Raw genomic sequence first — 72,089 nt, forward strand, 5'->3', positions numbered from 1 at the left:
CCTCGCCATGGGGTGCGCGTACCTGCGCCCGCCGCCGGCCCCACCGCGTACGGAAGAGAAAGGGGAGCAACCCCCACCGCCAACGCGCACATCCACCAGCACCACCAGGCGATTGGCCCCGCCGCCTCCACCCTGCGCGGGCTCGCCGCCGCCCCATTGGGTAAGGCCGCTGCCCGTCAAGGCGCGAGGGCGGGGCGGCCCCTGCATTGCACCGCCCTCCGTGAGAGCCAAGGCTAGACAGGCCCAGCTGCCGGGAGGAGGGCAGCGGCACCCGTCACTCGCACCACCGCGCCGCGGCCGGTTGGTCTCTTTACCTGCCCGGCGGGAGCCGCGATGGAAGTGGTGGAGGCAGCGGCAGGCAGCAAGGGAGAGCGAGTACGACCTCAGTCGCAGGAATAGAAAATGGCGTCTGCGAAAACCCCGCCTTGTACTCACTGCCAGGCGCAGATGAGGTGGGGGGGGCAATGTGCGGAGCTCTCGCGATGCTTCAAAGCGCGCGCGACGCGCGCCTCCTATTGGCTGCTGGGGCGCGCGGGGTTTTTGGGGAGCTACGCGCGGAGAGCGGCCGCCCCTTCTTTCCCCCCTCCCCCAAACCCTGGTGGCGGGAGCAGGTGCCGCCCTACCGGTACCTCCTTCCCGCCCCGGTAAGTGCGGGTGGCTCAGCTGCGGGCGGGGCGGGGGGAAGGGGCTGGGCCCCTCCGAGGGGCTGCGGGGTGTGACCCCCACCACACTCCCCCATCGCGCCTCCGCCTTGCCTTACTCCTTCACGGCCCCACAGCGCCCGTCAGGCCCTGACCCGCGGAGGCGGCGGCAGGCGAGAGGCAGGCTGGCAGTTTACTTTGGTTAAGTAACTGCAGGAGTCTTCTGGGTGGCGGAACTTTGAGGAGAACCTGGAAGCAGGGTGGGTTTTCTTTGCTGCAGGTTGTAGTAACAAAACAAACCTCAAACCTGGTGTTTCCTAACTATTATTATGGTAATTTTTGTTTTCGATGCACTCTGTAGGGCGGTTGAGCTCCTTGGTCATCCTTTTTAAGGGGCTAAACAGGGTCCAGATACAGTTAGGCAGCCTAATATAGTTAAAATTTTTGTGTCACTGATCTGGATGCAGAGTTGAATGCACCATTAGCAAGATGGCTGATGGTACCAAACTGGGAGGTGTTCTTGACTCTCTTGAGGGCCAAGAAGCCTTGCAGGGGGATCTAGACAGATTGGAGCATTGGGCAATCATCAATGGCATGAAATTTAACAAGAACAAATGCCAGATTCTGTACCTGGGACACAGTAACGCCAGGCACAAGTATAAATTGGGAGACAAATGTCTGGAGAGCAGCCCTGCACAAAGGGGTCTGGGAGTGCTGGGTGACAGCAGGCTCAGTGTGAGTCCGCAGCGTGCCCTGGCAGCCAGGAGGGCAAACCCCATCCTGGGGTGCATCAAACACAGCGTAACCAGCTGATCAAGAGAGGGGATTATCCCGCTGTGTTCGGTGTTGGTGTGGCCTCACCTTGAGCACTGTGTGCAGTTCTGGGAACCCCACAACTTAAGAAGGAAGTTAAGATTCTTGAATGTATCCTGAGGAGGATGGCAACAAAGCCCGTGGAAGGGCTGGAAGGCATGTCCTGTGAGGAGCGGCTGAGGACTCTGGGTTTGTCCAGTTTGGAGAGAAGGCGGCTGAGGAACGACTTCATTGCTCTCTATACCTTCCTGAGGAGGGGAGGTGGAGAGGGAGGTGCTGGGCTCTTCTCCCTGGTATCCAGTGGTAGGACACATGGGAATGGTTCAAAGCTGCACCAGGGGAGGTTTAGACTGGGCATTGGGAAATGTTTCTTTACTGAGAGGGCGGCCAAAGACTCTAGGAACAGGCTTCCTAGAGATGTGGTTGATGACCCAAGCCTGTCAGCACTTTGAAAAGAGGCATTTGGATGATGCCCTTAATACCATGCTTTAACTTTTGGTCAGCCTTGACATGATCGGGCAGTTGGACTAGTGATCGTTATAGGTCCCTTCCAACTATTCCTATTCTTGTCTATTTCTATGTCTATTTCTATGTCTATTTCTATGTCTATTTCTATGTCTATTTCTATGTCTATTTCTATGTCTATTTCTATGTCTGTTCTGATGTGCTACTTCCTAAACTTACAAGAAGTTGGAGGTTATTAGCCACTGATGTTCCTGAGATGATGTCTGCCAAGATTTGGTGCCATTGCAGCAAAACCCTGGACTGAGTTTCTAGATAACAATGACATTTCAAGCTAGCCTCTCTTCTTGGGTACAAAGCTTTCATCCAGTTACAGTGTAAAATTCACCGCTGTGATGCAAGCGCTGACAGGTCCCAGCTTGTCTCTGTTGTAGATGGGGTTTCTTACTTCTGTTTGTAAGAGTACTGATGAAACAGGAGAGTAACTTCTCAGGTCATTTTCTAAAGTAAACTGTGTTAACAGCAGGACCCACAGAAATAAAACCCCCAAAAATAGAGGAGGATGGATGGATGGATGAATGGATAGATAGATAGATACATAGATAGATAGATAGATAAAAAATCTATTTCTGTTTTTTGTTGGCTTTTTTTTTATCAATTTGCTTTCCATCCATAACAAAAGGATTTCAGTTGTATGTTTCTGATTAAATGAACAGAAAAGGAGAAGTCGCCAAGCAACGTTGCTTGTAGATGTCTGCATACTTTCCTGATACTCCATGATGAGTAAACTGCACATACTTCTTATGCTGATTGAAACTTTAAATATTGGAAATGCATGTTTATTTTTAGTATCTCTACAAGTGTTTTTAATTTAAATTGCTTCTATGTTGTCACACTTAGAATAGCTGAACTTTGAACTGAGAGCAAATTTCTATGTAATACGAACGAGAGATGTCATGACTTTAGCTGTTGTCAGAAGAGTAAATATCTTTTTTGGGTTTTCTTCTAGGGAATTCACTCTCTTAACTTAAAAGAAAATGTCTACATCTAACATTGCAGCAAGAGTGGAAACTTGGCTTTCATCCAAGTGGCATGTTAAAGTTCCTTTGACATGGCTGGAAGCATGTATTAGTTGGATCCATGAAGAAAATACTGGTAGTAACTTAAGTCAAGCTCAGATTAACTGCCAGGTATTTGAGCAATGGCTTCTTACCGATCTAAGAGATTTGGAATATCCCATTTTGCCTGACTGCATCTTAGATGCTCCCAAAGGAGAGTTGTCAGGCTTCTACTCCATACAGATTGATTCACTGGTTGATGTCAGCCAGCCAGCATATTCCCAGCTGCAGAAGCTAAGAGGGAAAAGTACTGTAAATGAAGAAATTACAGCCAGTACTCAGGCATTCCAGAAGGCCTGGGAAGCAAAGCCTACTCGAATGCTGATGCTGCAACTAACTGATGGGATACATCAAATTCAGGGCATGGAGTATCAGCCAGTGCCTGTCCTCCACAGTAATCTTCTTCCTGGAACAAAGATCACTCTACAGGGTAATATTGCATGTCGTCTTGGAGTCCTTCTGCTTAAACCAGAAAATGTGAAACTGTTGGGGGGTGAAGTGGATGCTCTTCTGGAGGAGTATTCTCAGGAAAGAGTCCTTGCTAGGTTAATTGGAGAAACTGAAAACCCTAATTCTATTAGACAAGCTCGTCACAGCCAAATTGTTTCAAGGCCTGCGGATGAATTAGAACAAAATCTAGGCCCTTCAGATGAAGAGCTTTTAGCCAGTCTTGATGAGAATAATGAATTTACTTTGAATGACAGAACATCTTTAGAAAGTGGATACTGCAGTAGAAGCAACAATTTTAGTACAGGCTCAGGTTCACTGACAGCACACGATGGAAACATTTCGCTACAGGAATCTGGAAGTCCTTTGCCTCATTCAAATGAACAAGCTTTGCCTCCCATAGAATATGTTGATGGCTTTTTAAATGACTTTCCTTTAGAAGATGACCCTCTTCTAGAAGAAGAGTTGCAAAGAGAACTGGAAGTGCCACCAGTGGTCGTGAACAGAAACATAGGTTTAATTACTGAGAGACTTCCTCATGCATCTAGAAGCTCCTGCAATTCATCTTTAAATGACACTTGTAAAAAAGGTGATGTCAATGAAAGAGACAAGCCTGTAGAAGCTACCAGCAAGCAAAAGACTTTTGAAAAAACAGTATGTGATGGAGATAGAAATAGTATGAGTAGCTTTTCAGAGCACAAGAGCATACATCAGACCTGCAGTTCTGCAGATTTTTTTTTGGAAAATCCTTCTGAAGAAAGGCAGAATGATACAGACCAAGATAATAGTGGATGTAAATCCCAGCACACTTCTGACAGCAGACTGTTAAATGATGATCCTGTATTTTTCTCAAAAATGGATCCAGAAGCAGATCAGCAGAAGCAGGCCTTTCCTTGCAGAGCGGCAGAGGCACATTTAGATTTAGATTCTCCACCTTTCACATATATTTCCCTTCTCCTTGCAAAAAAACCAGAAACTGTTACAATTCTGAAAGTTAAGTGTTTTATCGTTACTCTTACTGGAACCCTCACAAACACGAATGGGTACTGGGGTGTAAAAGCAAAAATTTCTGATGGTTCAGCTTACCTTGAAGTAGATCTTGCTGATGATATTTTGACAAGTTTGATTGGCTTTTCAGTGCCTGAAATGAATAGGCTGAAAAAGGATCCAGCTTTGCATCTGAAGCTTAAGGATGGTTTAGAGAAATGTCAAAAACAACTGATAGATCTCTGTTGTTTGATGACTATAGAGTTTAATCCTCTACAGTCTAAAGCCACTGTATTAGTTCTCCAGGATGCTGATGCAAGGCATCTAGAACAATTGAAGAAACGTTTGAATAAATAACGTATGCAAACGTGCAGACTGTATATTAGGAAACACTCAGTCAGATTTCCCCTGAAGGACTCTTGAAAGTTAAATTTTAAAGTTGTGGCATGTCTTTTATCAGGAAAAATAATGGAAAAGTGACAGGAGGAGATGACAGTTTGTTTTTTATTGTGGTAGTATTGAAATAAGCTTTCAAATATTTCCGTCTTTATTTAAAATACTCATGTATCTTTTTAATTCTGCAAAATCCTCTGCGTCCTTGACTGGTGATCTGGAGTAGCAGAATCTGTCAGTAAATGGATAACCACACACAAACCATCTTGTTGTTATACTTTTCCAAGCATGATTACTTACCTGATTTTTAAAAGGTAGCTATAGGAGACTATCAGTCTTTTCTTGGAGGAAGTTGTTTGAGTAACTTTAAATGAATTATTGTTTGAATGCAGTCACTTCTGACTATGCCAACCTGAAAATGTGAATACATATTCAGTGTGTAAGAACGTGAAGTATAGAGAAATGAAAGATTTTCTCCTAAATGTTCAGGTGGCGCGGCGGGGAACCAACCCTATACATAAATGAGATAAAAAGCGTTTCATTTAAACTTTGATGGAAGCTATTTAGCCATTTTAAAGAAAAATATACACCTTGTTGAATGTATAGAGTATCAGAAAGGGTTTAATTGGCCTTTTTGTTCTTCCTTTTTTCTTTTTCCTCATCCTTTTCACTTCTCTTGTTTTTGTTCTTGTTTGGTTTTAATTTGAAATTAGAAGAATTAAAATTCTGCCAGGACTAGAGGGCCAACAGCAGGAGAAGTCTGCTCAGTGTTGATATTGTTTGCAAATAATGTAAAATTGGTAGCCAGGAGAGGGATTTGTCAACTGGACTGTGAAATATATGTTTTCAGAGCCTTTTCTTTCTCTGAGCAATGTCGGTTAGACTGTTGGGAACTGCTATGAGAGACTGTCAGTATTGCCCCCCTGCCTTGTCCCCAACTGAGAAGCATCCTTTGCGACTCCAAGTGACCTAGGGAAAATTAGAGGTAATTTGCTAAGTAAGGTAAAAATGGAGGAAGGTGGAGGAGGGGGAATCTTGAGCCTTTCAGGCTCAAGGCTTGAGGGGTTGTTTTTAGGCTTTATTTTATACAATTTAGAAATGCATAAGTTCTTGGGTCCCTTTCCTTCCTTTCCCTCCTCTTTCCCTCCCCACTCTGAAGAGAACCTGAGCACACCATAATCCTGTGAGTCATCTTTGCGTTTATTTTCTGAGGCTGTTGGGAATTATGCATCATTTGGAACTGTAACAGTAAAAGCTTTTACCTGTGTGGAACCTGTATTGCTGGATCTTTAGTTACAGTTTCATAAAAAAATTGCTTGTTGGTAGGAAACTGAGCAAGGTTCCTCTCCAGTAATCCCTGTAAAAGGTAATACAGCTGACTGCAAACCTTTAGTGCAGTTCTGTGAAAACATTTCTTTTATGATGAGTTATGGAAACTTCCTTTGAAGTTCTGGCTTTACCATGTAAAAGGACAGGAGTCCTTAAAGTTCAAGCTAATTGAATAATCCACAGATTTTGTTCTACTTGTGCAAAGCAAGAGGAACGTCATTCAAAGGGCTTAAGTAGAATCAAATTCAGTGTTGTTTTTGTTTCAGCTGAAGTCACACCTGCCTTTGTGTAAAGGTTTAGTCATCTCTGCTAAAAGCAGTTCATGTGTCTTCTGTCCTCTTCCCTTCCCCACACCTGTCCCCCCCTCCCCACCGCCTTAAAGGCACTGTTACTTGTCTGACTTCCTTCTCCCTCTCCCCCCGTTGCCCTTGTCTTCATTTTTAGGATGTTCTTCCTGGAAGGCTACGTCTGTGCCTGTTCTCCCATGCAGGCAAGAAGGTAAATCTCAGTACTGCTGGCTGTTTAGAGCTTGACTGCTCTGCAGATATTTCACTGCGTTTTTCGGGTCTATAGTGATTTCAGATCTGTGTTTAAGTTTTCAGAATTAATGAAAAGTATTGCATAGTTTTTCAGACAAGAAAAGGAATGAAATAAAGTCATTTTGAGAAAGCATGCTTAGTTAAGAGCAGTATGTCAAGCAGAAAATGGCATTTGTGACTGAGTGTACCAGTCATTGGTTCATGCCTTACCCACTTCATCGACTCTCAGAACCAACTTCTCTTTTGCCAGTCTTAATGCTTTTGTGCTGTTGTGTGTGTATTGCCTCAGTGTACCAAGCAGTGGTGCGTGTCACAGTCCTCCAGGTAGTCAGAGCTCTTACAGGCTGAATCCAGAGAACAGGCTGCCACCCCAGCTGGCCCTGGTAGTGATCTGGAGCAGAGGTATGGCCACTGGAGAGTGCAGAAGTCGTCCTGTACAAGGTGCTGAAGGCAATTTTCATGGCGGCTGCTCTCCCAAGTCACATGTAGCCTTCTAGCAGAAAGCCATTCCTGCTCTTCCTCTCCTCTCCATGCTATTTTACAAACTCACTTTTTCTTGCTAACATTCTTTCAGCTGTTAAGTAAACTTACACACCTGCAGTGTGTCTGACTGCATATGGTTTCAGGAGCTGTATTCTTCAGGAATGTTTTCATATTAATAGAAAAATAAACTGTTTTTTTTCATGGCTGATCACAAGGGAAACTTCCACCTAACTCAATTTTAAAGTACAAAACCTACAATGTTCTCACACAATGACTTGGATGTTTGCCCTTCCTGTCTTTCTTACAGTTACTAAACAAAATGAAAACAATAAATTAGCTGTGGCGGTGCCAGGTAGCTGCATCAGAATATCCCATTTAAAAGCTCTGTCACTAAGGCAAGATAGTAGAAAAAAGAAAGTTCTCAGAATCTTTGCTGCGCCCTACTTCCTTTAAAGGTATTCCCTCTCAAACTGTAGAACAAGGCAGTGGCTAGACCAAAGAATGTGGCAGGTTTCCAAATAAACTAGGCTGGCAAGAACAGCTTGAGGACTAGCCTAATCCTACTGGATACTACTTTGGCCACAACAATGCATGTCATTATAACCCAGCAACTTCCTTCTTGTTGAAGGCAGGCGGTGTCCTAAGGAAGCAACAGCTAGTTGAGAGAATGTCTTTTTAAAGTAATAGTTAAGAATGTTAAGGGATTTCTTAAAGGGTGTGCTGTACTGCTCCAGGACTGTGCCTTCACACTAAAAGAATTAGTATTTCAGGTCATATCAGTAGGAGAAATTTTTACAGTAGCTGCATATGGAACGTGATTAGATAGAACAGGAAATGTAACATTTCGTTCTAAATATAAAGCCCTAATCAATGTCTTGCTATAATAATGTCAAGCATTTCTGTTTAGAATAAAAAGGTAATAACTTGAAGCTTTTTGTTACAGGGAGGAAAGAGTGATTTACAGTACAGTACTTCTGAATTATCTAGTGGCAAACAAACTTAAATGTATTTACCTGGGAGGAAAGGGCAAAAAGGACTTTAAAATGTAAATAGTACCTCTCATTTCAGATCCAATTCTCCACATTATGGTCCTAGAAGGAACAGAATGCCAACAGTAATGGCAGCAAAAGAGAGGTTATGGGCAGCCTGACACTGCCAACAGTAATGGCAGCAAAAGAGAGGTTATGGGCAGCCTGACACTGCAACTCTTTTTAATTCAACAGAAGAAGTAGAAGTTTCCTGCAAATCAGGTTCTCATCTAAATGTATGTGTAGCATACTTTTGTATCAGTGTGTCAGTTTTTGATGTTTTTTTTTTCCTTAAGGATTTTTTTCCCCTATTTACACTAAGTTGCCTAACAGGGCCAAACTGCAGCATGTTGCTGTCAGAATTTGCCCTGCTTCTGATCGTTAGCCTTCTCTTAAGGCTGAACAAACCTGGTTCTCTCATCCTCTCAAGGGTGTGGCATGTGCTCCCGTTCCCTGACCACCTTGGCAGCTGTCTGCAAGGCTCCTGCTCCAGTATGTCAGTGGCTTTCTTGTGCTAGGGAACTCTGAAGAGGACACAGTACTCCACCTGCAGTCTCACAAGTGCTGAAAGCAGAAGGCGTCTCACTTTCTTGCACCTGCTTGCTGCTCTGATGGAGCCTGGTATGTGTCTGGTGTCGCCACTGCAAGGTCACTGTGCTGACCTATGTTCAGCCTGTCCACCTGGGCACGCAGGTCTCGCTATGTAAAGCTTTATAGCTAGTTGGCTTCCAGCCCATACTGTTGCATGGGGTTATTGCTGCTAAGAAGAACGACTTTGTATTTGTCTTTGTTGAACTTAAGGAGGTTTCCATCAGTCCATGTGTCCATCCCATGCAGTACTGGTTGTCTAGCACTGACAGCTTGCTTTCCTTTTCTTCCGTCTGCCTCTACCTGCCATGTCTGGTAGCTTCTCCCCGGCTTGCCCTTTGTCTATGTAATCGGAAACCTCTTCCTAGAGGGAATCAGGTTGGGCAGACATGACTTGCCATTGGTAGACCCACGCTGGCTGTTCCCAGTCACCATCTCCTTCAGGTACCTAGGCATGGAGTTAGGGAGTATCTGTTCTAACGTCTGGGAGTGAAGTCAGGCTCTCCTGTCAGTAGTTCCCTGGATTCTCCTCCCTGAAGGTGGGTGTGACACTTGCCTTTCTCCAGCCATCAGGAACCTCCTGACTCCTGTGACCTTTACAGTATCATAGGTAGTGGCCTTGTGGTGATATGAGCCAGTGCCTGCAGCAGCACCCTGTCTGGTCCCGTGGAGAGTTGCTTGTGTCTGCAGGGTGAAGTACTCTGTTTTCACCAGGAATTGCTGGTACCTATGATCTCGGTAAAACAGACACTTGGACTCTGTAAAGTACCATTTAAAATGCTGGTTATTAGACCTAGCACCGTTGGATAAAGGCAAGGCCACACAGGTGGCATAATCTCTAGTCCCAAACGGGAGCTGCCCGGCAGCTCCTCTGGCACCATGCGCTGCCTGAGCTTGTCCTGTGGGCAAGGGATTTACGCAGCCTGAAGGCCATGCGGGGCGTGCACAGCACAGGCCTGCACCTGCTGAGGTTAACAGTGGTGTGGGACACTGACCCCTCGATCTGTAATGGTCCTCCTCTCAGATCGCGGCACTCCCTGTCCCGTCCCCTCGGTGGGTTGTACTGCCTTTCTGCAGATCCTGTTGGTGGGCTCGGGGAAATGGGAGGCCAGAAAGCAGACCTCAACCGGTAAAAACCGAGGTGAAAACCAGCATTCAGTACTTCATTCTTTCCTGTGTCCTTTGTTAATAGGTGTCCTCTCTTACTGAATAGCAAGCCCCACTTTCCTCAGTCTTCCTTCTGCTCCTGATGTACTTGCGGAAGCCCTGTTTGTTGTCCCTCTCAACCCTATATGCTTGACCAGCATCCCTGTATCCCTCCTGGAATTCCTTCCATGTATTTGCTTTTTCACATGGAAGCTCAGTCAGGGGTTGCCTGCCCAGCCATGCTGGTGTCCTGCCACACCAGCTTGGTTTTCTGCACTGTCCAGTGTTTGTGTGTGCTGCAAAGAGGTCATGCCGAACAGCAGCCCCCCTGCCCTGGGCCTTTCTGCCTACCTGGGCAGTCTCCCGTTGGATCCAAGGAGAACCTTAAATAAGTTGCAGTCAGGTCTGATGCTCACTCAGAGATGTGTTATTTAACTTGCTCACTTCTCTGAGCAGTTAACGCAATGTCAAGATCACTGCAGCCAGGACTGGCCTCAACCTGTCCATCTTTAGGTCTTGTTTATGAGTGGCAGGTCCCACAGAGGTTTTCCCGTCATCCACTCATGGATCATGTGCTTCTTTTGGTATCTGTATTGCCTGTAAGTTATTTAGGAGAAGGACTGTATCATAGGTTTCATATTGTAATACAAGTCACAGTAAATGCTGGCTTTAAAATGGTTTAATACCTTTTGCTATATTGGCAGTGTGGATGATGCAAGAACATGACTGGACAATACTATTTAAAAAGCAACAGCAATATGCAGTCTATTGTTTTGTGGCAGATGAATGCCAAAAAATCTAACTTTCACACTATTTTCAAGGACAAAACTGTCACTGATTTCAATAAAGATCCTTTAATATGAAAAAGGGCAAAATCCAGGCTTGCTGAATGTCATCTATAATGGTAATACAGCATGCACCAGAGAGGTGAACTGAGTTGAGTGAATTGAGACATTCATAGGAGGAGTTACAGATTAGAGGCCTTTCAGGACAAGGATATTTCCCTGTTTCCTCATGGAGCTCTCGCAAAGTCATTGTGGCAAAGAAAAATAAATTTGCCTTAATTCTGTGGCTACTCAAAGAGCAGTAGGAATTTCAATCCAAGTGGCTGAAAGCATCTAATTTTCAGCTCTGTTAAGCACCTTATCTGTAGGTGGAGGTGGGAGCTGGGAGGCATTCAGTACTTAATACTTCTTACTAGCTAAGTGAGCATCTCCCTGCCCAGTGATTTAGCCATTTTAAAGCCTTTAACTCCTTGCACAAGCTGCATGGAGAGCCCATACAGTTAACTTGGCTGGTATAGAAGACCTTGACATGTTAAGCAACTTTTTTGTGTTTGCATGCTTGGTAGTTTTGAATTTTGTCCTTGGATGAGAACAGCTTTTGCCATAGGGGAAGAAAAAAGCAGATTTTTATTTCTGCTTAAAGGGTCAAGGGCTTTTTTTTAATGATATTGATAATTACAGGACAAATATGAGGCAATGTAGCATTAATGGCAGCAGATGATGGTCTGATCTCACTTTTAAGGTACTGGCAGAAGAATCACAACCTTCACAAAGCATTATTTTGGATTAAAAAAATTCTTAAAATCCTAAGGTGAAAATATGCATATGTTCAAAGGATCTGTGATGGAAAAGAGTGTGATTTATAACAATTGAGAGGAAATGTTTTATTCCACTAAGAGCAATTAGGAAATAAATGTAATTATGAGCTAAATATTCACAACTGACTTTTCTGCATTTAGGACAATTTCTTTTAACATTTACAATTACAATACAATCATCATTTAATAGATGTGTACTATATATGAAATATGGGCAAGCATTATTGCTGTTAAACCACAAATCTGGCATTTATTGTAAAAAAAAAACAGACTTAGCAGCCCCAGCTCTGCTGGCTACCTAAGCATGTGCTTAGGTAATTTACCCGCTGGTACCAGCTATTAGTGTAATTGCTCTCATACAGTTTCTCCAAACTAGAAAATGCCATTAAATAGAAAGTGTAAATAAAGATCTACTTGTAATTTTAAACGTTCAAATAATCATTCAATGGGCACATTTTTGTGAAAACACGTGTATTGCCTGGAACCTTTTACTTACAGAACAGTTACTCAAATGCAAATATTAATGAAAAATACTCATGAGCTGTCAAGTCTATGCTGCCAAGCATATGTGCAGCAAAGGCGTATGTAAAATAAATGTTATACCACTTTAAAATATATGTTAGGGTATGCAAGAACACTGAAATAAGTTTTACTTTTTGTTTTGCAGGTGGTCAGATACAAAGCTGACAGACATCAGCTGTTACAATCTTTTTAATGTAAAATAAGAGACAAGGGTGTGAAATACCTTCTATCTCTATCTTCTATCTTCAGCAACTGTATCTACTGTCTCAAGTATTGGTGATGGTAGGGGACTAATCATGAGACACAACAACAACAACAAAAAGTCTGGTTTTCTTCTGTCAGGTAATATCAGTTAGATGACTATTATTTTTCCAGTTGCATTTAAAACTCCCTGTTTAGTGATCATTCTTCCATTTCTGCTATTCAAAAAAGAGAACTGGGAATTAGTTTGATCTAATGATATCTTTGTAGTGGCCTTTATAATAACCAATAAATTAAGACCTCGGTACATGTGCAAAAATTAAAAAGTTAAATAGTTGTGAATACTCACAGTTAAGTACTATTTATCCATAGGTAAGTAGAGTTAATCAGTCTACATAGACAGAAGCAAACGTACAAAAGGTAGGATGGCTATGTACGTATCCATTTTTAACATATTTTCTAATAGTAATTTATTCTTGTGACACAGAATGTGATATGCTTCAACAGTATACTATGTATTGATGGAGCTCTTACAAAACCACTGTCTTGTAGATAGGAATTAAATATTATGTCCTCTGTTGCCGCTTCTTAGTAGAGGGAAGCTGTCTTCAGCTGCAGCTGCATGTAAATGTGTGATCAGAAAAAATCTGAATGTTTTGGTAATCTTAACAAACTGATTTAAATGCACAGTTCAACATTATTTATGAAGACTCATTATTTTGTGAAATGAATAGTTTTGAATGTAAAAACCCAGTATTATGTCTTCAGTAATTTACCACTTTAGATCTTCCTGAGAAATACATTCAATTTGTTCATATTGTATCATACCAAGGATTTAAAAGTTTGAGAAAGATGTTCTGTAATGGAAGTATGCAAACCAAAGTTTTTATCATGACAAAGGCATATTCTAGTATTTTGTCAGCTAAAATTTGGTGTTGGTCTGATATTGGGAAATTGTGTGTCTGCATTACTGACTTCATTTTGGGGAGTGTAAGAGATTGTTAGAGGAGGAAGGGGTGGTTGATGTGAAAGTCAGTTGTCTTAAAGGAAGTGTATTTTAGCAAGGTGTTTCCTTACTTAAGTAGAGGGGGGAAAAAAGCAAAAGATTAAATAAAACAACATTTAAAAAAACATCATTTAAAAAAACAGCATCATTTGCTGTTTTTAATTTAATTTGGTTTCTGTAGAAAAATACATTTAAACTGACGTTGCTGTTCTAGGCAGCAATGTGCCTTACAAGTATGGTGTATTTCATGTTGTGCTAGTGGTGTGCACAGAGCAATCAGTAGCAAAATTTTTATTGGACCCTCTCGTAGCAGAACTCATCTACAAGAAGTACTCCTTAATATTTCCCATAGCACTTACAAACTTTGTGTGTCAAAACTTAAGGCTGCTGTGGGTTTTTTTGACAGTACTGTCTCATCCAGCATATTGTTGGAAGCAAAAACTTGTATGTTTCTTCTACAGAAGAGGCCTGCAAACCATTCAGGTGTCTGGGGTAACGATGCCTTTCAGGCACAGAAAGTTAATTTGTGTGTTTTTTATGTGGGGGACAGGTTCAGTGCAACTACATTACTTGTGATACAATTGACACAGACTGACAATCGTTGGACATTGTGTTATTGGTATAAAGATGCTTGAATTGGTATAATTTGTGCCACTTTGCAGGAGCTGTGTAATAACCCCAATTAATGAAATAGTGTCCATATTGTGCCTTAAGATCTATGTGGAATTTGGCTGACTGAAAAAGATTATGAGACTGATCATTTCATATCATAGTTCTGCATTTGCTTTAGATCTATATGAACCAGCTTGGACATTAGAAGAACCTATTAGACCTTTCCTGCCCCTGTTTCCATGGTTGCACAACTTTCTTTGTGCTGGGTTAAAAACTATCAAAAACATCACCATAATGCTGCTGGGTTAAAAATTCTCTTCAGTTGCTGGGCTGGATTTTGTCTTGAATCAATTCCCTGAGGTACGAAGGAGGAAGTGGTGCAGGGGTGGAAAGAAGCAGGGGGAGGGTCACAGAGTTTCATGCATGTGAAACCCCAGCCACAGCCACTGTTCTGCCCGTGGATAGCAACAGGCATCCTTTGGAACCAGCAGGAGGAAAACGGGATGAAAATATAGGAAGAGGCCAAGTAAAGAGCAGAAGGGAAGGAAGCTAAGAAGTTGAGCTCTGAATATCACAGTGAGAAAAAGCTTACTGTGTCATCTGTTTTCTTCCATGAATCAAACAGTGGCTTTGTTAGGAGCGGTAAAGAATAATAAACAAAGGAGGAGGGAGTGAAAAAGGGAAATTCAAAGCTGTCCAGGACATTGAAAAAGAGTAAGTGATTGCAGAAAGCCCAATTCAACTGCAGGAGAAGTTAAAATGAAAAACATACAAGTTTATACTGATTAAAGATACCAGTGAAGTTATGCAAAATAATTGGAAGATATTGCTTGAGGGGCTTTAGTATATACACTCTGTTTCCTGTTGGAATTTTCCTAGTCAAAAGAGAAAGGAAGGCAAAAGAAATAATTATTTTCTCATAAGTATTCTGTTGAACTTTTATTTCTTATGTCTGGAAGTGTTAAAATGTAAACTGTGCTTCTGTGACTGAGTGCACAAATACTGTCTGCATAATATTAATGTCTTTATCTCTCTGAGAGGTAGTAACATATTACCTTATTCTTTTAATAGTTTTGAATGAATAACTTAATTTTTCATGGCAGAATTTGGGAGGGTCTGCAATGCAGGTGTTACTCAGGCAAAAGGAATTGTAGGTTTAGGGTTTTTTTCACAAGGGAAAAAAAAAAAAACATAGTGTGTCTCGGCATATTTTGAACCCAATTCTACCCCATCCTGTTGACTCACTGCACTAAATTCAACATAGTGAGAGTACAGGGCCCGTTGTAGCAGTTTGCCCATCTCTCCATTGGTTAGGAGCTTAGCTTTCTTCTAGGTGCTAATATCCCAAATCCTGTAAGTTGCATAAGCGAAGAACCAACTAGTTTTATTTGGTTGTCTCCTCAAGTCATTAGAAGACAGACGACCATACTGGATTTTGTAGCATTATTTACAACTGCAAAGGGTGGTGGTGGGGAGGATATTCAATGCTGAATTTTCCCCTGATACTTTTTAAATGATGCATTTATCTGTTCTTTATTTTTCTAAATATCTTCTCCAGCTGTGCAGTTATAATTCAACAGTATCATGTACTGTCACTTCTGCATTAGTAAATACCTAGGACCTGCTGAGTAATTATGAAATAACCTCATAATGAAATGCAGCAAAGGGTTCTAATTAAATTTCAAAGTTGCTTAACAACTATTCTACTTTAAATTAGAATTTTCCACCCATGTGTCCTAATAAGTGCTCAGAATATATTACTAAAAATATATAAATTATATGGTAAACACAAAATGTGATTTTTCCACACCTCCAGTGTGTAGAAAACCATTTGTAAACAAAATAAATTCATACACAAGAATTCAAATATTAACTTATGTTGGAATACTAGGGCAACTACATGAAATTTTTAATATTTTTTTTCTATAAACAAAAGTACAAGCAGCTTGTAAAGGTTGACATCAACAACTCATGTAATTCAGAATTTTGTCCCTGAAAATGTCTAATACTGGGTGCCGAGGGTAGCTCCCTATTTTTTCAGCAGTCTTTGGCTCGTGGACCTCCTCAGCCAGAAGTTGTACCTTTGCACTTTGCACTTGATAGTGGTTTCCTTTGTGGAAATCAAGAAGGTGCAATAATTGAACTATGCCTACACCAGAAGATTTGGTGAATATAAAATGTTGGCTAAAAATACGATTCTTGTACACTGTCTCTGATTCAGGGACTGCAAAATTTATATTCAAAGAACAAATATCGTGTCAATATAAGATGTCCTCCTAGTTTGCTGGCATTGCTATGCCTTTCTGTTACAACACAGGCCTTATTCAGGACAATCTGTTTTTAAAAATCTGATATGCTCACAGTCACTGATAGAAGTACAGTTAATGCCATAATCCCTATATCAGTAGTGTTTCTTAAACTCTAAAAACAACCCTCAAAGAACCCAACAGTAATGAAAACCCTTTACAGAAGTTAATCTAAGCATGAAAAACAACTAAATTAAAACACTAATTGAACATTTATAAGTAGCATTAAATTAATCATCATAATATGAATTAATAATTATTTTTAATTCATAGCAATGCTACGTGAAATAGTAATGATAATACTCTTTTGAAAGATCTTTTTGAGAAATGTTAACTTCAGTGAGGGCAGATAGACTCATTCTAAGGAAAATCTTCATTCGGTTAGAGAAATAAATACTTTTTCTTATCAATACAGCTAGTTGTGTGTATCTCAATCACACAGAAGCCCTACCAGTAATTTAATCCTATCTTCCAGTTTCTCACTCTCCTGTTGTACATACTGGTCATACCTTTTTTTTCTCCTATTCTTTACAAATGTTTTCTTGAACTGTAAGCTCATAGGATTTATACTATTTTTTAAATTATTTATTAACTGAAGTGTCTAATATTGTTGATTCTGTTCTCATTTGGACCTTCTAAGTGTATCATAGTACAAAACATAAAAAAAATGTTTTGCTTACAATCGTGGGATTATTAGGTTGGAAAAGACCCTTAAGATAGGAGAGTCCAACCATTAACCTAACGCTGCCACTAAACCATGTCCCCAAGCACCCTGTCTATACGTCTTTTAAATACCTCCAGGGATGGTGACTCCACCACCTCCCTAGGCAGCCTGTTCCAATGCTTGGCCACTCTCACAGTAAAGAAATTTTTCCTAATATCCAGTCTAAACCTCCCCTGGTGCAACTTGAGGCCATTTCCTCTCGCCCTATCACTAGTTACTTGGGAGGAGAGACCAACACCCACGTCGCCACAACCCCTTGTGGAGAGCAATAGGGTCTCCTTTCAGCCTCCATTTCTGCAGACTGAACAACCCCAGTTCCCTCAGTTGCTCCTCAGAAGACTTGTTCTCCAGACCCCTCACCAGCTTCCTTGTGCTTCTCTGAACATGCTCCAGCACCTCAATGTCCTTCTTGGAGTGAGGGGCCCCAAAACGGAACACAGGATTCAAGGTGCAGCCTCACCAGTGCTGAGTACAGGGGCACAATCACTTCCCTACTCCTGCTGGCCACACTGTTTCTGATACAGGCCAGGACACTGTTGGCCTTCTTGGCCACCTGGGCACACTGCTGGCTCATATTCAGCCGCTGTCAGCCAGCACCCCCAGGTCCTTTTCTGCCGGGCAGCTCTCCAGCCACTCCTCCCCAAGCGTTACATGGGACTGTTGTGGCCGAAGTGCACGACCCAGCAGTTGGCCTTATTAAACCTCATACAGCTGGCCTCTGCCCATCGATCCAGCCCGTCCAGATCCCTCTGCAGAGCCTTTCTTCTCTCAAGTAGGCCAACTCTCCCGCCCAACTTAGTGTTGCCTGTGAACTTACTGAGTGTGTGCTCAATCCCGTCATCCAGATAATTGATAAAGATATTAAACAGAACTGGCTCCAATACTAAAGCATGGGTAGCACCACTTGTGACCAGCCACCAACTGGATTTAACTCCGTTCACCACAACTCTTTGGGCCCAGTCATCCAGCCAATTTTTAACCCAGCAAAGAGTGCGCCTGTCTAAGCCACGAGCTGCCAGTTTCTCTGGGAGAATGCTGTGGGAAATGATGTCAAAGGCTTTACTAAAGTCCAGATAAACACTATACACAGTCTTTCCTTCATCCACTAAGCAGGTCACCTTGTCATAGAAGGAAATCAGGTTAGTCAAGCAGGACCTGCCTTTCATAAACCTGTGTTGACTAGGCCTGATCACGTGGTTGTACTGCATGTGCCACATGATGGCACTCAAGATGATACGCTCCATAACCTTTGCTGACACCAAGGTCAGACTGACAGGCCTGTAGTTCCCTCAATCCTCCTTCTGGCTCTTCTTGCATTTGGGCATCGCATTTGCTAACTTCCAGTCCACTGGGACCTCCCCAGTTAGCCAGGACTGCTCATGAATGATGGAAAGTAGCTTGGTGAGTAGTTCTGCCAGCTCTCTCAGTACCCTTGGGTGGATCTCATCCATCCCCACAGATGTGTGTGTGTCAAAGTGGTGTAACAGGTCCCTAACCATTTCCTCTTGGATTATGAGGGCTTCATTCTGCTCCTCATCCCTGTCTTCCAGCTAAATGGGCTGGGTACTCCAGGCAATTTATTGTTGCCTCCAAGGTCTGCCCTTTCAGATACAAAAAACCAAGTAGAACAAATTCTTTGGTCAGAAAAAGCTGGTTTTCTGCCCTTTGGTTTACAATCATGAATCGTAGGCAGGTGTTCAGCTATGTCCAGGAAAGCAGGGCTCCATCATGTGTGACAGTTACTTGGGAACACAGATGTTGTAATGCCAAAAGTCCCTCCTTCCTCCTCTTCCCCCAAATTTTACTGCTGAGCACTGTATCATGTGGCATGGGATATCCCTTTGATCAGCTGGGGTCAGCTGTTCCAGTTGTGTTCCCACCCAACCCCTTGTGCACCCCCAGTTTGAGTGCTGGTGGGGCAGTATGAGAAACAGAGAAGGCCCTGATGCTGCGTAGCAACTGCTCAGCAATAACTAAAACATCTACACTGGTTTGGTCACAAATCCAAAACATAATACCACATGACCATAATGCCAAAATATAATACTTTTTTCCCTCAGTCTTCACTGTCAGTCTCTCTTCCCAGACTGCAAGACGGGAACTGGAGGAGCAACATCCCTCACACTGTAAGAGAAGATCAGGTTCATGACCACCTCAGGAACCTGAACACACACAAGTCTATGGGACTTGATGAGATGCATCGCAAAGTCCTGAGGGAATTGGCTGATGTAGTTGCCAAGTCACTTTCCATGATGTTTGAAAAGTCCTGGCAGTTGGGTGAAGTCCCTGGTGACTGGAAAAAGGAAAAATTGCACCCATTTTAAAAAAGGGTAGCAAGGCAGACCCTGGGAACTACCAGCCTCTCAGCCGCACCTCTGTGCCTGGGAAGATCATGGAACAGATCCTCCTAGAAGCTATGCTAAGGCACATGGAGGACAGGGAGGTGATTTGACAGCCAGCATGGCTTCACCAAGGGCAAGTCCTGCCTGACCAACTTAGTGGCCTTCTATGATGGAGTGACCACATCAGTGGACAAGGGAAGAGCTACTGATGTTGTCTGCCTGGACTTCTGTAAGGCCTTTGACACAGTCCCCCACAACATCCTTCTCTCTCAATTGGAGAGATATGGATTTGAAGGGTGGGCTGTTGGGTGGATGAGGAATTGGTTGGATGGTCGACTCCAGAGGGTAATGGCCAATGGCTCAATGTCCAGATGGAGATCTGTGATGAGTGGTGTCCATTAGAGGTCTGTACTGGGACCAGTACTCTTTGATAAGAGTAAGTATTATCTAAGATAAGATAATACCTTCATCAGTGACATACAGACATTGGATCAAGTGCACCTTCAGCAAGTTTGCAGACCCCACCTGCAGTACTGCATCCAGCTCTGGAGTCCTCAGCACAGGAGAGACATGGACCTGTTGAAGTGGGTACAGAAGAGGGCCACAAAAATGGTCAGAGGGATGGAGCACCTCTCCTGTGAGGACAGGCTGAGAGAGTTGGGGTTGTTCAGCCTGGAGAAGAGAAGGCTCCGGCGAGACCTTATGGCAGCCTTTCAGTACTTAAAGGGGGCTTAGAAGAAAGATGAGGACAGACTTTTTAGCAGGGCCTGTTGTAATAGGACAAGGGGTAATGGTTTGAAACTAAAGAGGGCAGATTCAGAGTAGATGTAAGGAAGAAATTCTTTAACTGTGGTGAAACACTGGCACAGGTTGCCCAGAGAGGTGGTAGATGTCCCATCCCTGGAAACATTCCAGGTCAGGTTGGACGGGGCTCTGAGCAACCGGATCTAGTTGAATGATGTCCCTGCTCACTGCAAGGGGTTGGACTAGATGACCTTTAAAGATCCACTCCAACCCAAACTATTCTATGATTCTGTGATTCTATGATGAGAGGCTATGAAGAAAATTAACTGCATCCCAGCCAAAACCAGTACAATGCGTGAAGTAATCCTCTGGTCATCAGTGCTAAGTCTGTGCAGGTTTACCCCATGCAGATTGAGGAACTACGCTTCAGGTAAGATGTGAACCAAACATGAAGAAATTCAGGCAAGCAGCAAGAATGATCATCAGTAGAGAAAACATGTGTGGTGAGGACAGATGGGAAGAAATCAGGTTGTTTGCCTGAAATGAGATTGGAGGGAAGAATGGGAAAACATGATAGTCTTCCAATATACGTAAGATTTTTACAGAACATTTTTACAGAAGATGTTTACACAGCAAAATAAAATCTATTCTCTGTGTCTGCAGTAGGACAAGAAGTAACAGGCTTAAATTACTGCAGAAAAGATTTAGATTAGACAGGCAGAAAATATTCTTAAAGGTATGTCCTGGTTTCAGCCAGGATAGAGCTGGTTTTCCTCACAGAAGCTAGTGTGAGACTGTGTTTTGGATTTGGGATGAGGAACTGTTGATAATGTGCTGATGTTTTGGGTTGTTGCTGAGCCGTCAAGGACAGTCCAGCTTCTTGTGCTGGCCTGCCAGCGAGCAGGCTGGGGGTGCACGGGGAGCTGGGAGGGGACACAGCCGGGACAGCTGACCCAGACTGGCCAAAGAGATATTCCCTACCATACGACGTCATGCCCAGTACATAAACTGGAGTTGGCCGGGGGGGCGGAAATCGCTGCTCGGGGATGGGCTGTCGATCACGGGGTGGTGAGCAATTTCTGTACTGGGCCTCACTTGTTCTTATACATTCCTTTGTTGGTATTATCATTATTGTTCCCTTCTTTCTTTCTGTCCTATTAAACCGTGTTTATCTCAACCCACGAGGTTTTTCCTAATTCTCTCCCCCGTCCCACTGTGGGAGGGAGAGTGAGCGAGCGGCTGCGTGGTGCTTAGCTGCCGGCTGGGGCTAAACCACGACAGTCCTTTTTGGCGCCCAACGTGGGGCCCGAGGCTTGAGATAATAACGGTTGCAGGTCACAATATCAGTTTGATTTGCATCATGCTCTCGTCTTTGCTGTACATGTTAAGGATCGGTGTTGGTTTCTGCGGGCTGCTGTACTCTGCAATGATTAGTAATGTCTCACCTGTGAATTTTGTTTTTAGAGCACTGACCTTGAGCTTAATCTGAACTCTGTACTAAAGCCGTTACTGTATTTTGGCTACAGTCTTGTGGAGACGATTAGCAATTATACTTCTGCCTCTGAAAGGTTTTTTATGGAGGAAATGCAGAATGGTACCTTTGATACCCTCTATCATAACATTTCCTCCTTCATCACAATAATTTTTCAGTATTTTGAACACCCTTGGCTGGTTAAAATACCTCTATTGCTACTTCTGGGGAACATGGTTTCAGTTACAAGATTGTAGCCAAAATACAGTAACGGCTTTAGTACAGAGCTCAGATGATACCACATTAAGCTTAAGCTGAAACCAGGACAAGGTACTATCTGCAGAGACTTCAAATAAATCTGTTATGAACCTGGGGAGGTGGTGGGCTCCATGGTTGGGAGGCCTTTAGGAACATGTTAGACCAGATCAGCTGTGAAAGTCTTGAACATGGCCATGTGGTTTGGAGCTACAGAACAGAGATAGATCCCTTCAAATGTATTTTCCTATGACTGTAAAATTATAAGTAGCTGTAAAGTTTTTTAGGATTAAAATACACAGTGTTTTTCTGTTGAAGAGTACCAACGCTTGAGATATTCCTAAAGCTGCCCCGGGGTGGATACAGTTATACCCAGAAAAAGTGGGCTTACCTAAAAGGTGTGTTTTTATCCTAAGAAAAGTGGACTGTGATCTACAAATGTGCCATCTTTGCTCCTGCACAGCTCTGTACTTTCTGTGTCTACCACTTAGAATCTTCAGTGCAGTTTTGCCAGTGGAGTCCCATTTATGCTAGGGACTTCTGCTGGCACAACTCCTGTCACTCAGCAATCATACCACTTCACATATAGGAGAGATTTCTGATATAAACTGAGATTCTTTGGGTAGGTTTAACTTCAGGATTGCAACCTGTGCAGTAAGTTAGCAAGAAATGGTAAAAAAGATATGATTACTGCAGCAGAAGGGGAAAATTTTGTGATATCCAGAACTGAACCCACAAAGAAACTAACTGCTGATGACTACCTCTAGTACTAGAAAACTGGAGGTTTTCCAGTTTTCAAAATCACGATCTGATTTTAAAACATTATATACCTTATTTTGCAAAAGTTGCTTATTTAGTAAATTGTTTTAAAAATATCAGTAGGCAAAATGCTTACATTATCCACACTGTACAAGTCTGAAACCTTGCTTATCAGAATTCCTTTTGCACCTCAAAAGCAAAGTTTGTTCTTGCTTAAGATTTTTACATTAATGCTAAGTAAATATTCTTGCCTGCTTCCCTTCCCAGTTTTACTGATACAAATCAGTTTTAAATCTAACAGAGAAGTGAAATTATTCTGCTAAAACAGAGTTTAAAATACTCAGTAAATATTTCAGGAAACAACTCAATATCAAACATTTGCTAGGAAGGCTCTCAGGAACAAGCAAAAGTGAAGGGCTTTCAGAAGGAATTCACAGGCAGAAAATCATATCTTGTCCAGATCCCACTTCACTATTACGTAGTGGAGCTGAACCTGCAGCTGTGCTTCCAGGTAACTTGTAGATGTTGGCTCTAACAGCCTTTGCTAATCCAGCTCCTGCTGTTCATGTAGGACATCATAGCTCATTTTTCACTTGTTCCTTGGTTTGCCTGCAATAGGTCATGAGCTGTGTATGGTTTGGAGAAATCATATTCTTTTGAAGATTGAGTTACTTAGCTGATTTTATCTAAAACTTCAGCAAATCCCATATCTGTACTGGGATTACCAGTGGATACCGCAGGCAGACCATGACTACTGACCCTTTTTCAAGATGCTAATTATTTTAAAAGCATTATGCCCTGTCTTTATCAGTATGTACAGTATGTTCATTAAAATGTGCCTTTGTAAAAAATGTATTTACTAACTCCTTTCTTTTTCCCAAACAACACAACCAGGTCATTGTGAGGCCTGTTTTAAAACCCCAGTTGCTGCTGAAAACCAGTAAATACTACAACACAAAAGTACCCATGCTAGCCTTGCTGTTATGGTATGTAAATAATACATTCAAATCAGTATTTAGACAAGTAGCAGATATGTAACATTTGTTTTGAATTACTGCAGTTAATGTTAATACAGATTTCAGGAAGTGGCATATTTCTTTATGTTTTAATGCAGAGTATTAAACCATAAGAATGTTGTTAGCTGTATTAACGTGTTAAGAGTAGCGCTGCTGCCATTAAAAATAAATAAGCTGGCATTTCCAGTTCTTCTATTTTCTCTGGACAGATCTTTCGTATCCTGCAGCAAAAGCTGTAACAGTTTTTCAGATTTTTGGGGCCTCTATGTGTGTAATGCAGAATTAGAGCAGTTATTCCTGAACCATTTCTTTAATTTAGTCGTGCTATAATATAGAAAATATTTTGTGGTAATAGTGTCACAACACCTTGCACATATTTAATAAATTTTATCCAAAGTTCAGAAAATACTGAATAAAAGTATTTCTCTCTATTAGGAAACTCTCTATAACCTCACACTGTCAATGATGATGTTTGCTTTTATTCCAAAATAATGAAGAATACTTTCTTCAAATGTGTTTGCATTTTCTTTTTAGGTATTTATGAAAATAACTTTTAAAACTTGTTCTTATTTCAGTAAAGAAACTTAGAAGTATTGCACAGAACAAACTTCTGCTCCCAGGCCTGTTTTTACATATGTTATTCTTTTTAATGCAATTCCAGCAATTAATAGAAATGGTCTTTGGAGGAGAGACCTGAAGCATAAAGCTAATAAGTCTGTGTACTCTGCCTTGCTATAATGGGTGGAGCTAAGGGTATGCCTTTTTTCTCTCAATATGTTATCTATTTTCATGTGAACAGTACTAAAAAAAAGTTCTATCTTGATTTAAATAGGGGTCTGTCCTTTTTCTGTCAAAAAAAACCCCAAACAATTCTTAAAATAAATTTTGCAGTTTTTGGGACAACCACAGAGTAGGTAGTCAGAAGAGAATAGTCACTAGATTCTTGTGCCAGAGGAAATAGAGGAAATGTTCTTTTCTACTCCTGAAGATGGGAATTTATTACACCTTTTAGCAAATAATTTGGTTTTACAATACATTACTAGGAATTAGTGAGATTGGTTATGTCCCTAATTATGTTTTTTTTAAAATGTCCTTAGTCTACTTTGAAAAATTTTGAAGTGTACCTTTATTATGGTTACAAAATTGTACAAAAGAGCATTGCACTCCTAAAATGAGGGTCACAGGTGGAATGTAGCAAGGCTAATATGAAAGGTAATGGAAAAATCCACTACTTGTGTTCACTACTTAAATGACATGATTGGGTAAATGGATTTCTCTACTTCCTAGGAGTGTGCTTCTACATTAGTCTAGCAGCAATTAGAGAGCAGAGGTTGCTCTGCAAATTGGCTCCATGAACCATGTAGTTCATCTTTTTATTGTGTAAAACATAAAAAATTGCTCCTAATCAATCCACTTCAACTTTCAGTCTAAAAATTATTTATCATCCCTTTCAACCTAGAGCACTTCTAAAATGTTTTCCTGAAATTAACTGAAAGGAGGTGCTATTTGTATCAGTAAGCAGTTTATGGTTATGTGAGGTAAATCTTACCACGGGAGCAACAAAGACTACATTATTACCGAAGAGTTCTTAACAAATTGATTAATGCTTTTAGAATAATTAGTCCACATTTCAGATGTAATTGTGGTCTTTTATTTAATAAATAAATCATGAATCGCTTGATGACAATAATATTGAGAGAGCTAATTTTTTAAAAAAGAAAATAAATTATTTTGAACTTTCCTTGTTGACAGATAGTAAGTCACTTACTAAATGCAGGTTCTTTTTAGCTTTTGTCTCCTCTGAGACCTACAAGGTGACTTCTGTTTTTGTAGACAGTAATATTTTGGATTGGTTTAACAATAGTCATTAATTCTCACAATTTGATGGAATCATTGTGTTCAGGTAAAAAGACTGGGAGTCAGGAGATATGATTTCCATGGCAGGCTACTAGTTTGACAGCAGGAAATTATTTAGTCTCTGTGCTGTATTTTCTGCAGTATGTAGGCATGATGTTCATGGCTGGAGCATTGCAAGGCTTAATTAATTACACTTGAGATCCTCTGATGAAAGAGGCTCTAAAAAGTACTGTTGTCTGAATGAATATTTTAATCCCAGTTTTGTAAACCTCTGGAAAATAATAGAATTATCAGAGTTGGTGAAAGATGAGAATTTAATTTCATTATAACAGCCAAGCCTTTTAAGTTTGTTTCTGTTCTGGACTGTAGTTAAACTAAAACTTTCAAAGCATTTTCACAAGCAAAATTTCATTGAAATATCAATTTCTGGATAAAATATTCAGATTTTCAATTTCATCCTCTCTCATCTGAAATGACTGTCCTATGATGCTATAAAACCTTCCCAACAAAAACTCTATAGAGCTAAGTTAGTGTGTCTCATACATTTCAGTTTGGACAATCAGTATATTTTCACAAAAATGTGTTTTGAAAATGTTGCAACTAGTTTTATTGATTTAAATATTTACTGATCAATTATATCCTACTTGCAATGTACCTGCACACATTCCCTAAGAAGTTGTGATCTAGAGGTTATTCAACTGTGGCTTCTGTATCTGTTTTTAATTTTGCTGAAAGCAGTGGCACCACCAATAAATCATATTCAGAATGTCATAGTGTTCTTACTGGTATACAATAATAATATTTAAAAGTTCAAAGTCCATTAAGATAGGTAAGTGTCATGTGTAATTTTTTAAGAAGTAAATTAGTGCAGTCATTCTGTACAGCAAGTGTGAAAATTGCTTGCATGGACTTTAATGCCTGCAGTAGATTATTGCTCCTGGCACCAGCTAACTGAGAAGTGAGCAAGTGAACAGGTTCCAGTCTGACTCATAGATGGATACAGGCAAAAATTCAAATTTCAGTTGCGGGGTTTGCTTGGTCAACAACATGCAACTAAAGGAAAAAAATCTAAATCCATAACTTCCAGGCTGAATTTTTAAGGTTAAAATGTATAGACTGGAAGTCTTTTGGACCCAATCAAAACGCAAGTTTGTGCTGGAATTTTTATAGGGCAAATTCCTGATTAGAATGGGACTTTATGGTGAGTTAGTATTTTTAGGTGAAGATGTCCTAGAACAACAGCAGGGATTTCTATACGCTTCCACACTTATCTTCATGGCTAGTGGAAGCTGGCTTGGGAAAAAAACAGGTTCTAATCTGTGGAGACCTGATATCTAATGCTGATAAAATTTGTCATTAGTGCTCTAACAGTGCTCCCAAAGAGTGGCTGTGGTCAGAAACTGTGTCTGTCTGGTTCTCCGGAATGCCAGGAGAAGGGATGTGGGTGGAGCAAGTCAATCATGTTACAAAAAAATTCTCACAGCACTCGCTTGTTGTTTCACACAGCCTTCTATTTGGATCTCAAACATCAGATGAAAAATACTGTTTGTTGACCTTTAATGAGTGCACCTGCAGCTCTAGGTAGGATGCTAGATTGCTTATGAGTGTGGGAAGAGATTTTTGACAAATATTTGGAAAAGGCTAATGTTTATAAGTGTAGATAAGTGGTTGGCTGAAGCTGAAACAGAATTTGGAATGTAAAGAAAAAGGTGATACTAGCATTATTTGCACCAGGGTGGAAGACTGCAGGTCTACATGATATCGGACCTGCTTATTATAAAGTAGCTCAAGAAAAGCAAGTAGGTGGGTAGAAGAACATAGGACTTAGTACCAGTATTATGGGAGCTTTGGAGAATATTACTACATCTTTTGAAACTGGTGTTAAATAAGGATGTAGATTTAGCTTAGCTGCCACTACATTTATCAGCATGAAAGTGTGGATTTCTGTACGTAAAAACATGAAGGTAAGTAGGTGTGTATATCTTTATATAAATATAGATGTGTACATTTTTCCATTTGTTCCAGAAAAGGAGGAGAGTTATAGAATTGAATTATTTACCTGTTTGTTGATATGTGGCTACCAACCTCTGGGAAGGGTGACATGTTTTGCTTTATAGATACCTCAGCCACAACCCTGTAATATCACCTTGTAAAGAAAATCAACAGCTTTTTTCCGTGCACTTGAATACACAGTGCCTGAAACCAAGCTACGTCCCACATAGCTTCCACTCAGAAGTGACTGCAGATGTGGTTCTGTGGCTATGACTCTATCTGCTTCCCAAACCCCAAAACTAATTAGGACTTGGCTGGAGACTCAAGCCTACAGGGGCTGGCAGTTGAACATCAGCCATGCTCTTCCAGCCTTCTGCACTGGTCTCATAGGCAGAAGTGTAGAACTTGTCAGATCTACGTATTCCTAGAGTCCCTGAAAAAGTAGGAATCAGAAGGGATCTTTCAGGTATTTGTCAGTCATTCCCTCTCATGCAGAGGAGAAGAGGGAGAACACATTGGTGAACCTACCCTTAGGAAATTAATTCTCCAAATAATTCAATCAACCAACCTTTCTAACAAAAGGTCTGGAATTTCCTGTGAGCTACTCTTATACCCATGAGAACATAAATAATTCAGCTGATGGTCAGGCAGCAGAAGTTTCTGGCAGGTCTGTGACAAAGAATTCAGATTCTGATTAAATTTATTATTCCTTGAAGGTGTTGCTGTGCTTTTTACTGCATTCATGGGAACAGTCTGTAATGACTAGGAAGAACAGATGCAGGATGGCCTTTACCTTCAACACGTTTCACACCACAGAGAAGCAGCTGAATTTTCGTGAAATATTTTGGGGTGTGGAACTGACTGTCCCCTGCTTTGATATTCTGACAGTTTACTTGAGTTTTAGAGGGTCAAACATGTCGGAGGCCTGGATTCAGACAGAGCTCTGGAGGGAGGAGGCAGGTCCCTGCGCCCGGGGCCGCAGGCTGTCCCAGGCCTGGGCCGCTGGAGGCATTGTGCTGACAAGGCCTTCACAGAGACTCGGCGGAGCGCAGAGCACAAATGGCCAGCTGCCCGCAAGGAGAGACAGGCAGGGGCCGTGGCTGACTGTGGGGTGCAGAGAGACTCCTGTGAGGGGCAATGCTGGAAGTTTGTGCCTTTTGGCAACAGGAGGACAGCCGCTGCTCTGCCTGCAGATCTGCAGCGGCACAGTAGGCATAGGGCCCTGACGGCGGGTGAGGGGCAGAAAGCCCTGTCTGGGGAAGCATTAGAGCCCGAATCCGGTAGATGCACCAGGAGGAATCAGCGAGTAATAGTGGGTGGCTCCAGAGACCCACATCTGCTAATCTGACTTGCTGTCTGGGGAGGTTTGCTGCTCCTGGGGAGCTCGGATTTGGGAATCTGTGGCTTACCCAGCCCTTGGACTATTTCTCCCTACTGCTCAGCTGTCTGGGTGCCAGTAACATGGCCAAGGCATATCAAGAGTGATGGGATGGCTCTGGATGTGAGGAGTCAGGGGCATGATAGCCCAGGCTGGGTCTCATCTGCCCTGCTGGTTCAGGGGAAGGGCTTGGAGAGAGCTGATGGATTCTGCAGATCTACACTGATCAATGCATCATTGCACAGCAGGTATCATGGACAAGAGTTTGGCTTTTATCCACACAGGACCCCCTTTGTGGCTTGAGGACTGATAGGAAAAGATGGGACCCTCTCAGCAAAACAGGGCAAGAGCATCTTTGTCGACCCACTGGCCAAACTACTGAGGAGAGTTTAAACTAGGAATGATGGGGAAAGGAAGTGCTGACCCACAGTTAAGTGAGGAGATGTTGGATCAAGAACAAGGGAAACCTCAGAAAACGTAAAATGGAGTGAAGGGACAGGCATCTCAAGTGAGTAAGCACTAGGAGACACTAGTGCACCATGTGTGGTCACACAGCTGGGACATCGCTCGGATCACTCTGAGGAGATGGGACAGCTCATGCAACTGGTGTGCTGTGGTGGACATACACAAGCCCTTCAAGAGGCACACACAGGGGAAGAAGGAACACGTCACATTACTTCTCTGTGTGAAGCAGTCAGATGTGTGGGACAGATGGCAGGTGGGGGAGAGCTTGTAGGCCAGGGTCAGAGGAAAGACTGGTAGAGTGGACAACATAGTGGAAATTAGTTACTGACCAGTCAGTCCGCTTGAGGAAGTGGGTGAAGCCTTCTTTAAGCTATTTGAGGAGGTCTCTGTGTCAGAGACATATTACATCTCCTGGAAGGACAGTTTGGCAGGACTTAAGCAATCAAGATTTTTGATGAGTATCAGGGGTAACTTACCAATACAGGTACTGGATGGGCCAAGCAGGGGCAACACACAGCTGCATCTGCTGTTCACTAACAAGGAGACTCTAGTTGGGCATGTGGTAATCAATGGCATTCCTGGCTACAGTGACCATAAAATTTCAAGATCTTGAGAGGAGTGAGGAAGGAGAGCAGTGGAGCACAGATCCTGGACTTCAGGAGAACAGGCTTATTCAGAAACACAAGAGCAGACCATCCCTAAACTCAGGATATCAAGTAACGTATTGGGACATCAGCTTAGATAAGTGGGGAGCTCATGGCACAGCTCATTTCAGAAAAGCAGGGTACAGGAGAGGGGAGGAGGGCAAGGCTACAAAGGAAGTATTTAAGAAATATTGCCTGTGAAGGAGGGATGTTATCAGAAAAGCCAAAGCTCAACTAGAGTTGAGACTTGGAGGGATATCAAGGGCAGCAGGAAGAGCTTGTACTATGACATTGGCAATAAAAGACTGAACAAGGAAAATGTGAGACTGCTTCTGGCAGATAGGGTGGGGGTAATTTACTGACAGTGTACACAGGCAAGGCTGAAGTACTTGTGGCCTTCTTTGTCTCACCAGCAAGGTCTGCCAGACATCTGTACTTAGTGACAGGGCTCAAGAAGGAGAGGGGCTATCAGCTGGGGATGAGGGTTGAGTCAGGAATTGCTTACAAGACATCAACCCACACAAGGCCTTGGGACACAACGGACTGTACCCAAGGGTGCTGAGGGAGATGTCCAAATTCCTTGAAAGCCTGCTTTCTGTCATGTTTGAAAGGTCGTGGAGATTTGGAAAGGTTTCTGTCAAATGAAGAAACAGAAATGCTGCCAAACATGTGCCCATATTAAAGGCCAAAAGTCAACCCAGGGAACTACATGGTGATTACCTCCAGTTTGGTCCCTAGAAAAGTCGAAGAGTTTTCTTAGAGCCCATTTCTGAGCAGATGAAGGAGAAGAAAGAAGCCATGAACAGTCAGCATGGGTTTTCCAAGGATATATCATGCCTGATGAACCTGCCTGCCCTTAATAATAAAATGATTGGATTTGTGGACAGGGGAAGAACTGTGGATGCCACTTACCTTTAACAAGGCTCTTAACACTGTCTCCCACAACATTCTTGTATACAAGTTAGGACTTCACGGTGGAAATCAGATGGATAAAAAATGGTTGAATGATTGGTAGTAGTTAACAAATCTTACTCTGCCCAAAGGCTGGTAACAAGTGGGGTACAGCAGGGGTCTGTCCTGTGACCTGTCCTGTTTAACATCTTTATCAGTGACGTGTGGGAGGGGATGATGATACTTTTGTCCATCATCAGTTTTGTCCATTTGGTGTATGACACCAAATTGCGGGGAAGAAGTTGATACACTTGAGGAAAAAGCTGCCATCCAGAGGGACCTAGGTAGGCTGCAGGAACCCATTGACTGGTTCTTGATGAGATTCAACAGGGACAAATGCTGAGTCCTGGGAAGGCTGGGACCCTGGAATTGACACAGGACCTCTCAATGGCACAGGATGGAAATGGACCAGCTGGGGAGAAGCACTATGTAGATGGCATGGGGGCATCTCATGGGCAGTGAGCTGAGTAGGCACCAGACATCTGCCTAGGCAGCAGCAAGGCCCAGCAGCCTTCTGGGCTGTATTAACAGGGGCACAGCCAGGAGTTTGTGAGGGTCATTATCCCTCACTATTCAGCATTTGTTAGGCCATATCTAGTTGGAGCCCCTGTACAATAAAGGTGTTGATAAACTGACGGGAATTCAGCAGAGGGCCACCAAGACAGTTGGAGGCTGCAGGACTGGTGTTAGTTCAGCCTGAAAAGAGGAATAGCTTTGGGGTCACCTAACAGCAGGTCTCCAGTACCTGTGGAGAGGTCACAGAGAAAATGGAGCCAGGTTCTTCACAGTGGTGCATGGCAGGAAGTTGAGGGACAAACTCAATAAATTGAAACAAGAGAGTTTTGGACTGGATATCAGGGGAAATATTTTCCACATCAGGAGAGCCAAACAGTGGAGCAGGGTCCTGAAGAGATTGTGCTATCTCTAGCCTTGAAGGTTTTCCTAGATAAAGCCCTGAGCAGTCTTATATGATGTCAAAGCCAACCCCACTTTGGGCAGGGGGTTGGACTAGAGACCTTGGTCCCTTCCTACTTAGATTATCCCATGGTCTTGAAAAACAAAAAACTTGCCAACCCCCATTCCCAAAGAACCAATCACATCACATTGTGCAATATCCATTCTCCTTTTCCCTTTACATTTATTTGCAGTTCTGACAAGACATTGCTTTTATATGCAGGAAAATGCCAAACCATTTGTGAGCTTTGTATCTTCTAATGTGTTTCTTTTTGTTTTGGGGGTTGCTCAGATGCCTGAAAGTAATTCCATTTACAGAGAGAGATTAGGCTGGAATTCTGGCATATGTGTCTCAGACTTTTGTTAAGTGTTTGGCTTGCACAAGGATACTACAAAACAGTTATGAAAAAGGAAATACATTAACATTTATAATTTGATTACCAGGCACTTTTTGAGGAACAAATCTTTTGAATGTCATTGTGAAGAGACAGTCTTTTGAAGTCACAATAAAAAAAGAATTTAAAAATGAGACCTTAATGGATATACTTCTATTGCAAAGGGGAACTGTAGCTACAATAGATGAAATGTTAGTGTGCATAATAGTAAAGTATTTCCTTCTATAGGAGCATGCTGTTTACATAATCAAGAAAAGATGTACTTTTCAACAATTTATGTTGTACTTGAAAGGCAAGAATTGCTATGGCAACACTGAAACAAACAAGGAGGAATTGCAAACAGATGATCACAACACTACATGCAAGACAAACAGACAAATCTTTTCCAAATTCAGCTAGCTTTAAGTTATAGCAAATATTTTAATGAAGTGTTTCTTAATTGTTTTATACTGTACGATAGGCAAGGGAAGTAAGTAGAAGAAGTAATTATGCTTTCTATACTGTGTTTCAGCCAAATGCATTTTAAGTATCATTGCATAAAACTACCCCATCCCAACACACCCCTACTCACCCTTCTCACTAGAAGGAAGAGCCTGTGTTATCTTCCACAGCAGTTGATCTATGTAGTCTAATCTCTTCCTATATCAGTGGCTAAAATTAGATTTTATCAGTGGTTTTAAACTATTCAAAGGTTTCAAAGGGGATTCAAAGATTCAAAGGGGAAAAGGGATAAAACCAGGCTCTGATCTGGACAGACTGGAGAGCCTCATGAAATTTAATGAGGACAAGTGTAGAGTTCTGCATCTGGGGAGGAACAACCCCATGTACCAGTACAGGTTAGGGGTTGAGCAGCTGGAAAGCAGCTCCATGGAGAAGGACCTTGGAGTCCTGGTAGACAATAAGTTATCCATGGGACAGCAATGTGCCCTGGTGGCCAAGAGAGCCAATGGTATCCTGTGGATTAAGGAAAGTGTGAGCAGCAGGTTGAGAGAGGTTATCCTCCCTCTCTACTTTGTGCTGGTGAGGCCTCATCTGGAGTATTGTGCCCAGTTCTGGGCTCCCCCATTCAAGAGAGAGAGGGAACTTTTGGAGAGAGTCCAATGGAGGGCTACGAGGATGATTAAGGGAATGGAACATCTCTTGTATGAGGAAAGGCTGAGAGACCTGGGGCTGTTTAGTCTGGAGAAGAGAAGGCTGCGAGGGGACCTTATCAATGTCTCCAAATATCTGAAGGGTGGCTGTCAGGAGGAAGGAGACAGCCTCTTTGCAGTAGTGCCCAGTGATAAGACGAGGGGCAATGGGCACAAACTGCAGCACAGGAAGTTCCACCTCAACATAAGGAAAAACTTCTTTACTGTGAGGGTGACGGAGCACTGGGACAGGCTGCCCAGAGAGGTTGTGGAGTCTTCTTCTCTGGAGACCTTCAAAACCTTACTGGATGCATTCCTGTGCAACCTGCCTTAGGTGATCCTGCCTTGGCAGGTGGGTTGGACCAGCTGATATTCAGAGGTCCCTTCCAACCCCTACCATTCTGTGATTCTGTGATTCACTAGAGATGAACTTAGGGGTGGCATGCCAGTGTTGGGGCTGAAATCAATAGCCCAGCTCAAGTGCATCTACACCAATGCACGCAGCATGGGCACTAAACAGGAGGAGCTGGAAGCCATTGTGCAGCGGGACAGCTATGACTTGGTTGCCATCACAGAAACACGGTGGGATGACTCTCATGACTGGAATGCTGCAATGGATGGCTATAAGATTTTCAGAAGGGATAGGCAAGGACGGAGAGGCGGTGGGGTGTCTCTGTATGTTAGGGAGTGTTTTGATTGTATTAACCTCAATGATGGTGTTGGCAAGGTCGACTGCTTATGGGTGAGGATGAAGGGGAAGACAAACAAGGCAGATGTCCTGCTGGGTGTCTGTTACAGACCACCCAACCAGAATGAAGAGGCAGATGAAACATTCTAGAAGGGACTGGCAGAAGTCTCACAATTGCTAGCCCTTGTTCTTGGAGGGGACTTCAACTTACTGGACATCTGCTGGAAGTATAATACAGCAGAGAGGAAACAGTCTAGGAGGTTCCTGAAGTGTGTGGAAGATAACTTCCCAACACAGCTGGTAAGTGAGCCAACCAGGGGAAGTGTCATGCTTGACCTGCTGTTTATGAACAGAAAAGGACAGGTGGGAGATGTGATGGTCAGAGGTCCTCTTGGGCTTAGCGACCATGAAATGATAGGATTCTCAATTCTTGGTGAAGTAAGAAGCGGGTCAGCAAAACCACTACTGGAGACTTCCGGAGGGCAGACTTCAGCCTGTTCAGGTCACTGGTTGAGAGAGTCCCTTGGGAGGCAGTCCTGAAGGGCAAAAGAGTCCAGGAAGGCTGGACAGTCTTCAAGAAGGAAATCCTAAAGGCACAGAAGCAGGCAGTCCCCATGTGCCATAAGAAGAGCTGGTGGGGAAGATGACTGACCTGGCTGAACAGGGAGATTTTGCTGGGACTCAGGAAAAAAAAGGAGAGTTCATCACCTTTGGACGAAGGGGCAGGCAATTCAAAGAGTACAAGGATATCGTCAGGTCATGCAGAGACAAAATTAGAAAGGCAAAAGCCCAGCTAGAACTCAGTCAGGCCACGGTCATAATGGACAACAAAAAATGTTTTTACAAATATATTAACAACAAAAAGAGAGGCAAGGAGAATCGCCATCCCTTATTGGATGTTGGGGGGAACGTTGTCACTAAGGATGAGGAAAAGGCTGAGGTACTGAATGACTTCTTTGCCTCGGTCTTTAATAGCCAGACCAGGTATCCTCAGGGTATTCAGCCCCATGAGCTGGAAGACAGAGATGGAGAGCAGAACAAACTCCCCAGAATCCAGAAGGAAGCAGGTAACGATGTGCTATGACACCTGGACACTCACAAGTCTATGGGGTGTGATGGGATCCACCCAAGAGTACTGAGGGAGCTGGCAGAGGAGCTTACCAAGCCACTCTCCATCATTTATCAGCAGTCCCCGTTACCAGGGGAAGTCCCAGACGACTGGAGGTTTGCCAGTGTGACGCCCATCTACGAGAAGGGCTGGAAGGAGTATCCGGGGAACTACAGGCCTGTCAGCCTAATCTTGGTACAGCAGAAGATTATGGAGAGGTTCATCTTGAGGGTGTTCACAGGGCATGTGCAGGACAACCAAGGCATCAGGCCCAGCCAGCATGGGTTCATGAAAGGCAGGCCCTGCTTGACCAACCTGATCTCCTTTTATGACCAGGTGACCCGCCTAGTGGATGAGGGAAAGGCTGTGGATGTTGTCTATGTGGACTTCAGTAAAGCCTTTGACATTGTCTCCCACAGCATTCTCCTGGAGAAACTGGCAGCTCGTAACTTAAACAAGTGTACTCTTCACTGGGTTAAGAACTGGCTGGATGACTGGGCCCAAAGAGTTGTGGTGAACGGAGTTAAATCAGCTGGCAGTGGGTCACAAGAGGTGTTCCCCAGGGCTCAGTTTTGGGGACGGACTTGTTTAATATGTTTATCGATCATCTGGATGAGGGGATCAAGTGCTCCCTCAGTACGTTTGCAGATGACAGCAAGTTGGGTGGGAATGTTGATCTGCTGGAGGGTAGGAAGGCTCTGCAGGGGGATCTGGACAGGCTGGATCAGTGGGCCAAGGCCAGCTGTATGAGGTTCAACAAGGCCAAGTGCCAGGTCCTGCACTTGGGTCACAACGACCCCATGCAATGCTACAGGCTTGGGGAGGAGTGGCTGGAGAGCTGCCTGGCAGAAGAAGATCTGGGGTTGCTGGTTGACAGCTGGCTGAACATGAGCCAGCAGCATGCCCAGGTGGCCAAGAAGGCCAACAGCATCCCGGCCTGTGTCAGAAATAGTGTGGCCAGCAGGAGTAGGGAAGTGATTGTGCTCCTGTACTTGGCACTGGTGAGGCCGCACCTCGAATCCTGTGTTCAGTTTTGGGGCCCCTCACTCCAAGAAGGACATTGAGGTGCTGGAGCATGTTCAGAGAAGCACAAGGAAGCTGGTGAGGGGTCTGGAGAACAAGTCTTACCGAGGAGCGGCTGAGGGAACTGGGGTTGTTTGGTCTGCAGAAGAGGAGGCTGAGGAGAGACCTTATCGCTCTCTACAGCTACCTGAAAGGGGGTTGTGGTAAGGTGGGTGTTGGCCTCTTCTCCCAAGTAACTAGTGATAGGACGAGATGAAATGGCCTCAAGTTGCACCAGGGGAGGTTTAGATTGGATATTAGAAAAATTCCTTTACTGAGAGAGTGGCTAAGCATCGGAACAGGCTGCCCAAGGACGTGGTGGATTCACCATCACTGGAAGCATTCAAAAAATGTGTAGACGTGGCACTTTGGGAGATGGTTTAGCGGGCATGGTGGTGTTGGGTTGATGGTTGGAATTGATGATTGGACTTGATGATCTCAAATGTCTTTTCCAGCCTTAATGATTCTGTGATTCTGTGAAAATTTCTTATCATGATTAATATATTTCTTAAGTACAAAGAGGAACCATTGGGACTTTCCAAACTGTATATATGGATTTTTGCACTGCTAAAGCTGTCACAGATCAAAACATGCCAAGTCGCTATCTTAGTGGTAAAAACACAACTTCATCTTTAAATTTTAAGTAACATTTGACATTTTTGTTGCTTAAAGTAAAGGTGGATAAAATGCATTTATCTGTTTTTTTCCCAGCTAACATAGGCAAACCAGGGATACTATTATAAACCACAAACACTTTTTATTTCACAGTCTTACAGCCTGAGTAAGTGCAGAAGTGTTGAGACTGGGAACAGAAAGATGTCTGTTCTATTCCCAGTGTTGTCACTAATTTGTTGATACTGTACTTTTCCTTTTCCTCCTCTAAGCTTTGAATCTTTTCTCTAACACAGTTAAAAAATTTTATTATTCTGTCCATGTTAGTATCAGATTAAAAAGAAATCACTGAAAAACAAACACCCCTTATTTGTGACGCTGTAGCGGTTGTACAACTAAACTTGTCATAAATGCCCTGTGACTCTGACAGACAAATGTGCTACCATGTAGTTATACCAGTTTTATGAATCTAGTCTGTCTGCTGGAGTACAGATTAATACAATCTTATGGGGCACATATAATTTAGAGTTCGAAGTACCTTCTTAAATGAGTGGAGTATCCTTAAGTTGCTTCAGTGGAAGTAGGCAATGCTTACTACACAGCAGGCCTGGTAGTAAACAGAGTGGCAGTCTTTCAAGGAGAATCGAAAAAAAGAATTTGTGTAAAATGTTGGGAGCGTTAAGATTTCTCTTAGAACAAGATAGCAAGACAGGGTTGGCAACAAATCATAAAGAAGTTCTCAAACCCAGATGAAAAGGTGAAAAGCATTGAGACTCAGAAGAAAATAAAAATCTCTCAATATAATGTAAGGACAAAAAGAAAATGAGAACGGAAGAGCCTAGTAAAACAATGGTAGTAATGCTAATTCCTAATTGTAGGCAGAACAGTAAAGGCCTCCCAGGGGGAGGAATTCTGTAAAAGGCAACACATGCATTGAAAAGCCACTTGTAAAATAAGTATGCAATAAAGTAGAAGAATCATCTATAGGTGATTAGCAGCATGGCAGAAAAGGCTGGTCTCCTCTTTGCTTTTCTAGGTAGCAGAAATCCACTCTGTGTTTTTTCTGCTGGGTATATTTTGTTCTTGTGCCGTTTCTCCAGCAGTACCTTCAAAATCTACTTTCCTGATTAATACTTTGGCTTTGCAGTATTCTCACAATATTGTGAAATCACCCTAGTTAGTGACTGAATTGCTCTAGTTGCTGATGGAGAACTTTGGGACCATGTGGCACCAGTTACTTGACTGGCCCTCCCGCTCCTTAGAAGAATAGCCAGGCAACCTGTAAACATTACTGATAAGAGTGACCTTTTCCTAGGATCCCTTAAACTCACCTTTGCCCAGACTGCAATCAGTAGAACCAGTAAGAATGAAACTCCTATTTAACTGGCCTGAATGTCCCACATAACAACATTCAGTAGACTTTTAGAATTTTGTTCTGCAGAAGTCAAATCATACATGATTTCTGGTTACCTACTGCTACAAGTCTGGTTCAGACATTTCTCCCCAACTTTTACTAAAAAACAGTGCTGGGTGACCTGCTGTTCCCTTCCTGTTGGCAGATTCAGCCCTCTTAGGCAGTTGGACTAGATGATCATTGTAGGTCCCTTCCAGCTGAAATAGTCTACTCTATGCTAGTCTGTTTTAGTCCTTTTCTTCTCTGCTTAAGCTACTTGTATAACCCAGTAAACTCCCAGCTGACTCTACATGCTTCGACACCTATTTAAATGCTGATGTTTAGCCTGCAACACTGATGGCTTTTGACTAAGTCAAAGGGAAGAGAAACTACTACATTTTTCTCTCAGTCTCTATTTATCTTTTGAGGTTCTCTATGTTCAGCACTGATAGGGAAGGAGACAACTGCTCTTGAATTGACATAAGTAACCAAAGAACTTCTAAAGCCTTATTAGCTCTACAATTTTTTTTAAGTTATGGAATGTGATGTTATCTTAACACAGAACTTCTATCCAATTAGATGACAGTAGAAGATTAAAAGCTCTTTGTAAAACATTGACATGGTGTTTAGCAAGGAAAGAATGCATATACATATTAATGAAGTAATACTCAAGGTAAGACAACGAATTTTAAATAGGGACTAGTATGTCAAAGTGAATTCTGTAACTGCTTTAAAATCATGGAGTACTATTTTTCTTATCGTCCCAAAACAGAAAACTTATTTTGGAATGTACTTTAATGCGCTGTGTTACTGTAAACCTTTACAGCAGCTCTAATGAGATATTTTCAAGGACTCTGGAAAGCCCTGTGTTCAAGTTTAGGAAATTTTCAGTCATGGTAAGGGTTTTTTTTGTTGTTGTTTCATGTCAATGCTGAAAAGGCATACTTTTAGAAACTTTCATCTTTCAAATGTCATTTAAAGTGGAACGTACTCCAGCAAATAGATGCACTATCTTTCAGCCTGCAGCTTCCCATCTTTGTGTGGTCGTAGCAGGTGCATACCTAGTCTTGACCTAAATGCCCAAACTAATGTAATATACATGACAGATGACCACAAGGTATCTGACTAGTTTAAAGAGAGGTTAAAAAGCAGCATTATTTAACTTTGTGGAGGCTGGCAAAGAAGTGCTTCTGTTTGCCTCCTGGCACTGATAGGATCATCAGAGCTCACAGTAAATGGATGTCTATTGACTTGCACAGGATTGTCACTCATGAAGACTTTCAGGACAATCACATCTGTTTATCCAAGGGCAGAATTGGGTACACTTAGCCATATCTAAAACATTATGCTTATTAATTGACCAATCCAAAGCAAATGCCTTCATGTGCCTTTCCTCGGATGAATTTGGGACTGAGCACCCAGCAAGCATGAGGAGGACACTGCCTGCAACCTTGCATCTCAGTCTATGGCAAATTTATTACTATATTAAGTTTTCAAGTGTCTGGAGACTACATTTATTTTTAATGCCTGCATCCTGAAGAGCTATTTCACAGAAATAATCTTCCCTAGTCTTGTTTTGCCTCCTTGGCCCACAGGAACAGACTCTCACTCTGCTCATTTGGGTGTCCTGTAATTTTTTTCACCTCTAGAGATATGCTTTCACTGTAAAAGTGGCAGCATTTTCCTCAGTTCTAATGCTGCTTTGAGATGCATCAATTCACTTCTTACATTGGCATAAGCATCTGCAAGGAAAAGCTGGGACAGTACTTGCCAAAGAACTAATTTCAGTCAGGGAATATCAGTCTATAAGACTTTTAGTACCATTTAAATTCTGAAGCATTGCTAAACCTACATTAGCTCCAGCTGATCTGTAGAACAGATGTTAATAAAAAGCATTTATTAAAAACTTATTGTCTCATGAACTTGCATTGATACCAAAGCCATAAAGATGACAATGCATATGCATTTGAGGTGTCAGTGGGAGATGTGACTTTCATGGTTAATAAAACTTCACATATTTGCATTATTTTATCCTAGCATTAAAACAGCAGACAAAATAATCTGTATGTGTCAAATGCAATCGTATGTCTGAAGACAGCAGCTATTGCCACTTGTTCTTTAAAAGACAGCATCAACTTTTTCAAAGCCTGGTCTGAAAAGCATTTTACCTGTTGAAAAAGGGAAGACCTGCTTATGCTGAGTTGTGGGCTTCTGCAGTGTGGCTAGACAGAAGCACTGACATTGATTCCTGCCCTTCCCTACGGCATTGTTGTGTCTGGCTACCAGGCTCTGTGCATCCTGTAGAACCTATAGACAAGGTAGAGTAGGAGGTGAAAACAGAAAGCAAACAAAAACATGCTTTCTCCTGTAAGATGGTGATATAAATGCAGTGCTGTGCTGTTGAGCTTTAGACAGTACATTTTCTAAGCTGGAATAGCACCAATGCACCTGTTGCCCTGTCCCACCTCTAAGGACCAGTGCCCTTTGACCACAAATTTAGAACAATCTCAGCAGCCCATTGAAGTCAGCTGAAATATGCTCAGATGTGAAAAAGTCTGCAGGTTGCACTGAAAGGCTCCAGCCTATCTTCTCACACTGTCATTTTAAGAGATGCTTATTATGCAAAACATTTTGTGCCTTAGTGTTTTGTGGTTGACTCTTTCTTGTTTACTAATGCATCTGGGCTTTATGTGGACTGGCACTATAAATGGCTGAGTCTTTTTTGTATTTATGACCTATTCCTTAACATGACTTTCTTTTTTCTTCCTCATAAGTCTTTAAGAAGCCTTTCTTTTTCTTCCTTCTCTGCTCATTCCCTCTGGAAAAGCTTTCTGGGTTACTTTGATATATATATTGATCAAAAGATCAATGCTCTAGATAAATATACCTCAGACACTACTTGGTATCTGATACTTACGTGGCTTTTAGTATAAACCATCAAGAAATTCATTCAGTGCTGAGAAAACACACCCCTGCACACATTAAAGAAAAATAATCCACACCATTGTGCATAAATCTTCCTTTATTCCATGAAGACTAGTCAAAGTTAAAATTAATATTTTCACCTGTGCCATTTGTTTTACTTGCAGTCTTAGCATTGGAGGTTCAACAGGCTGTTTTAAACAAATATTCTACTCCCCTTAATTTCATTCAACATTTCTTTTTTATAAGATACCATTGATTAGCAAGCCTCATGTATCCATATGTTTCTTTGAAGTTTATAGCTTACACATGAAAATGGAAAATGTTAAATGTGGAAACCAAAGACACAGTATCAATCAACAGCCAACAGAGGTCAAACAAACATTGCCAAGCTTTCATAGCTGCAATTTACAGAAGAGTTTTTTTTAAATTATATTTGAAAATAAGCTTGATTCAGCTCTACTGGATAATATCAGCTAGACAAAACAAAATGTTCTTTGTCTGCCTATACCCAACTGCAGTGTTACACCTCCTTGACCTATCTCCTTGTTATTTTGCAGACTTGATATAGACAGACCTTTCACAATCCTTATTGGTCTTATTCCAAGTCCATAAGGAAGCCTCATACAAATGATACTTTAAGAAAAGACATGTAATCCATAACCTTTAAAGTTAACATTTAAATCTATATCTCTTAATAGTAGATAAATTTTTTTTTTTCATGTTTTATCTCCTCTAAAAGGGTGAAAGTAGTGTGCTCTCTGGTGCCTGTTGGAAATCAACATTAAAACTGATGGGAAGCAAACAGCCATCTCACCTTCCCCATGCCAGGTGTTCACTAATTGTAAAACTGAATAATGGATAATAGCACATCCTAGCATATTTATCAATCCACATATCTTTTTACAATGCAAAAGAGGTCATTTGAGACTCTTTGTAGGTTTTTTCATCTCTTACTATTCATTAACAAAGAGCTGCCTGTAAAGGCTGCTGAGCGAAAAGGAGGCCACATTACCTGAAAACAATAATGGAGTGCGACACCACATGAAATAGCAATTAGGTTTGACCAAGGCCAGGATACAATTGCTATAATCAGTATCACTCAGAATTAATTTCACACTTATGAAAGGGTATGAGGTGACTTAATGGTGATCAAGATTCCCTTTTTCCCATGAACTCCAAACCTTTCAAAAAAGAGGGGGGAAAAAAAAAAGAGAGATGATCACCATATTATTAGCACCAGAGTTAGCAGCCTTGTCCCCTTAAAAAATAAAGCATTGCTGTTTTAATTAGCTCTAAGGGAACAATAACAGTATATTTTCTTCTGAACACACAGACCACTGTATCGCCCACTAGGTTTTTGAGGCTAAAAATGAAGTTAAAACACTAAGTATATATTTTTTTAATCCCTTCAGGAACATCATAGAGAAAACAACAATAATGTCTGTGAAAAATAGCATCCCAATTCTTAAAGAACTACAGGGCAGTGGTACAATAAACAAAGAGGGGAGGGAGTCTAGTATGAAAGCACTTGACAGGCAGTTAATCTACCCATCTTTGCCATGGCAGACTAGCTCTCCATCACTGTTTGATGACTTTGCATTACTTCTGATCCTTGATTTTCCACTGGAGTAATAAAGCTCCTGTTTTTCAGCAGTGGAAAACGAGCTGTCCAGCAATATCCTAAGTGTTGTGCAGGTTTTTAAAAATTCCTAACTGGAAACAGATTTTAAACATTTCTGGTGCAAGGCTAAGGTGAATTTGAGTGAGAGAGACAGGAAAATTAAATTTATTTTAGTTTTAAGCTGTGGAACTATTGTATCAAGCGTTACATTACACCTGGCATCTGTTGTCTCTTTTCTTTCTCTTTTTCAGTCTCCCTGCCAAGTGACTGCTAATAACTAGATTTAACCTGTGCCATCTGTTATTACACTATAGACCCATCCACAGCAGCCTCCTGTTTACTATAGCATTACATTTAATCAATTTTCTTTTGGCAATGACATTTAAAAAATACACATGTACAAGTGACCCAGACAATTTCAAATCATTGTTAAGATGCAAAAAACATCTCCTCGTGCATATGTTTTACTACATTCTCTTTCATTAGCTAGATCCAGTTAGTCTTGGAGTACATCTTAGCTGTATTTATTTAAGTGAGGCTATTTATTAATGTACCTTACTGGAAAGGGCAGGGAAAGCCCTATATGGTTATATTGTGTAGCTGATTGTTTAAGTAATGGTAGATTTGAATATTATGCATTGGTTATCTTCCATGATTAGGTTTCTTCCTTGCTTTGCAGCATTTTTATTTGCTAGGAAAAAAATACTGCTGTCACTGCAGTTCATGACAAAATAATATTGACTTCAATGAGAAGAGAAACTTGTAGAACTAAAGTTTCTTTTGCTGAGCAGAAAAGTAGATTGTAACTGCAGCCATCTTTCTGTCCTCATCATAGGAGCAGGAACTCTATAGACAACAGTTTATTAAAGATGATATGCAACCAATGAAAACGGATCTATCTTGCTGTCATATACACAGGGGTTAGTGACAAATGAGTAAACACACATTTTTTTTCTTTTCCAAAGTTTTTTAGAGCCATAACTACCTGTGCAAGGAAACTGGTATACAAGGAAACACAGCTATGTTCTTGTCTGGCAATAACATGAAATACTGCAAATAAATCTTCTGCAATAGATAGATATCTTCAGATATTAGCATTATGACATGAAGCAGTTTTAGATCATTTTAACAATAAGTGCTGAAAGTTTCTAAACTGGTGGGTTTTCAATCCTGCGATTAAAATAATCTGCTTAGTGTGGTCAATGACTTCAAACCTGGGTGTCTGAGGAGTGCTTAAATTCCCTGCCCCTCCCCCCCCCCCCTTTTTTAAACAAACTAAGTGAAGATGTCCTGGCTTTAAGAAGTCCCAAATATACACAGGTATCATATCAGTGAACTGAAAGGGAGCTGCAAGTACTAAGCACTATTAAACACAGAAAATCAAGACATGGGGCAGCAAATGCTCTTTTCCCCACCTTTGTAATGAAAAACCTTCAAAGAAGTGATACTTCCTAACTCTTGCTCATTTCAGGGATGAAGACTGACCATAAAGAGATTTGGCAAAAGATCTTGAAAGCAGGTGGTCAGAATGAGTAATAACCTTATGCAACAGCAGATTTTGCCATGCAATTTCTGAGCTCATGGAAGCGCAGAGGTTAGTGAGGTCTTGTGTTATTTAACTGCTAAATAATTAGCTTTTTACATAAAATATAGGCTCCTCTTAAATAGGTTGTTGTTTCTCAGATAGTTAGAGAATAAGGATTCCAAAGGCAATAATATAAATTTAATGTGACATCTTGTACTTAAAGCCTGCATATTAAAATGTAAATTGATACTTAAAGCCATATCAAAAAATGGAGTTCAATCAGTAAATATTGGTTCAAATTGAGACCTCTGCATATTATTTTCCCTTGATTCTCATTTTTCAGTGTCACAGTGTCCTGGCTAGCATTTAAAATCAATTATCTTAAGAGTGACATAAGACTTGACCTACCTTTCATTTTCTTGTCCTTTTATTTGATATTGCATCATGAAGGAAACATTTTATTTATTATCTATCTATTTGTTTATTTATGGGTGTATTTTACTGGTAAATGGTGACTTTACAGAGATCAAAATATTGCACAAACTTAAAAAGTTTAATCTCACAATGTTTAAATTTTAAAAAGTGTAAAAATGTTAAGCTAAGAACTATCAAGACTGCAACATGTAAAATAACATGAAAGAAACACAGGCAGACCACATCACTGAAATTGCCATAACATTGTTATAATTTAAAGTTTGAATTTTAGTAACATTTACAGAGTCATGGAGTTACTTTGTTAGGCACTTTTTAAACAGAGAGACATATCTGCTTTGTAAGCATCTGATAGTCTTGGGCCCCAGTTCTGCAAGTGACTGCTTATAGACACTTTTCCCTGTCTTCCAAATAGGATTCCTTGCCAGCACAAATCTAGGAGCTAGGCGATACAAAGATTTGGAAAATGGAGAGCTACGTTTATAGATTCCCAATGTAAAAAGACAGCAACAGATGGAGGAGGTCCTCAGTGTCTTTAGTACTTCTGAAAATCTTGCTTGTTCTTAAATAACTCAGACCACAGACAAGTCACTTCCACTGTCTTAGGGTGACATCCACCTTTCCTCTCATCCTGTGTAACCCGTTTTGTCCACAAAATACCCTAGTCATTCTTTTCCTTCACTGCAAAGTTGTTCTCCTAATGCTTTTAGAAAAATGAAGGGTGGTCCCTTTGTAATATATTTTCTAACTACAGTCTGAAGCCATTATTATTTTAATACAGATATAGATAGTAATTGTGCTGTTGTTCAAATGCTATGACCATTTTTTCTTGTTTTCTTTATTTAAAAAAAATACCCCAAAGTCTATACTGAGGACTAACAGTCTGCGACGTATAACTAAGACTGAAGATGCTTGATTTCCAAGGATCACCTCCTCCAAGTTCAAGAACATGCAGAAATAAAGCACAGGCCTACACAGATGAACAAAGAGCTCATAACAAAACTTAGACACACAAAGGAAGCTTCCGAGAGGTGAAAGCAGCATCGGGTAACTCAGGATAAACAGAGAAACAACTGCTGGAACATCCAGGAATGGGATTAGGAAAGCCAAAACACATCTGGAGTTGAATCTGGAGTGGGACGTGAAGGGCAGCAGGAAGGATTTCTATTGGATATATCACCAGCACAAGGAAGCCTAGGAAAAATGTGGGCCTGTTGCTGCTTTGCCTTTGTCTTTACTGGTAGGACCTGTCTTTAGGAGTTCCAGGCCCCTGAGACCTGTGAGAAAGTCAGGAGCAAGGAATACTTACCCTTGGTGGAGGAAGAACAGAGATGAGACCTGATGGGTTGCACCAACCAATGCTGTGGGAGCTGGCAAATGTTGTTGTGAGGCCACTCTTGATTATCTTTGAAAGGCTGTGGCAGGTGGGAGAGGTTCCTGAGGAGTGGAAGAGAGCAAATGTGACTCCTGTCTTCAGCAAGGGCAAGAAGGAGGATCCAGGATACTACAGGACAGTAAGCCTCACCTCAGCCCCTGGAAGGGCGATGGAGGAACTAATCTTGGAAATATTTCTACATGTATGAACGACAAGAAGGTGACTGGGAGCAGCAAGTATGGATGTGTGAAGGGGAAATCATACCTTACCAACGTGATAGCTTTCTAAACCAAAATGACTAACTCAGAGGGTGAGGGGGGAGCAAAGAAGACGAAGTCTTCTCAGTGGTGCCCAGCAATAGGACAACAGGCAAAATTTAAATACAGAAAATTCCACTTAAAAAAAGAAAATGCTTTTTTTTACTGTAAGGGTGGTCAACACTGGAACAGATTGCTGAGAAAGGTTGTAGCATTTGCATCCCTAGGAAATGTTCAAAGCCCAACTGGACAGAAGTCCTGGGCAACCTGCTCTAAGTGACCCTTTGAGCAGGGGCTCAGACCGGACAGTCTCCAGAGATGCCTGCCAGTTTCAACTGTGCTGTAATTCTGGGATTGTTAAAGCTATATATCCCTCGCAACAAAAACTGCATTAAGACCACCTCTGAGAAGAAACAACAGTGAGTTATGGTCATTGGTGATTCCCTCCTGTGCGGAAAAGAAGCACCCGTTTGCAGACCAGACCCTCTTTTCAGGGAAGTTCACTGCCTCCCTGGGGCCCAAATTAAGGATGTCACCACAAAACTGAAGTACAACCTTCAAACTACTGTCCATTTGTGCTCTTTCAAGTGTGTGCAAATGATGTTGCAACAAAAAGTCTGAGGTCAATCAAAGGAGCTTTCAGAGCCCTGGGAAGAATGCTAAAAAATCTGTAAGCACAGGTGATCATTGAATCATAGAATCATAGAATCTTTGGGTTGGAAGGGACCCTTAAGGTCATCTAGTCCAACCCCCAGTGTTTTTCTCAATCCCCCTGTTACTGGGGAGAGACTTCAGAAGAAACAGGCGAGCCCAGGAATTCAATACCTGGCTCCAGGACTGGTGCCTCTGCCAAAACTTTGGGGTTTTCAACCATGGAAGAGTGCTCAAAAGACAAGTATGCTGGGGCCTGATGGGATCTACCTGTCCTGAATGGGAAAACTTGTCTTTGGGTATAAGCTGGTGGGACTGATCAGGAGAGCTTTAAACTAGAATCAATGAGAGAAGGGGATACCAATAGGTCTGCAGTAGGTAAGCAAGGGGTTGTCATGGCATCGCCTGAAGGTGGCCATGCTAGTGGGAATATTTACACTTCTTCTGGGAGCATGGACAGCTTAGGAGTGTATCTTGTACACTAATGCACACAGCATGAGAAACACAGGATGAACTGGAAGCGTTGGTCAGCTCCCAGAGCTACAATATCATTGGTGTTAGTGAGACCTGGTGGAATAAGCCCTATGGTTGGAGTGCTGGGATGAAGGCCTACAGGCTGTTCAGGAAGGATAGGCAGGGCAGGCGAGGTGGAGGTGTCACACTATATGTACGGGAGAGGTTTGATTGTACAATCCGTACAGTCAATGATGATGTGGTTGAGAGCCTCTGGGTGAGGATTAGGGGAATGGAGAAGAAAGGAGATGTTGTAGTGGGTGTCGACTACCAATTGCCTGTCCAGGATGTAAGCACTGATGAGTTATTCTATAGGCAATTAGGAGAAATTTCTGGATCAGTAGCCCTTATCCTCATGGGAGGTTTCAACTTCTCAGACACCAACCAGGAACATCATACTGCTCTGATGAGCAGGTCTTGGAAATTCTTGAAGTTTGTAGGAGACAACATCTTCTTACAAGTACTCAGTGAGCCAGCTAGGAAGAATGCCCTTTTAGACTTGCTCCTTGCAAATAGGGAAGTACTTGTGGGAGATGTGATGGTAGGTGGCTGTCTTGGCCTCAGTGATCCTGAAATGGTTGAGTTTAAATTTTCAGTGTAACGAGAAGGAAGGACAGCAGAGTTGCTACCCTGGACTTCAGGAGAGCAAACTTTAAGTTATTCAGGGAGCCATCCAGCAGAGTACCCTGGGAACCTGCTTTTGAGGGCTTAGGAGTCCACGAGTCCTGCTCAGTCTTTAAGAACCACCTTTTAGAGGCACAGAAGCAGGCAATCCCACTGTGTTGTAAGTCAAACAAGCAGGGCAGAAGACCACCTTGGCTGAACAGGGAGCTCCTCTTGGAGCTCAAGAGGAAAAAGAAATTGTATGACCTCTGGAAGTGAGATCAGGCTTTGCAGGAAGATTACAGAGCTGTGGTTCACTTATGCAGGCAGAAGAAAGGCCAAAGGTCCACTAGAGTTGAAACTGGCCAGTGTTGTGTCAAATAACAAGAGGGCTTTTCAAAGCATATTAATAGCAAGAGGAAGTCTAAAGAAAACATTGGACCAATACTTCTTGAAAGTGGTCACCTGACTAATAAGGATGAAGAAAAAAGGAGGCATTCAATGCAGCTTTTGCCTTGGTGTTTAACAACACTGATAGACCTGAGGTTGCCCAGTCCCCTGAGTCAGAGGACCATGAGTGTGGGAACAGTGACTTTCCATTTGTAGACACTGAAATTGTAAAGGACCAGCTGTATCAGATGAATGTTCACAAGTCCATGGAGCCTGAAAGAATTCATCCCCGAGTACTGAGGGAGCTAGCGGATGTTATGGCAGGAGCCCCCTTGATCATCTACCAGAGGTCTTGGGAGTCTCGAGAGGCCCTTGCTGACTGGAAGCTAGCCAACATTATTCCAATCAGCAAAAAGGGCATGAATGAGCTAACAGACCTGTTAGCCTAACTTCAGTTCCTGGAAAAATTGTGAAGATTATACTTGGTACTATTGAAAGGCATTTAAAGAATAATGCAAACATCAGGCACAGTAAAGGGGTTCATAAAGGGAAAGTCCTGCTTAACTAATTCGATATCCTTCTATGATAAGGTCACCCAACTAGTGGATGAAGGGAAGGTGGTGGATAAAATTTTTCTGGATTTTAGTAAGGCTTTTGATACTTTCCTTCACAGCACCCTTCTGGACAAGTTGTACAACTGTGGGATGAGTGGGTTTATGGTGCGCTGGGTGAAGAAGTGGCTGAATGGCAGAGCTCAAAAGGTTGTAGTGAATGGGGCTACATCTGGCTGGCAACCAGTCAGCAGTGGCGTTCCTCAGGGTTCAATTCTAGGGCCAGTTCTGTTCAATATATTTATCAATGATCTGGATGCAGGAATTGAATGCACCATTTGTAAGTTTGCTGATTGTACCGAACTTGAGGGACAAGAGGTCTTGCAGAGGGACATAGACAGATTGGAGCATTGGGCAATCATCAGTGACATGAAAGTTAACAAGCACAAACGCCAGATTCTGCACCTGGGACACAGTAACGCCAGACACAAGTATAAATTGGGAGACAAATGTCTGGAGAGCAGCCCTGCAGAAAGGGGTCTGGGGGTGCTGGGTGACAGCAGGCTCAGTGTGAGTCCGCAGCGTGCCCTGGCAGCCAGGAGGGCAAACCTCATCCTGGGGTGCATCAAACACAGCGTAACCAGCCAGTCAAGAGAGGGGATTATCTTGCTGTATTTGGTGTTGATGTGGCCTCACCTTGAGCACTGTGTGCAGTTCTGGGCCCCACAAATTAAGAAGGAAGTTAAGGTCTTTCAATGTGTCTTAGAGGAAGGCAACAAAGCTGGTAGAAGGGCTGGAAGGCATGTCCTGTGAGACGTGTCTGAGGACTCTGGGTTTGTCTAGTTTGGAGAGAAGGAGGCTGAGGAACGACTTCATTGCTCTCTACAGCTTCCTGAGGAGGGGAGGTGGAGAGGGAGGTGCTGAGCTCTTCTCCCTGGGATCCAGTGGTAGGACGCATGGGAATGGTTCAAAGCTGTGCCGGGGAGGTTTAGACTGGTCATTAGGAAGCATTTCTCTACCGATAGAGTGGTCAAACAGTGGAACAGGCTTCCTAGGCAGATGGTCGATGCCCCAAGCCTGTCAATGTTCAGGAGGCATTTGGACGATGCCCTTAATACCATGCTTTACTTTTGGTCAGCCCTGACATGGTCAGGCAGTTGGACTAGATGATAGGTCCCTTCCAACTATTCCAGTCTAGTCTAGTCTAGTCTAGTCTAGTCTAGTCTATAGACAGATTTTGGTTCCTGTAAAATTAGCAAGTCACATTCCCTAAGGCAGCTATTGATCTGTGCCCTGAAGTTTCAAATTAAAGCAGATTTCCCAACTCCATCATCAATCTTTGAAGTTCCATCTGCAACACCAGTGTAGTCTTAGCTTACTATTTTGCTGTAGGCCCAAGAACCTGATATAAAGATAGCAGTACCTAGCTCACAGGAAACCACTTCTGAGAAGACAGAATCCAACACACCCATATTTATCTTTGTCTTGGACTGCTTTCTTCCACCCCATCATGCCCAAATTGTGCCACCTGGAGAGGAATCTGAAAACAATGATAGCTTTAAACTCTGCTTTCTAGCTTGTAGTTTCTAAATAACACCTCATCAGGTGCTATGCCAGAACAGCATTTCTCACCACCATTTTGTGAGAAATTTCATCATTATTTCTTGCATATATAAATGCGAAGCTTCTAAAAAAGAGCATTGTTAATGTTGTCACTCAGGGATTTCAGACCAACAGAGCTCAGTTCAGAAAAGAAAAGTTGGTACTTAATCATCTGAACTGCTTGAGCTAGAAAAGACTGTTGATCTGGTTTCCCGCTTCCTCTGACATCTTCCAAAACAAGAATGACGTAAATGAAAGCTAGGAAAGTAAGAGAGCCCATGGAGACACAGAAGACAAAATCCCTTTCAGGTCTCTGTTTCTGTGGCCATGCTCTCTTCAATATTAACAATACTCAGCATTTAAACATTCTACTGAAGATTAAGATCTCTCACTGCATATATTTGAGAGTTTACTGAGTCAAAGACTGCTCCCAAATACAACTGTCTGCATAAAAACCAAACATTCCTAGCTGGGCCTTTTTTTGCCCCTTTTGCTAGCATCCAATAGAGAGGATATGACACATCTGGGAACTTTGTTAGCAAGGTAATTTGTTACACTCACAAATGTTTATGTGTGGAAGCAGTGGATAGATTAGGCACTTGGTGATGGGATGCAGAACTCTTCACCTCCACGTCAGCCTGATGAATTCAGTTCAGGCTGTCTAGAGCTGAAGCTGTGGGTGGCTGTCTAATGGGAAAGACTGAGGCAGTTTTATTTCCATTTCTAATAACAGATAACCTTTTAGAAGTACCAAGCCATCATCTCCAGAGCTGTTGCTGGCTAAGCTAAGAGTTGTTCTACACTGGGGTGGGAGGTGGGGTGAGGTGGGAGCAAGCCAGTGCAGGTATCTTTCTGTAACTTCGTAAGAAAGGCCCAAAACCAAATGACTTAATAAGATAACTGCTTTAATGAAACAGAATAAGAAGAGGAATACAGCAACTGGTCAGAATCAATGCAAGAGACAAAAGAGGTAGCAGTGCAAGCATAAACCCTCCCCTGCAAAGATGCGCTGGCTCCATGAAGTGCATGTTACAGGCTCCTTTTCGTCCGCCTTTGTGGCCCTGAAATCTGGCAGTCTGGCATGTTTCAAGAGCACTACATCTACTATAAATAAAATAGTTTATTCTGTGAAAGCTCTTCTGATAATGATACAGAAAAGCGGTGCGTTTTTAGTTTCTCTGGGCAAATCTTCTCCCTAGGAACTCAGAGCTTTAAACAAACCTAAAAATAGCTTTTAATTTCAGGGGTGGATGGGGATTGAGATGATTTGCCTTCGATTCTACCTGCTTTTTATGGAAGATCTTTAATGCACACTTATTTTAGTAGGTAGTTTATCCATATAATTTATCTGGAAACAAGTTTAGATAATCACCAGAGTTAGTGGTTCCTGTATTCCAGTATCACAATGTCAAAGTTCTGGGAATAATAATGAAATTACTTAACTGTATTGTGGATCCTGTCTTTCCTGCTGTTATCAAACCTTCCCTGATGTGTAAATGACTATTGAGATGACAGAATCATTCTTAATTTTTATTCCAAAGCTATACCACAACACTGTTAGACACTCTGAAACACAAGGACATGTCTTGAATTGGAAAAAAAGGGTTCTGTTGCTGTTGCAATTAAATTAATTAACAAAGATGAAGCTGCTAAACGTTGTCAGCAATAAACATGAGGCTTTCTTATTTCAGATAAAACTCTAATTCATTTCTAATTATGGCTCATACTGGAAGACTGGTCTGTTGACTTTCAAACTTCCTTCTCTCTTAGAGATAATGTATATTTTTGTTAACTAAATGAAATGAAAACCAAGCCAGTTGAGTACCTTATACTTCAGTTTGTAAGAGTAAAATGGAATTCTTATTATGTTCCAGGAACAATTTACATATTAAGTAAAAGATATAGCAGACTTTTTAATTCTGGCAGACACAGTAGTGGTAATAAAGTGAGAATGTTGTTAAATTACAAATCCTGCATTTAAAAACCTTACTTATGGAAAGAATTAGTTGTATTATTCACCTTCCAAAGTAATTGATATATAAAAAAAATAATTAGGAACAGTATTCCTGCTGCATTGTACAGCCAGGCCCAACAGTCCCTATGCATAGTGTGATTTGCAGGGACATGTAGGCATGTGCTGAGAGTGAAGGTAGGAATGGAGAAGGCAGACTGCTGTCCATAGCCAAAGAGGCTCAGGGATCCTTCTGGAGAGTAGGGAGGAGAGGAAAAACATGAGTAACACATAGCTAGTCTAGCATGGCCTCATTCTTCAGCAGCTTCACAGGAGCATACACATTAAAGTGGCATTATGCCACTCACTGCTGGGCACCAGCAAATTTAGTAAGTCACTCATGCCACAGAGGGGTCGATTAGGATAGTTCACTGGGGTAATACTGGTTTTCCTGCCAGGTCTTTGGCAAGAAATATGAGGTCTGTGGTAGAACCGTTGCATTAAAAATTTTCTTGATTGCACCTTTTAATTCTTAAGAGTCACATTCTATGAAGAATCTGTTTCTTTCTTGCAGGAGTAAATATTAAGTTTTATAATATCTAAAGGAAATGTAATGAGAACCCTTTATTTCCCCCTTCACACACTCCTTCTGTAAGCATGTCCCTCTCCCTGGTACATAGTGTGGGCTGCGCAACCTTGACAAGTCTCCCAATCCCCAGTTAGTCCCTGTGCCTAAGCTAGTCTTCATCCTCAGTCCTACCCTTAGCTGCCCCTTCTCCCATGACAGGTTGGAGTTAGGAGACGAGCTCTTGCTCTTTGGTATCCACCATTGCATCCTGTTCTCCTGCCACCAGGGACTCCTGATGATGATGATCCCTGCATGCCACGGACTTGTGTGTTCTCTGTCCTCCTGTGTTTCACACCAAACGAAACGGTCCAGCAGGTTCAGATGTCAGTCACTGAGGATAGGTAATGCTCCAGCTTCCTCTCCATGTGATGCCTTCTTTAATGGCTGTTAAGTCACCCTGGATCATTTTCATAGCAGAATTACATGGATGTCATTTCTTCATATCAACTATCTTAAAAGGATAGGTCCCAGGCATCTTTAAGGTCACTCTCTGTTATTCCCATGTTTAATTGAAAAAGCCACAAGGATATATCAGAGTCTTCTTGATTACCAGGTAAAAGCCTTCATAGGCTCTTTGGAGAGGAAAGGGTCTGAGCTGTCAAACGTTGCTGAGCTACTCCATATACCCTTCTTTGTAAAAAATTGGCTTTAGAGGCCACAGCAGGGAAAGACATGGGGAAATGTATATTCTAGAAACTCTTGAAAGAGCCAGGTGGCAACATTTGCTGTGTTGTGCTTCAGTACACTTGGTTGCCACTGTGTTATTACCATTTCTTTTAGCATCAGTGCAATAAGATGTTCTGCAAACTCTAAACAAAGCTATTTTGCTAGAATTAATTTCCCTCATTTTTCCCATGCTGCAGTCCTGCTACAAATGGTACAGAAGAAGTATACAACTACCATAACATAACAGTAGTTGAAAAAAAATGTTTAGAGATAGTAAATTTATAAAGTCTTTGATTTATTTGAAAATGCTCTGCTAGAATTCTCAAAGATTTCCTAAATATTAAGTGAGAAATACAACAACGTTGTAGGCATCCCACTTAAAAGATGGCCAGCAGTGACGCAGAAAAAAATTTAGAAGCATGGTGCAGATCCCTATTCCAAAATTATTTCTGAATTAAGTAGCTGCTGGAGCACTTGAAGACTCTTCCAAAAGCTGTTATAATTCTTGTCCAAGCTCTCAACATGATTTGGGAAATCATAAAGTTCTGCTTTAATTTTAGCAGAAGATTAATTTAGTAAGCCTTAAATAATTTCAGTGAACCATGAGGAATAGTCTTGAGTTAAAACTGATCTTTTTCTTTTGTTTCTTTTTCACAGGATTGGATTTGTATGTATTAGAAGCTAAACAGCAGTAAGGCTGTTTGTCATTACAGTTTACTTATTTAGCTTTAATGCCTACAAAAAAGTGAAGCATGTCTAAACTTCATAATAGAGAAACAGCAACTTTGTGCCTTCTGGCATCAACGCATGCAAATGATATGAACATGCCTCCAATGTACTATGATCATCTGCAGGTAATTTTTGTCTGTCTTCATAAACAAGAGAAATTAAGAGCCTATGAATGCTTGCACCTTCATCACATGTACCTGCCTTTATTTGAATGTATAATATAAAATTTAAATTAATTCACATTTGGGTGAATTTATTATATAAAGGTAACTACTCAGATATTTATATAAAAATCACTGATTGCCTTCATCAGATTTCTCCACTTAACAGTCATTGACTGGCAGGCTGCTAATCAATACCCTGAGAGCGTGGGAACCCTCTTACCTTTTGGCAGTGTAGGCCACACTCTTTTCACACAGCCTGGCTTGAACTGCCAAACATGTAACCAAATACAGACAAACTGATGTTGCTACAGCACTGTCCCTGGGCACTGCTCCTTCAGGTCAGAAAGGGTTTCCAAAGCATCATTTCACCCTCTTCGAGTCCTGCCGTCGGTATACACTAATGCCCAGTGGTCAAACACCTAACAGACCTTCTACCTCTACAACACCCTGGCTCTTTGTATTTTTCTTTTTTCAGTGGTCATGATAGATCCCTGATTTCATATAAATTAATTTCCTTTATGAGCAGACCCATCACCTTGAACCTTAAAAAACCCTCATCAGATTACAAAAGTCCTCCTGCCAGCAGCTTCCTTTAATTTCATCAAGCCTGGATCTCATATGTCTGGTGGGAGGTTTCATTTCCTTGGACTTGCTTCCAGTTGGCTGGATACACAGCAAGGTTTAATATTATTCAGTTACTAGCTTTGCATGAAGATGAAGTTGAAAAATACAATTTTTTAATAAAGATAGTGCTCAGAAAAATAAGACAAGATTTTTGTTTGTAGTCTAAACGCAAACTAATCCATTACTGAGGATAAAGAGGATTTGACTGAAGCAAAGCAAGACAACTGATTGTAAGAGAGCATGTTATAGTCCCCGAGACAGATACCTGAAGATGCACTTCAGAGAAAGAAATCATGAAGAACTCATGCTTACACAAATGATTTTCTTTCTGCTTTCTGCTCTAAAAAGTAAAGGAAAAAAATTGGTGCCATTTTCATTTGGGAGATTTACTTTATTTCATTCAGTCAAATTTCTTTTTTGAATTTTAGAATATCCTTTAGAAAGGAAAGACAAACTAGTTACATCTGGTAGAGCTTAATGAATTCTGAGGTATCTATAAGCTCAAAAAGTAGCTAATGGTCAAAAAAAGATACAAGTACAGAGTAGCCCTAGAGCTACGATGCAGCAACTTCGCTGTTGTGTTTGGGGCTGAGCCTCACTGCATTTCTTTTTCGGTGAACAAACATTTCATGGTGTATTACTAACATAAATCTCTTCAATCAAAAGTTTTTTTGGGAAAATTATACTACCTTTATTTTCAGGAAACGTGGGAGCTGGTGGGAAATGCATTTCATATGCCAAAGACCTGAAATTTCAACTTTCTTTTGTATCAATTGCTCTTATTTCATGGCAAGTATTTTTTAATACAGCAGCATTTATAATATACCTTTGCCTTGCCCATTTGTGATCTATTCCTATCAATACCTGCCACCTGTATAGATTGCACAATTAATAGTTTAGAAAGAAAATTTACTTAGGAGTTTAATCCCTGGGTAGTAAATATTAATTAGGCACTTAAATTATTGTTTTAAAACAGCTTTTGTGATATGGAGGGCATGTTTTTCTGTCAGCTGCTCAATATTTATTTTAAGCATATTAAACCACCTCAGGAATATTCAGTGCACGAAAACCTTTTTATGTTTGAGTGGATTAAATTTACAAGTCCAAATTAATGCTATAAATTACATTTCCATAATTCATTCTCCACAAAGGGGAATTTGTTTTGCATGTGTAGCTGTTAATATATGCAATTGAAAATGAAAACATAACACGCTATTGTTGCCCACATTGCTAATTTGGACTAAGCACAGTTTATAGAGGGTTTCAGCCCTTTACTTGTTTGGTTGCTGGATCTTTCTTTCAGTAGCTGTGTTTCACAATTAAGCAGCATGTACATGTGTTCACAAATAAAAAGGGTCTTGCTAAGTAAACTCAGACAAGCCTCACTTTGTTTCTTAGGAACATAATAATGCTTAAAAAGCTATTATTAGTATTTTGCTTATTAGCATAAGTAGGAAAAGGCAACTGGGGAGCAACAAAATAATTGAACAGAAGGTTAGGCACTAATGTCTTTCCTTGCTGATTTGAAACATCTGCAAGAAAAACTAAGCTGAGATCAAACACTAGTTAGTATTAGGCTTTGATTTAAAAAGACAAAAAGTTTTACAAAGTTAACCAAGGCACCTAGCCATTTGGCTGTCTTTGAAATTAATGGAAGTTGTGTGGCTAATTCCCTCTGCCATTTTGAAGCCCCAAACCCCATTGTAGTTTCCACCACCTGAAACCACTTGTACATTTGGCATGGTTAATGTTAGCAATTTGTTTTGCAAAACTGAAAACATGCCTTGTGTCATACTAACAACAAATAATAAGTATAAAGTATGGACACTTTATATAGCATTTGATGGCCTGATCTTAGATGTTTTGTGTTTGTTTAGATGTACTTAAGAAATCAGACTCCCCTTTTTTCCCCTGTCACCCACTGTTAGCTTTTTAAATCAAAAGAAACATTGAAATTATTCTCTCCCTTCTTCCTTTAATATGTTTGTTCATTAATTAAGAAGGGAAACCAAACCCAAAAGTGCCTACAAGCACCTACTTGGCAGTCAGAGAACATAATTAAAGCCCAGGATTTATTTGAGTGAATCTGAAAGCGATATTTAAACTGGACCATATTTTTTTTTCTTTTGTTGACCTCTGCCTCATTCAACACAACATAAGTACACAAATACAATAATTGGAATAGAAAATTATGCCACCTTCTTCAGATTTATGTCCTGTTATCTCAAACTGTTGTTTAAGATGTATGTAGTCAAAAGTTCTTGAACTGTTGTTGTTGTAGCTGTTGCTGTTATTATTATTAATTACCCCAGCACCCGTTTCTAGAGCTTGGATTCTCCTACATTGCATTGTTTCAGTGACTGGACAGGTTTTATTATTAGTGCCATCTCATTATCTGCAGTTTCAGATTTCATTCCAAAAACTCCCCAAATTATCCCCCCCACACTGAAATTAATACAATCTTCTACAAAAATACAACAAAAGAAAACAAAATTAGACAAACTCACTACTAGCATTTCTATATTCACTCTCAAAAGAGTAAGTGAACTGAAACTGCCACACACTCATCAGGGTATAAACTAAATTAATATCACCTGTGAATCACTAGTCTGATGAGTGAGAAGTACAGTGAAGATACAGGTTAGTACCTTGACAAAAAAATTTCCATCCTTGGATGGCCTTCCACAACACCTCAAGAGTTCATGTCACCATGGGTCTTCCTTGCTACCATACTTATCCACTGGTCCTCATGGGAAAAGAATTACCACGTTTCAGCTTCCACCCACGGCTGTTCAGGGCCAACAGTCAGCAACTGTATTCTTCTCTGGTTTTGTCTTGCTTGGAAAACAGCTGTAAGATGACATTGATAAAACGTGCTGACATGGTCAGCTTGAGATCATCTCAAAAAAGACACTAGGTTAAACAGAAAGTGGATGTGTTTACAGCCTAGAGCTTATTTAGAGACTTCAGCAGAGCCTGCCTTAAGTCAGAGTCTACCTCCTCCAAGGAATGACATGGTGCTTCCGGAACCTGGATGAACCGTTATCAGTAGAAAAGACATTCCAGTTTAATTTTTTGAGCTGAGCAGGACCAGCTGAGGGTTCGTTTGGTGCACTCCTACCCCTCACCCTCTGTGGTACTATTAGTAGCCCTACAAGAACATGGTATGAGTTTTATGATGCAAGGGTTTGGTCTTGTGGCTACTGAAGTAGGACTGTGCCATGATTTCTGGAGGAACCAAAGCAGGTTTACACTGCTATCTGTTTCCCTTAGTCACGGAAAGGGTGATGACATTTGCCTTTCAAATACGGACCATACCTCCAGCTATGGAAACCCAGTCAAGGAAATACGTGCTGGAGATTATCAACAAAACCAACAGTACTGAGTCTGGCTGGGATGGAGTTAATTTTCTTCATAGTGGCTTGTATGGTGCCGTGTTTTAGATTTGTGGCCAAAACAATGCTAATAACACACCAATGTTTTAGCTATTGCTGAACTGTGTTTGCACAGCATCCAGGTCTCCTCCGCTTCTCCCTCTGCCACCCCAGTGAGGAGCCTCGGGGTGGGCAGGTGGTTGGGAGGGGATACAACTAAGCAGATGAGCTGAACTAACCAAAGAGATATTCCACATAAAATAATGTCATGCTCAGCAAAGAAACAGAGAAGAGGGGGTTTGGGGAGGTTAGCCATGTTTTGCTTGGGAACTGGCTGGGCATCAGTCCGCCCATGGGAGGTGGTGAGTGATTTCTTTTGCATCACTCAGGTTTTTTTGTTTTCTTTCTTTCTTCTTCCACTTCTCCTTCACTTATTGAACAATTTTTATCAGGACCCACAAGGTTTTTTTGCTTTTACTCTTCCTTTGCTCCTCCCCTCACCCCCTGGGGGATGAGGGTCGGAAATGATTCAGTGGCTCTGTGGTACTTAGCTGCCTACTGAGGTTAACCCACATGATAATAATTCAGTGAAACACGTTAATATATGTATTAAATAGCTGAAATGTCTCTGTTATTACTGAGCTGAGTGCACTACTAACAGCAGGAGTTATGAGAAATACAAACTTTAAATTGTCTGACATTACTCACCTTGAGTGTCTTTAAATCCTGCTTTAATTATACAGAAATTGAGTTTTCCTTGTAAATGCTTACAAAATGGGTGTTCGAGAGTAACATGTTGTTTTCAAAGACTAATGATGTTGATTACAACAATTTTCAAGTAAAGACTGCAGGGGAGTCATGCCTTCTGTAAGGATTTTCTCTGGCAATGGAAAAGACTGAGAGCCCACTGCTGCTATAGAGAGCTGTGTGGAGGGTCTTAACCGGAGAGCAGACTCGGGAGCTCTAGACTTTAATGTCAAGTGGAGTGTCCTCACTGCAGAGTCAAGCCAGATTTTTTTCTAATTCAGTTTGACCATGCAAGTCAGCCTAACCCAGGTGTAAGCAGCGAGCCCTCACTGGCCCTTTAGTAGCTATGTTTGTCACCCAGGTGTAGAGGCAGACATGTCCTCGTGCCTTAATAAATTCAGAGGTTCTGTGATTCTTCCATGATGATTCATAAAAGAGCATGTTTCTTCTTTGGGCATGAACTGGGAGGCAGTGGAGATCTACCTGCAGCTGACTGACACTGGCTGCAACCTCACTGCAAAGGGGATGGCTTATGAAGCTGAGCCCAAAACCTGGCTCAGGGTTTAGCATCCAGCCTAGACAGCAAGTTAGCACAGATTGAGAGCCACGGTAAGGCTGTGCGAGGTTTTAGCTGGTGAACAGGATGAAGATTTATGTCAACCATGTAGTAAAAGCCCAGTTTAACTCCATAGTACAGGTATGTGGAGGTACTGTCTGGGGGGAAGTTTTGCTACTGTTCAGGCAAAGAGGAGTGAACTTGGAAAGTACACCTAGGTCAATAAATGTGAAGCATTGTGAGCACATTGTATTGAAGTCTGGTATGGGAGAAACTGCAAACATGGGGCTAACACAGTATTTCAGCATGTCATAGTATCTCATCAGAAAGATCTGTAAGGTCCTTCTCTTTCACTCCTGTTTTGAAGGACAGTTTGACTTGTACTGGGGCTGTTCAAGCCATTATTTAACAAGCTGTAAATAATAAGCACATCTTTTGCATTTTTAGAACTTAATAAAAAAGAGCCCATTGGACAAAAGCTGGTTACCAACCAAATCATGTTTTTGTACAACTTGTGCTGTCCCTGAAACCACACGGAAAATACAGGCTGTACTCTGAATGCCATTACGTTCTCTGATCCCCTGCATCCTGCTGATGCTTTTGCTCTCTTTCTCTGGGCTGGAATATCAGATGGCTCCCACTCCTAGCAAAACTGCTGGCGATGGGCCATTTGGAATAGACAGCCACAACATGCACAGAGAGGCTTGCCTGGCTTGTTATTAAATGGATTTCCCTGGACAAAGAGTGGTCAAAAGCTGGAATATTCCTGGGCAATGGAGTATATTAAAGAAGTAACTTCCCCTTTGTTTTTTGAGGGGAAATGCTATTTGTTAAATAAGCCCCATATTTCTCAGTCCTACCTCAGTTTACTGGTTTATTAAACAGAACTTCCCCTGCACTATGATTGCTTCAAAATGTATTCCAGCCAGAATGCTCCCCTTGTTTGACAAATGAACAGATTTGTCAAGCTATTATATATTGGACAAGCTATGAGTCTTACAGTTCTCATAACGCAGCATGAACAATGTCAGTATTGGTACTGGAGGCTGTTTAAAGTAGTAGGTAAAAGAGCAGAAAACGAGTGAATGTATAAACACTGGACCCTCAGGGAATAATTGGAGCTTTTGCTCTTTGATCTGTGTGAGGGGCATCCTGCAGCCTTGCTGCAGGAGCACATAAGTACCAAAAGCAAGTAAGCTCACTAGGAGACAAATGAGTTCAGCATAAGAGCTGCAGAAATTATTGCCCGAGAAACCTCAGCTATAGAAGTTAATGGATGGTTTGTGTTAGGGTGAAACAAAAATGTCTGAGTGCAAAAGTGTGAATTTCCTGAACCTAATCAACAAGTTCAGCTCAGCAAATGACAGTATTCAAAAGCAATGGAAATTACTTAACCTATCACCGGTAGACCTATTTCAAGACGTAATCGCTCCTGTTCTCAAGGCCATTTCTTTCCTTTCATTTGCCAGACACAGGGCTGACATTGATCTTCAACAGCATTCTGTTCTAGATCTGTGAAATTATCCAGGGTCAAGAAATTTGACCATGAAAAAATAAATAAGTTTAGCCAAATCTCCCAAACCTCTCAGACCCTCGAAGAAGCACTTTTGGTTTTGGGGTCTGTGGGCCCAGTTACTCATATTTTCAGCACCTGTTTTCAAATCAAAGACTTAAACTAAGAAACAGAAAAAAATATGCTCTTTTCTCTCCTCACCTTTTTTTTTTTTAACCATGCCATTTTTTAAATCAGTGGATCAGCTCTCATTTGAAAGCTCCCAGCGAAATCTTTTGCAATTACACATAACATGATAAGTCAAAATAATCTTTGGAGCTCACGTAGCTGATTAGAAATATCAAGTAACTTATTAAAGTTCCAGCTAAAGAAAATAAGCAAAGGCATCAGAAGCTGGGCATCAGAAAACAACACAGATATTGTGTTGGTATACTACAGACATAATGAGGGAGGTTTAATTAAAGGACTTTGCTGAAATACTAATGTTCTAACAAATGGCAGGCTTTGTTTTTCTACAACTGCTCACCTTTACTCTGCTCCTGTTGTATAATAACCCTGATCCAAAGTCCTCAGCTCCTGCATCTGATGCTGGTAACCTCTTCTCCCTAAAAGTCCCACCAACGAACATTTTCAGTCCCCTTCTTAGGTGTTGTGCATGGACAACCATGTCAGCATCTTCTGCTGCAGTTCTAGTACCACAGTCAATATATGAGGAGCTGTCAGTGGTACTTTCTGTTCCAAATATCATATTTGTGTAGCCCAACAAGTAGGAGAAATAACACATCATAGAATTACTAAAACTTTACAGTGCATTCCCAGGCTCTGGTAATGTCTTTTTAAGTGCTGTTAGTTCCTGAAATGCAAGTTGTTATAGAAATGCCGACTATTATTGATCCATCTCAAACTGTGATTTGTGAAAAATCAAACCTCAGGACACATTATTGGGGTGGAGGGATGAATCTTCCATTTTACAGCTTTTACAGACAAAAATGGTCTCCAGCCCCAATGCAGAGTATGCTGTACATTAGCATTTAAGGGAGCAGCACTGGAAAATGGAGAACAGGCAAGGAAAAATATCTGGAATGTACACTTAGAAAATGAAGCACCAATAATAAAATAAGTTCCATTTACATTCAAGATAAAGGGAAGTAACTCTAAGCAAACAAAAAGATAAAGCTTGTAGGGCAGGTCTGTGAAGATATATACTTGGAAAATGACTATTCTGACGCACATCAAAAAAGTTAATGGAGTCCTTAACCACCTCCAATTGCCCCACATGTCTACATACACAAAGGGATGTCTTAGAAGAAGCATTAGTTGAGGAAACCATTAATTCACTAAATAATGGAAAACCAGCTGGCTTGGATGGTTTCCCATATAAATTCTATAAAGTCTTTAATGAAACTGAGACGTCCATTTTCTGTGCAACATTCAGCAAGGCCTTTGAACATGGTGATGAGCCAAGACATGATTCCATGCCAAGGCATGATTCTGGTTGAGACTGCACATATCCAGCTTCCTTTTGTCTATCTGCAAAGGCATTTCCAAAGGGCTTAAATGTATATTTCCCATTACTGAAAATCACAATTAGATAAGCTTTGTTAACGGGGATTATTTGATTATTAATAAACTTAGTTATGGCGTTCTTTTATTAATGAGAGTAAGTAACAAGGATCATTACTCATGAAGTACAAAAGCGATTTGGTTGCAATGCCTTAGCTTTTAAACAGTGGTAATAGGCTTCTACATCTATATTGGCAAATCGTATTAGATTTTTTAAAGGAATTATTGTTCCTTAATTAGAGAGAGACAGGAATTAGTCAAAGCACCCTTCTTCTCTCACAAAATGCTAATTTCTCAAAACAAAATTTTTTTACTAGGAAAACATTCCTTTCAACAGATTTCTGAGCTTGAAAAATGTTTGGAAAAGTTTCAAAATTATCAAAATAGCCTGTCCAAAATACAAAATCCAGCCTTTTTCACCGGTGTGTAAAATACAAGATAGTTATAGTTGCAGTTTTAATAGATTGCTGAAGTATGCTAAAGAAATGCTTTAACTGACTTGAACCAAATTGTCCCTCCGACTGAAGGGCTGGGCATCCAGACTGAATCCTTTTACTGTATTTCCCCGTTAACCGTTTAGAAAGATGCTGCTGATACCCTGAGACAAGCAGCTCTTTCTGAGACAAGCAGCTCCTTCTGGCCTTCCTTACAAGGACGGAGAACCAGACCTATGGATTTTCTGCAGGAAGAGGTTGGAGATTTTCCTCCCACTTTGTGTAGGCCAAGATTGGCCCAAAGTTTTCTTAATCTGGACTATCTGCTATCCTTTTGTCATTTATCATTTTTCCTCACAGGGAAATATAACCACAGCAAGAGGATTAATGCATAGGAAAAAAATCCATTTGTGTAACTGGAGCTTGCATTTGTTTTCCTGGGATTTTGAATTATTTCATGTCCATATAGTTTCTTCTCTGAGTTTTATTTTCACTTCGTCATCCTGGTCCTATCAATTTAATGCTCTTTCTCATTCTTCAACCTTTCTGTCACTCCATTCCCACTCCCCACTTATTTTCTCTCTCTTAATTTCTTTTATCCCCTTCTGTTTCTCCCTCTTGCTATTCTCTTTTTCTTGACTGCCCACCTCTCCCTGTTTGTATTTCTTTACCCATCTTCCAGCTCTAGCTTCACTCCTTTTCTTATGCTCCAGATCACATGGGTTTCCCTTCTCCCTGCACCCTTCCGTATCCTTCTCTCTCGGTAAGATATAAACCCGAATGGCAGTCATCCCATTTGTTGCCATTTTCTCCCTCCTGGCCCCCGCAATTATCAGTGTACCACAAGAGGAGCAAAATTAAGCTGTCCAGGTGACAAGTATCTGTACGTTTCACACGCTTTTCATACTGTTTTTCTTTTAATATCACTCATAGATGTTTCCTAACTTTCTAAATATTTGAGACTATCCGATAGCTGGTAACTTAACCCAGAGCTTGTGGAAGACTTATATAATACTTGTGATTATGAAGAAAGCCTTGCAAATACCTACTGAATGTGGCCAGTGCAGCGAGGTCAACCTGTACCAGCAGATAACGCAAAACAGACACTACATGTACTACTGCATTTGAGAGGTCTGATGCCTGAAGGAAACTATTTGTATCAATATTATTAACTTTCTTTTTACTGGTAATTCTGGAAGGAACATTCATTTGACATGTTTTTTTCTATATAGTCAAAAGCACCACAGATATTACATATGGTAGTTTTCTGATCCTTGCTTAAATAAGAGCAGGTCACTCAGGTTCCTTGGCAAACAGGATTAAAAATAAAAGCAGAAACGGCAAAAGCAAACTACAGTAACAAGACTAAATTGGCCTGTGGGAATTATATCTACAGCTCACATTAGAGGGAAAGGGGACAAGTATTTCCTCTTAAAGCTTGACAAAAGCCCCCAATCCATGAACCGCGCTGCCAACGAGGGTAGCGGCACACATTCAGCCTCTCAGGATTTCACAGTGTGGCGAGCCACTTGAGAGTCACTCTTGTGGTTACCATGTCATCAACTCCACAGTCTGCTTTCGCACTGCTGCAGCTCCCAGTAATGATTTTTCTCTTTCAATAAAATATAATCAGCCCCTGAAAAGTGACATTTAAAAACCTAAGTGGGGTCCTTGCTTAAGCCCTGAAATCTTCATTCTGCAGATCTTGATGTCATTCTCTGAGTTTCTCCAAGAAAAAAGAGCAAAAACAAAGATTTTATTCATTAATTTAGATGTAGATCGATTAACAGAATATGTTAGTTTCTTAGCCCTGTGTAAAAGCGTATTTACTGCTCGTATTTTCAGTACTTAAGTACTGTCAATACTTAAAGGGGGCTTATGGAAAAGATGGGGACAGACTTTTTGTCAGGGCCTGTTGCAATAGGGCAAGGGCTAATGGTTTTAAACTAAAAGGGGGTAGATTTCGACTAGATATAAGGAAGACATTTTTCACAATGAAGGTAGTGAAACACTGGCACAGGTTGCTCAGAGAGGTGGTAGATACCCTGAAACAAGTACCTAAAACAATTATAAGGTTTTAGCATGCGTCATCACTAATCAACTGTAAGTTTTGCAAATTTCTTAATATATGGAAGGTTATTGATTACATTAGTTTGACTTTAGTATAGAATTCTTTAACCTAATAACCGTGTGATTATGTTTAATGGCCTATTCTCATAGTCCTTAGGCTGTATTTCCTCAATGCTGACATTGTAACTATGTGTAAACGGTGAATCATGAGGAAAGCAGGCCTCATGAAAATTAAAACAGAGAAAAGTTAAGAGCAAGGAGTGAGAGATTAATGAGCACAGAGGAGATATCTTAACCTTGAGCGTAGAGACAGACTGGCAGGAATGCTCCAACAAGGATGATAAGAAGGAACTGCTTGGCTGAACAAAGGAAGGGGTGAACATTCAAGGAGAAGAAATTATCCTCAAGAGACCTGTGACCAGAAAAGGGAAAAAGGAGTAGGGGTCTAACTCCTCAAATGACCACCGATGACCACCCGAGACCCCCGCGCATGCATAGTTTAGTTTTGCAAAGCCAGCATTATGTAAATGTAATAGATAAGCAAGGAGGTGGTGATTTGTTGGAAAATGTGTGAATATTCATGTCTTTCAGGTATATAAAGGATGAACTTTCAGTGCACACACGTTAGGAGGAGATATCTCCCATGCGTCCAGCGCTGCAATAAAGATGCCTGCTTAATATCACTTTGATGTTATTGAGTTTAAATTTCTTAAGTTTGGATTTCTCTGAATTAACCCCAACACTGAAAACGTTCCAGGTCAGGTTGGACGGGGCTCTGAGCAACCTGATCTAGTTGAAGATGTCCCTGCTCGTTGCAGAAGGCTTGACTAGATGACCTTTAAAAGTCCCTTCCAAACCAAACTGTTCTATGATTCTGTGTCAAACATCTAAGCCTACACTATACCTGCTACATGTAAACCTGTTCCTACCAGTTTTCCTTGGCAGTCACAACTTCAGTATCCACGTACATTATGCTCTTTCCATTCACGTGCTTCCAGAGTTATAAATTGACAGGTAACTTAATCAATGTTTTACGTATACATATCTATGACTTCATTGTCTGACAATGACACATCACTCCTCAGGTGCTGTCTAACCCCAAAGCTCTCCAAAATTGATGTGACTTCCTCTGACTCTGAATGTTTTTGAAACAGGCCCTGTATTGCCATGTCTCTCTGACAAGGCAATAGACTAGAAAACTTCCTAATGCTCAGCGTGGCCCGGTCTCCCTCTTATCAGAAGATATATGAACATATATGGACATTTAATCATATATTTACAGGTACTCCCTATTCAAAGGTGCTCTGGGTTTAAGACTAGAAAAACAGGAGAAGGGAGAAATTCAGCAGTGAGCTGAGGAAAACCCAGAACCGAGGGATAAGTGTGGCTGGACAGCCCTAATGTGTGCTTAATTGTCTGAAAGGCTGAACTGCCCAACAGGTTTTTGAGAAGGGGCTAGAAAATAGAAGGCAGTGAATATGATGGGCTTAGAAAAGCAATTTTAAAAGCAGGCAACCATAGAAACAACACACAGCTGAGTCATTAGGACATGAGTGGAACAACAACAGCTTGAAACCAGGGAAGAGGGGCGAGGAGGCAAGAGTTTAAAAAAGAGGAAGTTTGAGAAGGTGGCAGGAGTTTCTAAAGTAGATTAATTTCCCATCATTCTCAGAGAGTGAAGAGGACGGAGATGAGTTTTCAATCAGCCAGAGATGACGAGGTAACAATAAAGCAAGCACGCTGCTGCCAAAGTCTAGACAAAAGTTGGAATGACTATTTAGTTGTCACATTGAAGCTGAGGGTTTTCTAGTGATGGATGTTTTCAGTAACAGGCCTCTTTGGGTTCAAGAATGATTACTGCAGGAAACCTACTTGACAAAAAGTGAGTGCACTTAATATTCTATCATCTTCTCTCAAATGTTGTGTTTGTCAATTCTCTGACGCTTTGAAAACCTAATCTTGGAAAACTGACAATGAAATAAGCGCAGAGTGAGATCACTCCCACAGAGCGGTTGGTCTGTGGAAACAAACCAGTCTCAAGCTTTTCTAGGGTGTTCCTCATCACAATAGGTAAACTCTGAACTGTGTGAACAGGTGTTCTGGCAGACAAAAAAATGAAAAAACTGTGAAGTAAAAAAGTTGACAAAGGAAAAATGAGTTCCACCTCTGGAAAAAAAAAAAATTCCTAGTCATATCTCTCTTTTTTTCATGTAAAAAGTGATTTTTGGAAGCCAGATGACACTAGAGCTGGGGAACACATCAAGCAACAAAATTAAATATATACATCTATAAGAGATTCACAATGAGAGATGGAGCAGTCAAATTTTCAACACTGATGCAAATTATTATACATTTTCTGGGCATTCCTATTGTTAAAACATTATCTGAAAGCTAATTTGAAAATGCAAACTTTGCTTCCTTTTGCCTCATGAAAAAATATAGCTTTAAACAAACTGAATTTGTCAACTAACAACAATGAATATATTATAAGCCAGATGTGTCACATAGGTATATTTCTTAATGTTAGGAGGTCCAAGCACAGAACACCAACAAAAATGATAATCACAGTCTTGGCCCATACAGAAAAACAAAGTGTGTCCTGAAAAACCTGTTTGTGAAAATAATAGTTGCATGGAAATTTTACAAGCAGCAATCGAAAGTTTCGATTTCCCCACTGTTTTGCATTTTGTATTTCAGCTCCACTTTCTGTGCTTTTTTAAGTGTTTCCATCTTTTACCTTTGGGCTGGTGAAAATTGTACATGTTTCTGCGTATCCCCGGGGGGCACAGTACTGAAAATCCTCTTTGGGCTATGACAGGCCTCAGCTTGCGGGTGGTGCTTAGGGCCTTGTTTTGCAAAGGCAACTTTGAATGTTGGTCCACTCCACGTGGAGAAGGTGTCCGTCATGCCTGGAGACACACATTCTTCCATGCCTCTCCATCCCTTTACTCCTTAGGGGAGGACTGCGTCTCGTATGTTTTCACAACATGTGCCACAACATATGTCAGTATGTCACCAATGCCATATGGATCATTACGATGTCACAGTGGAAACAGCACGGCGGGGACTTTTCAGATCTTCCTGGTAAATGACTAGGAACAGCTTAAAAGCATACATATGAGGTGTTAGTTGTTAGGATCCTTCAATCTGGAGATTTCACACCTTTTTTTTCAGTTGTAGCAGTCAGCTCCAGGGAGTATGCCGTAATAATAAATTCTGTAACGTAGAAAAGCTCCACATTCCCTTCATAAATCCTATGAACTGCTGCTTTGTCCTTGCCTAGACCTGAAATCCAGAGGAGAAGGCAGTACTCTTTTGGAGATCCTCCATTACTGATGAATGAGAGGCAGAAAATGGTCACACGGACCTTTCACCGCAGGGAATCTTCTTCGTTCAATTCTATATGCCCCATGCCATCCTTTCCGGTTTGTTTGTTGTCCTTTAAAATTATTTTCTTTCCTGACATATTTTTGTGGAATGATCACAGGATTCCAATGCGCTGGCAAATTGAAGCAACTGGAGAGGAAGGTACATTTGAAAAGGCCTTGACTGCCTGCAGAGCCCACCACAGCTCACAAGCCTAAGCACTATGGAGAGTCTGTTCTGAAGAGTTTACCCAGGGGCCATACTTGGAACATAGTCAGTTTTGAAGGGCCTCAGATCCTATTTCACCATCAGAAAAGAAGCAAATTCTTAAGATGTACAAGACTCTGGATTATGACCTCTCTGGTCATGTTGGCCACATGTGCCAGGATGCAAAGAGCTTGACCCTGAGCACATGAAATCTGTCTGCAAGTGTGATATGCCTTAAAAGTTGTCCCCAAAACCTGGCTCACCCGACATGTTCACATCAGTGTGGCAGCTCCAGGCTCAGTCACTTCAGTTGTTGGTGCACCCAGTTTTCGTGAGCGTGGAACCACAGAGCAGCCCTGGTGGCAACACAGCTGAGCCTTGTAGAAATAGGTACAGGAATGGAAGCAAAGCCTATCTTTGCAAGATGTCCTTTCACTTCTTCAGACTTTCCCGGGCAGATTTTAGCTACTCAAGAACACATCATAACTGAAGTAACTGAAATGAAAAATAATGAACTTTATCCTTAAATGATCTGATAGTTTGTATGAGAAGAATGAGAAAAATAACAGATTATGATTACACTAACTAGAAGGCTCAGACTGGTTTGTGGAGCTCATTTTTTGTTAAATAATAGTTAAATAGGGTTGTTTTGTATTTCTAATCAGACAGGGGCTTAGCATAAGGTGATATGCCAGTAATATTTCCATTAGTGTAATTTATGATTTTTGTGACTCTTTTTTAATAAACAGCACTTAGAATTGGTCTGTTCACTGTTTTCTTTTTCATGTCCAGCCTGCTAGGGCACCCAGACCAAATTCATAGCCTGAACCTTTTCCATAGGCTGCACATTGACAGCCTATGGAAATATTTTGCTATATATAATATGGGGAATTCATGTGCTGTCATTGTAAGACACAGCTATAGGACAAGACCTTCCTTTTGTACTTTAACAAGGTAGGGAACCATGCCCAAGTTATGTTTAAGTAGTAAAGCAGTTTTTCACTTGCTATAAAGGAAAGGCAGATGCAAGTGAGGATTTTCTGCAGCAGAGAGGTGTAAAAGTTTTACGGTTTAGCCCATACTGCTCCTCTAGCAGTCTGGGGTTTGATGTTGTGCTGACTTTGCCTCCAGAAGAGGTTACAGCTGCAGCCCTAAGATCTCTCTCAAACCTTTCAAGAACTGCTCCAGCGTTCATCCTTTTCATGGAGTTCAGCCCTTCATGGACAGACAGTGTGGGGCCCCCAGGGGCTATAGATCCTGCCAGAAACCTGCTCCTGCGTGGGCTCTCCATGCAGCTTCCTTCAGGGCATGTCCACCTGGTGCAGCATGGCTTCGGGGTGTATAGCTGCTCTGGCGTGGTCCTCCATGGGCTTGCATGGGCACGGCCTGCCTCACCATGGTCTTCTCCACAGGCTGCAGAGGAACATCTGCCCCCATGCCTGGAGTGTTGAAGGCATGCAAGGAATGAAGCAGGGAGCGGTGGGGAGGGGGGATTGTTTAGTCTCTGTGAGCGGTTAACAAGGCGCAACCTTGAGGGAAGGAACAAGATAATCACAGAAGAAAGACAACTACTGGACCTTGAGTGAACTGACCTAGATAACAAATTAGAAAACCTGCCCCCAGGCAGGGAAAGCCCCCTCCCCACGGAAGCCCCTTCCTCACCGAGCGTGCCTAGGAAAAAAGGACGCCGTGACTGTAAGTGGAGACGAGGCTGGTGGGAACCAAGGGGAGCAAGGGTAACGGAGCCAACACTTAAAAAGCACCGGTAACTGTTGCTTGAAGTGTATAAATATTCTCTGGGTGTTCACCGAGGCATGCTGGCTTTGTGGGGCTACCACCTAGCACCCAGCTCCGCGCAGGTTTGGAATAAAAGCAAATACCTCAGCTCTGGGTGTTTTTTGGCTCTCTGCACACCGGGTGGAAGAACCCACATTTGGGACGACAGGAGCACCTCCTCCCCCTCCTTCTTCACTGACCTGGGTGTCTGCAGAGCTGTTTCTTTCACGTTTTTCTCACTCCTCTCTCTCACAACTGATGTGCAGTGTTTTTTACCCTTTCTTAAACATGCTACCGCAGAGGTGACACCAGCCTTGCTGATGGGCCTAGCTGAGCCCTGTGGTGGGTCCATTTTGGAGCTGGCTGGAACCAGCTGTGTCTGACATGGGGGCAGCCCTTGCCGTCTCACAGAGGCTGGCCCTGCAACCCCCAGTACCCAACCTTGCCACGTAAACCCAACACACTGCTTCGTCATAACAGACTCGGTCCTGTGTGCTTGTGTGCAGGAGTGCTCCAGCAGCGGCAGCTCCGTAGCTTCTGCCACTGATGTCAGAAGAGCTCTAATGGCGTCACCTACATTGGCTTATGGTGGAGATCTAGCACAGAGCCATCACCCAGCTAGACCTCATGGGCCAGGCCTTAGACCCAATATAGAGCAGAGAGCTGAATAAGGTATTGCAAAACCCATATATTCTTTCACTTTTGAACATTATCAAGTTGACTATTTATAAACTAAGCAAACAAAAAACCCCAAACATAGCTATTGTCTCCCATCCTGTCCCTTTACAAACACTTTTGTGAAAAGTCTGTCCTTGTTGCCCTTTTTCAGCTCCACAGGTACTACCAGCAGCAGTGCCAGACACATACCTTTTCAGTCCTGGCCTATCTAGACTTGTGATGAAGAGGCTGGTGCTAAGACTGGTTAAAACAAAAAAACCCCAACCAGATGCTCTCACTGATGCTAGAGTCATACATGTGCCTCTTCAGAAGATAGGTGTATATAAAACTCAGGTACCAACCCACTGAGAGGCAGTTGTTTGTGGTGAAAACAGCCCCACAGGCCCATCTGTGATACCAAATGAGCACTTGGGCTCTTACCCATGGCCAGCGAT

General features: G+C 41.7%; 1 protein-coding gene across 1 annotated transcript; it reads left to right on the forward strand.

The window, feature by feature from the left end:
* Positions 1-2,953: 2,953 nt before the first annotated feature.
* RMI1 (RecQ mediated genome instability 1) lies at positions 2,954-4,825 on the forward strand (the record flags this gene model as incomplete). Its single annotated transcript, XM_082013133.1, has 1 exon — positions 2,954-4,825. The coding sequence occupies one exon, from the start codon at positions 2,954-2,956 to the stop codon at positions 4,823-4,825; it is 1,872 nt and encodes a 623-aa protein (XP_081869259.1).
* Between the last annotated feature and the right edge of the window lie 67,264 nt (positions 4,826-72,089).

This window comes from Phaethon aethereus (assembly GCF_964289735.1).
Source record: "Phaethon aethereus genome assembly, chromosome: Z".
Classification (NCBI taxonomy): Eukaryota; Metazoa; Chordata; class Aves; order Phaethontiformes; family Phaethontidae; genus Phaethon; species Phaethon aethereus.